The following is a 72,089-nucleotide window of genomic DNA, read 5'->3' as shown; positions in this document are numbered from 1 at the left end:
CTATGAGTATCATGGTAGAATGAAGATAAATGATGAGTAGAGGTAGCCTAAAAATAGCGAACTCTTCAACAGCTCTGGTGTGTGTGTGTGTGTTTCTTTTGAAAAGAAACTTGTAAAATATTTTGGTGCAAAGAGTGTAGAGGTGAAGATACTTATGTAAACACTCAGCCATGCCAGTAACTTTCCACTTGATAGAATGCTCTTGCTTTATACCAACTCCCAGCAAAATGTTCTTTCATACTTTGCAGAATTGCTGTGAAAATGTTACCTTATGCCCTTTTTAGAAATAATCTACATATTTGAAGGGAAAAATATCTATGTCACTTGAAATGTTTTATTAAAGCATTCAACTGCCTGTAGGAAAAAATATATCATTTCTTAAGGATAATCTGATCCCTTACAGAATATTTGCACTCCACTTGCAAGATTAAAAAAACATGCTATGTTGTGACTTTTCTGTGGTGAAATTCAATTTTCAGCTCTATTAATGCTATTTTTACTTTAATATTTGGTTTGTTCTTGCTCATGTTTTATTGCTAGTCATTCTTAGTTTATTTTTGTTTACCACAGTGCTCAGGGATTAGATTTCAGGAAGAGAAACAAGGAAAAGTACTTCTGAAGTTCCATACCACATCAATTGCCTCAACACAGTAAGTACAGGTGAAGAAACACCAAGACTCCAAGAGCTCAGCCCTAATTTTCTGGTGAAGTCTAAATGCTCCAGGAAGGGAATTAGCCAATAACCGTCCCCCGCATCGTTCCCTGCCCTCCATGCACCTGCCCAATCGTGCAATCCTTAGCTTGAGTGTGAGGATGTCATTTTCTCAACAAGCACTGGCTCAATTTTAAAGTACTTGGACCTTGCACAAGAGGTCCAAGGAGGGCATTTCTTTCTGATCTCCGTCAGCAGAGGCTTGATCTCTAGAAGCCTCTGGATTGATTATCTCCTGGTAACAACACTTGCCAATCTCAGTTAAACATTTGGGGAGAGGGTGAGGGCAGAGGGGTGGACAGTCTTACTGCTCCTGGTGGGCAGATCGAGGGATAAATTGCCTCTTGGGGAAAAGGGAAAAACGAGAGTGTGTAATGATTTGTGTATCCAGGAACTTTACAAGGTCAGGCGAACGCAACAATTTAACTGTTGGCTTTACCTGGTGCTTGCCTTTATTTATTAGCGTTGATACACAATATCAGTATGAAATCTTTGTGCATCTTTCTGGGCTTGAAAGAAGAGATATATGACTTATAAATGGTATTTGAAGTAATATTTATGAAACTTTATAATACATTCATTTTCTTATTTCCCATCTTAGAATAAATGCAAAATGGCAACTAATGGGGCTTCCCTGGTGGCGCAGTGGTTGAGTCCGCCTGCCGATGCAGGGGACACGGGTTCGTGCCCCCATCCGGGAAGATCCCACATGCCGCGGAGCGGCTGGGCCCGTGAGCCATGGCCGCTGAGCCTGCGCGTCCCGAGCCTGTGCTCCACAGCGGGGGAGGCCGCAGCAGTGGGAGGCCCGCGTACCGCAAAAAAAAAAAAAAAAAAAAAGGCAGCTAATGGGTTGGGTATCATTAGGGAGAATTGAGCTCCCGATCAGCTCATAGCATCTCATATCAGAAGAAAATTCTGTTTCCTTTAATGCCATTTATAGACAGTTTCTAGTCTACCTACAATCTAAGTTGCAAAAATATTAATATAGGTTTTTACCTTTATAGAAAACTTATATGCCACTTATGTTCATCTTTCCTTCATTCAAATTATTAACTAGTTGCTAACTTTTAAAACTTCCCATCAGAGATTCTACCTGTCTTTTCCCACTGCTTCTAATGAGTTTCCTGGGTGTTATCAGATGTTTCTTTCTATTTTTACCATCTTCCTTTGGAAATAAGGCGATTTTAACTGAATGTAGAACAAGAGTGCACCGCTGATTTCGGTAATGGCACTGGAATATACTCTCTTTCATTCTTACAGCAATTTAACAGTGTATTTGCTTTCTCTCTCTCTTTTTAAAACTCTGCTGAGCATCATGCATACATCTTCATTAAGATGTCTTCCGTGAGCTTAAATCTTTTCCCTGTAAGTTCAGAACTAATTCAGAACTCACCCCAGTGGATGAGCAATTTAAATTGCTACTTACAACATGCATTCCTTTGCAGTTGTCTGCTCTGAGTTTCGTCTGCCTGTTTTGCCCAGTTACCGAGTTTGGATTCTGTGTTTCTCACATCCATCTGTATAGACTTAGAGAACCAAAATAGTTTTGTTTAGTCAGCAAATTTCAGCACCTCATTATTTAGTCCATTTTTAAGGGTGTGAATAAATATCCTGGAGGACAGTACTCTTGTTCCGATTGCTGACACCCCACCATTAACTCTTTTCCATGCTGAGAGCTGGTCATTTATTCTCCTTCTATCATTTAACTCACTTTTAACCCATGATTGACAGATCTTTACCTCCTGCCTTGTGGTTGGCAAGTTTCCTTAATAGTCTCTTGTGTAGGATTTCATCAAAAGCCCTTTGAGAGCCTAAATAAATTACATCCTCTAGCTTTCCTTTACCCACTATTATGTTGCCTCCATAAAATTTTGCATTAAACATACCAAAGGCACATAAGTAAAACAACAAATTCTAAGTGTTCTAAAAACCTCTTTTCCCCCTTTTGGATATGTCCCTTTCTCATAGCATCTAATGCTGCCTTTTTTTTTTTTTCTTTCCCTTAATAATAACTTTTTCTTTGTATCACCCCCACCGAACCTCTGCAAACCAAAGACATATTCCTACCTCATGTTAATGTTGTTTAGAGCTACTTTACAAAGTAAAAACATCCCACTGCATGGCCCCTTCAGAACTGTAAGAATCATGGCTTGCTCACTCACTCGTTCATGAACTTGTCAGAAATTTCAAGAAAACAGTTATTCTCTTTGGTAGTTAGCATTCCAATATTTTGGTTTTAGGGGCATGACCACTTGTCAGGACTTTCTTCTGTAAAGATACTTACTTGGGCTATATTGACCCCCTTCCAATAATTCCTCACCTTACACACAAATTTTTTTTTTTTTTTTTTGAATTAAAGAAAGGAGATTGGAAAGTGTGCAATAAGTAGTCCATCAAAAGCTCTCCTTTGTTAAAGCTCGAAGTCTGACCCTGACAATGTTTGCCAGCAGTGGCTGTTCCTCATTTTGATGAGAACTTGAAGGTGTGGTGCGGAGGGCGAGCCCGGGGAATGGTGGGGTGGGGAGGCTACATGCTGGCATTTGCGTTTATATATCTTTTGAGCCTCACAACAACCTTATGAGTCCTGTAAGGCAAGTATCATTATTATAAAATTGTAGAATAAATTAACACATAGGAGGTACATTATTTGCCCAAGGTTGTGGGCCACTAGACTAGAATTAAGTTTTCAGACTAGAACATAAGTTTTCAGATCCTTCATCCAAAATCCCTTCTATGCTGCCATAGTGATCTCTTCTATTCCTTTGAGTTGAATATGCAAGAGATTTAAGCCATTTTACAAATTACTTGTAGCTGCTTATATACTATTTATTTCAAAGTCTTCTCCGGAGTCATGCAGTTCCAAATGCGGAGGGGACATATCCTTGCCCTCTTATATCTTGTATCTGCCAAATCTTACCATTTCGAAGTGAAGGGCATTTTCATTTTGGATTAATATTAAAATGACATAAAAAAGCATTTTGCTCTCTGATGTAAGGTTTTCTCCAGTGTTCAACAAACATTTTATCATTTCTTTCCTATAAAAAAAAGTCCCCCTTATTTAAATTGTCACAGCTTGGGAGCCCTGCCTGGAATACATAATAATTGCTTGTAACACTTAAAATGAAAACAAATTTACCAAGGATGGTGGAACGACAACAAAGAGCAAGAAAAATATAAGTACATGGAAATAGTCTCTCCTACACAGATATTTTCGGTACTAAGTATTTATTTATTTATTTACTTATTTTGTGGTACGCGGGCCTCTCACTGTCGTGGCCTCTCCCGTTGCGGAGCACAGGCTCCGGACGCGCAGGCTCAGCGGCCATGGCTCATGGGCCCAGCCGCTCCGCGGCATGTGGGATCTTCCCGGATCGGGGCACGAACCCGTGTCCCCTGCATCGGCAGGTGGACTGTCAACCACTGCGCCACCAGGGAAGCCCAGCACTAAGTATTTTTATTGAAATTATTGTTTCCTGTTCTCCTACCTCCTCTTCATCTGGATTTTTTTTGGTGGAAAGGGCTTTAAAAATCTAAAGATCTGAAGAGAGACAGACATGAGTCTTTAGAATTGTTATTTGATTTCTTGGGTTTAGCAGAAAATGATGAAGTAATACTGAATCTGAGCAGAACACTGATTGACAGGTAGCAGGAGAACAAGCCTTCTCAGCCTTGGTACCATTGACATTTGGGACTGGATACAGTTTTGTAAGGTGGAGGGCTGTCCTGTGTATTGTGGGGTGTTTCACAGCATCCCTGGCCTCTATGCACTAGACGCCAGCAGTACCCCCCGCCCCTCTCCCGTTGTGACAACAAATAATGTCTTCAGACATTGCCCAAAGTCTCCTGACTTAGAGAGGACTTTCAGGACTCTAGTAGGGGCTTTGACAAATCTCCCACTCCCTCCTGTGAGCAATCTCTTCCCATCCAGGTACAGACTGGTTTTGCTCCCTGAAAATAAATTTACCTCCAGTGAGGCCTGCTTGCTTACCCAGACTCTGCTTACATTTTTTGCCCAGTGATTCTGAAAGATCCACTTACTCTCTTGTGCTAAAACTAGCTAGAGTTGACAAAAACATTTTGAGAGCTTCTCTATTGGTTGGGTGGAACTCATGATATTTCCTGAAAATTCCATGCTCCTCTCTGGTCTTACCCTGTTACTCCTCCCTTTTTCCACCCAGTGTGAAAACTGATAAAATGAGAATCCGACTAGGAATTCACTGACCTTGGGCGAGACAGTCCCTCCCTGTTCTCGGCTTTTGATTTCTCAACCACGCTTTGACATAGTTAGGCTAGATAACACGTCTTCATGGCCTTTCAGCTCTAGAATATTATTGTCTGAACATTTAAAATTTTTTTGGCCTCTTGAGTCTGCCGATTCAGACTTTAGAAGCAACCCCTATTCCCTCAATGACACCAATTTAGAAACCTATTTTTGCAAAAATGTTTGTTTGGAGTTGTTTATCCACTTTATTTCATCTATACCCTTTTTCCTCCAGAGCCGAACTTTTATTGACCCATAATGAGAATTTAGACACTCATTTGCTATAATGATTACATCAAGAAGTTTTGAGTTCAGTCACATCTTGTAAGACTACATTGTGGACTGAGATTATAGCAGCAAAGTGTGGGAATGAAAACCACATTTCACATAGATTAGGGAGAACAGGTTATTCAAAGCAAACAGCTGGAAAACCTGTTGAAAAAAAGTACTTTAAAAAAAATAAATTAAGTAACTGCTACTGGATTTATCTGGATATAGGCATTTCAGAACTTACGAAAATCTGATTCATTCCTTCAAATGCATGCAACCTTTTGCTGCTGCTCTTACAACACTGCTGGTGTTTACTCTTGGGAAGTAAGAGTGTCTGACTTTCCCCAGACATCCCTGGCACTGCAGGCAATGGTGAGGTTAAGGTGGGAAAGGCCTCCCTGCCTCCCACTTGCTGGTTGTGTGACCTTCGGCAAGTCACGTTCCCCTCTCTGGGCTTCAGTTTCTTGGCTTCTGAAACTAGGGAGTTGAATTTGATTTCTAAGTTCTCTTATAGATCTAAAATCTAATGAGTGAAATCAGAAATGTTGGTTTGGAGCAGGGTTTTGGAACACAAACTTCTTCAGCAGGGCTGGAAAGCAGGATCCCAGGGAGACTGGCTCCCCCAGAATGGCAAACCGTGACTCTTCCCACCCCGAAGGGAGAGGTGGGCTCCCTCCCTTTGTTGAGGTTTCTGGAGGGCTGCACCCAACAACCAGCTCCCTGCCCCCCAGCACAGTGCCTGTTGATAAAAGGCAGCAGTTCTAGGAAAATGGGTGGGAGCCTGCTGAGAAAAATGAATCAACAGCCCCAGGGGGAGAAAGAGGAAGACCTGTGGGGGCATTGGACATTCTTCTAATCAGGGAGCAAAAAGGAGGTGTTATCAGTGCTCTGTTAGCTTGCCCTACCCGAGGGGGAGGAGGAGAAGATGGCGTGAACCAGGGGTGACTGAAGTGTCCTCCCTGCAAAGATTCACAGTGAAACACGCTGCGGCGCCATTCAGAAAGCAAAATTGCAGCTCCTGAAGATCTGCCTAAGCCCAGAGCAGTCTCAAGTTCCTCGTGATCACAAAGCCCTGACTGAAAGGCTGCAGCCGCCTGGTTTTCCTAGGAATGTTTGTTAAGGAAATGGCTGAGAGAAATTTGTTCCATCCGTCTCTCTTGAATGGTACACTGGTAATGGGAATGTGCCTTGCATCATGAGCACATTATATATTCACTCATTAACGTATATTTACTGAGTCATTATTACGTGCCAGGCACTGTGCTGCATGATTGGGGTGTATCAGTAAACCAACTGCTTAATATCCCTGCCCTCAGGGAGCATACTGCCTAGCAGGAGAGACAGATGACACACAATAAAGATAAGTAAGTTAAACTGCATGTTAGGTGATAGAACCAAGGAATAAAAGTAAATGAAAAGAAAAGATGCCGTTTATTTAATCTTCCTCCTTTGCTTTTCCTCTACCTCTAGCGTTCATAATATCCCCCAATATCTTCCCTCACTACAATTTCTTGTTCTTTAGTTATTTTTTCACTACCAGCATGACTGGAGTATTATTTGAAGCTAATTTCATACAATAGCATAACAATGTTATCAGTTGATGTTAGAATGCCCTGTACCTGTTCAGTGACACAGTTTCTAAATTTTCACTTCAATACTTCTGTGAGGTAGACAGAGTGGGTATTTTCACCCCCATTTTACAGATGAGGAAACTGAGGTTAAAAGACTCAGTTTCAGAGCTTGGTGTCATGACCTTTTCTCGGTATTCTTCTGTAGACTTTTGTAGGAAATATTTTTTGTCATTTTTCTCTGTAGGAAAAAGTGTTCGAAATTTCAAACAACTGACTTCAAACAATTATTTGGAACAAACCTGGTTGTTCATTGGGAACTTCTTATATGGTGATTACTTTAGGTGGATGAATACATGTATGCGTTTGATGGTCACCACTGTGCTTCCTGATATCAGGGTAATCCCAGAGGCCACAAGATTTCCTTAGAGAGCTGGTGAGCTGCCCCGCCCGTGACGGTGGGGGGATTTTTTTCCCACAGCCTAAAATTGGTGATGTGCAAAATCTTTTTTTTTTGTTCTTCCCTAGGCTCTAGTGATATCAGTGAATATTACCAAACTCTGCTCCAATTCTTGTTGTCTGTCTTCTGAGGTTTAACATCTACTGCATCTTCTGGAAATGGGTCATATCCTTGGATGTAATCCAGATAAGACTTCTTAAGAGTACAAATGGGACACACGCACACACACACACATAGGATTTCCTGAAGTCCCTGGGGAATTTGCCTGCATACATGTACCTTCAAAAGTTATAATTTGACAGGCTATAAAGGTGAAAGTCTTATTTCTGAATTCTTTTGCTTTGTTCCTCCTCCCCCTCATCAGTTCCCCTACCTCTGCACAGGGCATTTTTCTTCCTGCCATCGGAATTTATGGTAAAGTTTTCATTTCCAGACTGAAAGCTCTTGGGTCCCTTTTCATCAGTTGCTACATGCTCAGCGCCCACGGTCTAATTTCAGTATTAGTACAACCAGAACATATTAAAAATATTAAGGGAGGTAAATTTACTTCTGCTGCTGTTGCAAAAGAATATGATTATGTAATGCGTTCTAACACCAACTGTAAATGACGTTTGTTTTATACCATATCCTCAATAATCTGGAACACTGCTCTTACCAGTAATGTGAAAAACTGGGGGATTTCTAGCTTCATGTCTTTACCACCCTCTGCTCTTTTTTAGAATATACTTCTATTTCATTAAATACAACAGGTTAAAAGTAGGCAGTGTGGTTCCTTAGAGGGAATATGGGATTTCATTTAAGGGAGTCTTGGATTTGGAACCTGACATGCTGTTTTATTAGTGTGTGACTTTGAACTATTTAGTTTACTTTTCTGAAAATAAATTCTTTTTTTTCTGTAAAATGGAGGAAAATTTCCTCTTACAAGTTTTTTAGGGATTAAAAAGGGATAACAAAGAAAATGCCTGGCATTTAGATAGAACATACTCAGAAAAATGTCAGTTTCCGTCTTTTTTTTTCTACCCTCTCCCTCTTAGTTCAGTAAAAAAGCTTTCTTGGGAATGAAGTTTTTATGTGACAGGTTTATTTGTCCATTAGGACTTCATACATTATGAATGCGTTTGCAGTGCATCTTGGGAGTGTCGGCTCCCCACGTGTGGTGTGGTGGGAAACGTATTCTCTTTACCACTGCGTTGAATACAAGACACACTTATTTAAACTGGTGGCTGAAAGTGACAGAACCTGCCTTGAGGCTGATCTCTTTCAGTGTTGTGGTGTGACTGTTTCCCCTTTAAAATCCGCTGGTTTGGGAATTAGGTGATCAGCTAGGCTCACCTAACTTGCAAGTGTGCTGGAGAAACAACAGATACTCTTCTGGCTTCATCTTTCATGAATCTCTTCTTCAGTCTGGGCTGCTGTGCCAGAAATTTCTTTGCCATCACCACCACAGAGCGAGTTTCTGGCCAATGACACAGATGTTGGTCAAGTGCTTCTCTCTTAATTCGATGGCTGGGAAGAGCACACTGACTTCCTCACTGAGGAGACGAAGCCATAGTTTGGAAAACTAGGGACAATTTGAGAAAGTATAATGGTCCCACCAAGACAAGATCCCACATCATTGTTCTGAATCAGGTGGAGAGGACAGTACTTGATATCGCTAGACAAGAGCTTCTCCAGCTGACAGATACAAATGACTCTTCTTATTCTTGTAATCTGAGCAGTCAGCACCTGCTCCAGAACAAGGGCTCCGGCATCAGAGAACACTCCAAAACCGCATCTCGTACTCCACACGTTACCTCCTTAATGAAATGAAGAACGGCTCTGCGAAAGAAAACAGAGGTGAGGAAAGCTCACGAATGATTAGGAAAAGTAAGGTGGGAGTCAGATTCAACACGCTGTACTGTCAAAAACATAATAAGAAGCAGCTCCATTAATTTGGTGTGCATAACTAGATGAATATACTCTTAGGACTTAAATCACAAGTGAAGTGGAAATTGCCCAAAGAAGTTAATAATTTCTTGATAGAGCCTTTTATAAATAATCATGATTTGTCTCTGCTGGTTATTTTATGTTTAAACTGTCATCAAAATAGTTTCCATTTTAGCAACAAGGCATGGGATTGTGTTTTTATGATATATAAGAAAAAGCTAAGTACTTAATGACATCCCCTTAGAATTATTCCTTAAATTCCATTTGCATTAAAAATACATGGAGGAAACCCAGTAAAGCAAACAAAAACCAAACAGAAACAAAATCAGAAATAATTGTGAGGACTTGTGCCTTGCAGTGATAATAATGACCCTTTTACATAGAAGGTTAGCTTTCCATGTGTCATGAACAGGTGAGAGAAAATCTCTAAGACGAAAGATGATCTGGTCTGATAGGCCTACAAAGCCGTAGAAGGTTTTTGTTTTCATCACCTTCATCACATCCCCTTTTTTCATCCCATCAAAGGTCTTCCTCTACTTCACGCTCAGTGAGCTGGGTACAGCAAAGCGTGTGAACTTCCCTGGACAGGAGGTGAGAGAACGCCATAGCGTTATCCAGGTGCCTTTGGGCCCAGAGGTACCACCCTCGGCCTCTAAATCTAATGGAATGTGTCCAGCAGGGGTGGATGGATCCCCTACAATGGAGAATCACTGCTGTGGAGAGTATATATACGCTCAGGAATAAGTACTTGCTGGATACATGACTGGCCAGTTGTCGATTTGCACGTGTGGTTATTTCTTCAAGTGGCAAAAAAGGAAAAAAGTACATATGCAAAGATACTCATTTCAGCTCTCTGCCTGGCTCCAATTCATTTTCGACAGCCATTCAAAAGCCTTTCCTCTGAAAAGCAGATCTGTTCGAAAGGCCCCGGGAGTCCAGGCCAATCTTGCTGGATGTTCAAGCCATCCCCACTCCCCAACCCCGCCTCGGCTCAGCAGCTGCCACAGCCAGGCTGAGCCCAGCTCCCCGCCACACCCTGCTCTTCTCTCTCTGAGCTGCCTCTGTTTACGCTGGGCCTGGAGAGCCCTCCTCCTCTCAAGATCCTGCTGTCTTTCCAAGACCCAGAAGGGATGACCCCTCTGCTGGGAGGAAACTCATGGCAGCCCTGGAGATGAGAGCTATCTGCTCCTGCTGCTTTTTCCTTGTAGTTAGCTTTTGGCACTTTCCATACTAAGGCTTGTATTTCAGTTACCTGCCAGCCTCTCCCACCACGTACAAACTCCTCAAGGGCCAGGACTTGTCTTATTCATCTTTGTGAGGGAGTGCCGCAGGCACCGGGGGAGATTTTCAGCATGGGCACGGCAAGGTAAATGCTGGCTGATACGCCTTTTCCTCTTTATTTAGATTTTGGTGATTCACAGTGTGAAAATTGGAGTTAGTCTTTTAATGTTCAAACTCCTTGCTACTCTTGAGTTTTTGCTGAGGTATCATATTGTATCCTGGTCTCAGCTTCCAAAAAGTGTTTATGCTTCTTTCCTATAAGAATTTAGGCCCTAGAAGCTTGGGCAGTATTGTGTCTTTCATTTCAAATCCTGTCCATCAGATTGTATGTTCCACATTGGCTTTTCCTTTACAGCCAAAACTAATCCTCAGTGTGTTCAGATTCAGTGTTGAGCTAGTAAGAAGGGCCCCCTTTGTGCAGTAGGCCCTGGACTGGAGTCCAGATTTGTCACCGCTCAGGACTGGCCTTTTGGTTGGTGCCTGGAGAGGGTGGCTGCCCCTGCCAGCCGAGGACCTGCCAGAGAACTTGCCAGGGGAAGTGTTTGCTCTTCTTAGGATTTTTACGAATGGATTTTTATATGGTTCAGAGTGGATCAGTAATTTTCCACAGCCAGAGTGTCTCTGCCAGATGGGTAGTTTCCCTTAGGTTGGTAGAATGCCTTCTGATAAGATTCAAGTGCAGATAAATTGTTTATTCATTATGGACCTTTGGGTCCCAGCCACAGAAGAGGAGAGGGGGCCTAGGGTGCAGCAGAGACCTCGAGAGAGCTGAAGAATCCGGAGAGATAGATGAAAGCAGGGTTCTAACCAATAAGATACTCAAGCAACACCCTGGGACCTTTGGTTACTATACATACTAATGTTCTAATTCATATTATGAAGGAATGTGTGTTCACTGAAAACCTGTCTATCTACTGAGGTCAGGGCGACCTTGTTGGTGTACTTCCTAGCAGAGTAATATGTCTTAAAGATAACAAATATACATACATACATAATTATAGCTCAGGTTTTTTGAGCTCTTTCCAGGTAAGATGCTTTCTGCTTTACGTTAGAGATGCCATTCAGTCTTCACGACAACCCTTAGGTGATAAATATAATTACCTCCACTTTATAAATAGCCAAAACGAGGCTTAAGGAGGTTCCATATCTTACTTGCATACCAAAATTTTAACTGATGCTTTCTCCAAGTTGTTCTTTTTCCTTTGTTTTGCCCAAGACTGGAAGAAATGAAGCAGATCAACCGTTTTTATTTCCCCCGTTGACCAAGGACAAGGGTGTTTAAGAGGTTTGCTAGAGAAAAACGTATCAGTTGGGAGGGTGATGTGGGAGGGTGAGCAACGGATATTTTCTCTAAGTAGGAGCTGACATTTTAGGATGCGAAAGATACAAATTACGTTGACAGTAATTCCCCCCTATGTCCATATCTGTATCAACTCTTTGCTCTTGATCATTAGCTGACTGGTCCAGAAATACTTGACCCAAGCTCTCTCTTGTGCGTGCTGAATAAACTCATAGCACACAAGAGGGTTGGTTTTAAACTGCCTGCTCCTGAGACTTTGATAGGTATCTATTTCTCTCCCTATGTGGATGCCTTGTACTTCTGGTGTTTACAGATCCTTAGCTGGGCTGGGAGTACACTGGCAGGCATCCATATGTCATCTGGGCAAGGCATGTACAGCTCTGCTATTTTGATCTTTCTTTTGCCTTGAATTCAAAGTCTGCAGGAAGAGGCAGAAATCTATTCCATCTTTGTGGGTTGTGGGGTGGACCCAGAGGCCATAGTCTCCTAAACTTATTCTTGTTACTATTATACTTGCTCAGCAACCACCAGCTCCCCTTTCCTATCTGCTGTTATCCAGTCCTGAAATTGAAAGGGGTGGGTAGTGAGGCTGAAAGCAATAGATGGCTCTGACCAAAGGTTGCAGGGTGGGGCTGTTCTCTCCACTGCTCCTTGTTGGGTATGAAAGGAGGAAGAGGAAGGCCAGTACACTGCAGGAGAGAGTATGTCCATAAGGAGTGTGGCAGGGGGAGGGGGAAACTCTAAGTACAGAAAAGCTCACCTCTGCCTTTGGAAAACTGAATAAACACCTGAGAATAAAGAAGAGATGATTAGTCAGAAACACCTTGTAAAAATATATGCTCATGATGGGCTTCCCTGGTGGCGCAGTGGTTGAGAGTCCGCCTGCCGATGCAGGGGACGCGGGTTCGTGCCCCGGTCCAGGAACATCCCACATGCTGCGGAGCAGCTAGGCCCGTGAGCCATGGCCGCTGAGCCTGCGCGTCCGGAGCCTGTGCTCTGCAACGGGAGAGGCCACAACAGTGAGAGGCCCACATACCGCAAAAAAAAAAAAAAAAAAAAAAAAAATCTGCTCATGAAAAGTAGGTCTCTGAAATGTAAATGCCCTGAAAATCTGCAAGTCTGGAAGATAAACTTCCCGAGTTTCTCACCCTTAAAAATGCACACTGGAGCTAGGAGCAGGTTCAGGAAAAAGTTTGCAAAAGCTGGAAAAAGAGTAGAAATGACCTCCTGGTAAATTAGATATGATGATTTCACCAGAGAATATAAGAAAAATTGAAGGAAACACGAATAGTGCAGAACACCTGTGATATTGTAATTAAGAGCAATAAATAATATAGATTTTGAAATGATAAATTATGACGTCAAGTTGGTGGATATAGGAAGACTTACAAGACTAGGAATTGAGTCCAGCCAAGCAGATGTTAAATGTTTAGAATTTAGGAAAGCACTCAGGGTGAGCTCTCAAAACATTTTACTTGCAAAATTAGTTCAGATTGATTTGGATATGAACATGCTGGAAATCAGACAACAAACATGGGCTCTGGAGAGATACAAGGCACCCAATAGCAGAAAGGGAGATAGGAGGAGGAAGAAATCGTTTTTTATGTATTTGATTTCTCTAGGAAATAAGTTTTATATATAGGAAATAATTTTATATATATATATATATCTTCATAACTATAAGGAGCTGATTAGTTTGTTTTTTTTTAAACTGTGAGGGCATAAAATAAAACAGAAATAAGGATATGCCAAGAAAAATAAATAAGCATATTAGATTCTATTAAAAAAAAAACAATCTGGGAATTTCTTGGCGGTCTAGTGGTTAGTACTGTGTGCTTCCATTGCAGGGGACACGGGTTCAATCCCTGGTCAGGGAACTAAGATCCTGCAAGCCATACAGAGTGGCCAAAAAAAAAAACCAAATCTGAATCTTTTCCACATGGCAGAGAATTATGGGATGCAGTGAAGTAATCCTAACCACTCATTCGTTCCACGAGCACATGTTCCCCATCTCCTTTAGGCTGGGCACTGTTCTGGTACTGGGTGAAGGCAAACACAGCCCCTGCCCTGGGTACAGATCAACTAAACTTGGTGTTGAGGGAACCTCAGGAGGGTGGCCTAGAGGGTCCAGGGAGGGACTCCTAGAGTTGGTGGGAATTGAATTGAGTCTTAAGTTATAATAACTGCTCATGCTGTATAATATTCTGTATTTTAGAAGGTACCCACACCTACAGGACCTTATTTGGTTTTCGTTACAGCTCTGTGGCATGGTGCAGAGAGGGTTAACAATTTTGGGGTCTGTTTCATGTGATCTCTCTACCATGTTTGGCACGATTGGCCATGTCCTCCTCTTTGACATTCTCTCGTCTCCTGGCCTCTGTAAGATTTTGTGCTCGTAGTTTTCTCTCCATCTCCCTCGATGCTCCTCAGGATCTGTTGTCAGTCTTTTCTTTCAGCCCATCCCTTAAATGTCAGTGTGCCTAAAGGTGTTGTCTCCTGCTTTCCTCTGCTTCCTTTATGTGATGGTGGTAATGATTTACTAGACTCATGGCTGACACCCTCAAGAATTGGGGTGGGGTGCAGGGGGGTAGGAGGAAAGGCATTGGAGAATTTCACGGGGATGGTATGTGTAGTTGGAAAAATCTCCCGGTGTAACTCTGACAGCCCTTCTTTCTTTCTGTTTTGAGTCCCACTTACATGTATATGCTGACTGTTATATTCCTAGCCAAACTCTCTGTTGAACTCTGGATCTTCTGTCCAGTTTTCCACAGGACTTTACACTTGGCTGTTTCGCCACAACTTTCCTTAAACGTCCCAAACCAAACCTGCTAGTGCCTGCTCCCCCGCTGCGGCTGCAGCCTCTATTTCTCCCTCTCCACTCCCATTCCACACTCCACACAGCCTACTGTCAATCTCCAAGCCCTTCAAATTATAACTTTTTAAAATGTCTAGAACATTCCCACTTCTCTCTGGTCCCATTGCTGCTGCCGTAAGTCAGGATACCATCATCACTCTCCTAAATTACTGCAGTGGGCTCCTAACTTGTTTGCATGCTTCCAGTCTTAGCTCTTGATACACATTCTCCTATAGCCATTATAATAATTTTCCAGAATGAAAGTCTGGCCATATGTCTCATGGCCAGTGGGTAAACCGAGAGGATGGCCTGTGAAGTTGACGCCAGGACCCTGCCTACTTGCCAGCCTCATCTCTTGCCCTTCCCACCCTGTCTTCCCCTTGAACCCTGTGCTTCAGTCATACTACACATCTTCTCCAGATGTGCGGTACCTTCCCTCTTCTGCCTGCCCAGCCCTGGTCCCTGCTTGCCCAACTCTTCCTCCACCTGCACCTTCGAATTTCAAGTGTCCATCTGGCAAGTTTATACTGACCCACTTCCAGGCACGGGTTTGTTGTCCCCTTCCCCATTCGCCTCCATATCCCTTGGGTGTAAGTTCTCTTACACTCCCCTACTAGAGTGTAAAATCTCTTTGAGGAACAAGACAATTGATCGACATCATTTTACTCTCAGAGTCTGGAACGTACCAGACATCCAGTTAATGTTTGTTAGATAAATGACGAGTGCATAATGAACTGCTATTTCTCGGAAGAAGAAATAGAGGTTAACTCACGTGTCTAAGAGTGACACAGTGAGTCTTCTAATCTAGGATTATTTCCGATAAATCATCTATCTGTGGCTAGAGAGACCCTATAGATATAGACAAATTGGGGTTGAATCTTTATGAGATATTGTTTTCCAGGCTTTTCTATTTTTCTGTTTCACCACAGATTGGTAGTGCTCAGTGACAGCAAGGGAATGGAGAGCCAACGTGGCTCACAATCCAGGGATGACACAGGGAGAAGTGGACTGGAAATCAGGGCCTCACCGCCAGCTCTCTATGTGCTTTTCTTTCAGCACTTAGCTCCTCTCAGGCTCGGCCTCCTGCTCCATAGATATGCGGGTAGAATAGGTGGTGTTCAATATTCTGTCTAGCTCTGTAACTCTATTATACTGCATGTGTCACAGTGCCCGTTAAGCTACTTCCTCCTTAAAAAGCTCAGTGAGCAGCCAGTGAAATGTACCGGGAAGTATGGTGTGTCCTGAAGCTTGGCACAAAAATCTCTGGGCACACATCTCCTGGATGGCATGCAACCGAGGCGCATGCCTGGCTGGCCTCAGATCCAGAGGTTTCCTCCAACTCCTGGCCTTTCATCGGCAGTGAGGACTCCTAGTGCCATTAATCCCTATCTAAACACGCACCACGTAACGGTGTGGAGGACCCTCTTGGAGGACCTAGTTCGAAGCGTGGAAAGTCCACTGGTGTCTCTCACAGCCAGCCTATCTCAAGGGTCTGGACTAGATAGTTTGTCACTATCTACAGGAAATTCCCCGATCACATCTTCTAACGAGGAAAGCATGCCTAGGCAGGGGTATATTCATTTCCATGGAGGAGTCCCTTACCCTCTTTGCCACCAGCTGCGGCTGTTTGGATTGTGTGGCATCTGTTACAAGCACAACCAAACTGTAGGCTGGTTACAAACCCGTGGCATGACCTCATACAAAAAACATTAGCTGCGGGGCTTCCCTGGTGGCGCAGTGGTTGAGAAGTCCGCCTGCCGATGCAGGGGACACGGGTTCGTGCCCCGGTCCGAGAAGATCCCACATGCCGCGGAGCGGCTGGGCCCGTGAGCTGTGGCCGCTGAGCCTGCACATCTGGAGCCTGTGCTCCACAACGGGAGAGGCCACAATGGTGAGAGGCCCGCGTACCACAAAACAAAAACAAAAAAATATTAGCTGCAATCAGGCTCTTGAACTGGGAAATACTGCAAGAATGGGGCAACCAACCCCATTCATTCCAGTGGTAGAAACAGTAGCTGAAAATACACAAGAGGAGCCCTGAGGTAAGGTTAGAACTATGAGAGGTCAGGGCAACCTGAAGTGATGAGGAGGCAGAAACTGGAGTTTGCAACAATTAAGAGGCTATACTTACACACAAGAGTCCCTGAGGGATGAGACAGACCATCTGGAGTAAAGAGTGAGCAGGTGAGAAAAAAGAGAACAGAGTGGACAAGGAGAGAAGGACCACTGGCGTCAAGCCCACATGTTCCTGCTGCTGTGGTCTGGAAGGCTGTCTCAGACCTGCACAATCTTCTGGTCCAATTTCACGCTCAGAAAGGTCTGGGCCAACCGCAGTTCCTGTTCTTGTTTCTGAGAGGTTCTTTCTCCAGTGTGTATCTTTCCAACAGCCACCCCTTCCTCCTTTCTTTTCAGTAACTAGAAGAGTGTAACACAGGCACCCTTAAGGTAGGACTCCTGAACTCTGACTCACTGCTCTGGCATTGGTAGGGCTTTCCTGTGTTCAAGTGTCCAGGTCACCCTTTCTCCACGTTCATGTAATGTTTTCATTTACAGCTCCTTAATTAGACAACAATTAAATTCCCATACATTGATCCTTAAGGAAATACGTAAATTGGAGTTCCATAATTTGGGGCTTATGAACCACAAGGGAAACTCTGGATGGTCTTCATGGAGGTCTACACAATCCCTGAAACTGTAATTAGTGAAAGTGAGTGTGTGTGTGTGTGTGTGTGTGTGTGTGCGTGCATTTTTCTGAGGAGAGTTTCCATAACTTTAACCAGATTCTCAGTGATCCATAACCCCTTAAAAGTGAAGGATCACTAGTTTATCGCTAGCATAGCTGGGTTGCCAAGAGCTCAGACTCTAGAATCAGAATTGTAGCTGAAATCCCCTATGTACCACTTACCATTGGGTGGGCTTAAATATTTGCTTTACCTCTACATCTTATGTTTTTCATGCATGAAATGGGCCTAATACCAATAGTACTTACAGATAGGAGTGTTATGAGGATTAAAAGAGCTAACAGACGTAATGCGCTTGTAATAGAGCGCTGCGGTACGCAGCCCTTAGCACTCAGCCACTGCTGCCAGCCGGTACCCGCCCCCGACGCACCCTGTTACCCGGCAAGGTTACCGGGAGACCATTAAAGCCGGAGGGTTAGAGCCACGTTAGAGGTCCTGCTCAGCCATTGGTCGGCGCCACAGGGGGCCCCTCCCCCAAGCGAGCAACTGTCAATGGGCGCTCGCTAGAGGGGCATTTTTGAGCCAACCATCAGTGCAGTGGTGGTCATTGGGTGCAGAGTGAGGTAAGTGGCAGATCCCGGCCTTCTCCCCGGGGCCCTCCAGCTCACCTGGCCTCAGGCTGGCGCGTGAGCTTGGGGGGCCCAGGGAACAGGCTGGGGGTGTGTCCTGCAGGGCTCTGGAGTCCTTGCCAAGACCGCCCACTGGCCGGGCGCAGGCCCTGAGGCCGTGGTGAACCTCTCCCCCATCCCTGCCTCCGCGACCTAATAACGGCAGCGGCAGTCTGCATGGGACACAGTCTGGGGGACCTGGCCCCCACCATTTGCGCAGCCTGAGGAGCCTGAGGACCAGCTGGGTCCTGGGCTCCTGGCTCCCTCAGCGGTGACAGCGGGGCAGGGTCTGGGGACCTGGCCCTGAGGGAGTCACCAACTGAGATCTGCCTCTTCAGCCTGGGCACTGGACGGAGGAGCCAGACTGGGTGCTGGACGCACGCTCTGGGGCAGGGTAACCGCCCCCCGCCCCCCGGCGCAGGGACCCCCTTCTCTGAGCCAGGCCTGGACCTCGAAGGGTGAAGGTTGTGCCTTGGGACCTTCCCCTTTCTTGTCAGAACAGAGAGTAACATTTGTTTGGTGGAGATTTACAGGAACATCTTTACCTGACCTTGACCTGACCTCAAGAACAAAGGATCTGACACTGAGAAGTTTGCAACAGCTACCCACGGCCTTCCCTCACCTTTCCTATAAGAAGGCTTTGCTGAAAGCTTTCAGGGAGTTTGGGGTTCTTTTTAAGGCATGAGCCAGCCGTCTCCTTGCATGGCCCTGCAATAAACATTTCTCTGTTCCAAGCTCAGGCGTTTTGGTATTGTTTGGCCTCACAGTGCGTCGGGCTCACGGACTTGCGTTTCGGTAACATGCTTAGCACAGCTCCTGGCATACAGCAAATGTTTTTTTTTTTAATTTTATTTTTTATACAGAAGGTTCTTATTAGTTATCTATTTTATACACATCAGCGTATACATGTCAATCCCAATCTCCCAGTTCATCACACTACCTCACACCCCCCCCCCCGGTGCAATCATTTCTTCATTGTCATGTTTTCAAATTCTGAATATTTATGTTTTATTATTGAGGGCAATATATATATATATTTTTTGTCAGAATTTTGAGACTAGACAACAGGACGAATAAACAAATACAATTTTTCAAAAATAGAATTTTTATTCTCTAGTGAAGCATAGCAGAAAATGCTGTTAAATAGGTACTCATATTTTATAAAATTTATAAAGGTATAAAGTCCTGATAAACTAAATGGATCTATTTTATACTGATGAGCACAGTTTTATATATCATCATAATCACTAATAAAAATTAGATGGGGCTTCCCTGGTGGCGCAGTCGTTGAGAGTCTGCCTGCCGATGCAGGGGACACGGGTTCGTGCCACATGCCACGGAGCGGCTGGGCCCGTGAGCCATGGCCGGTCTGGGAAGATCCCACATGCCACGGAGCGGCTGGGCCCGTGAGCCATGGCCGCTGAGCCTGCGCGTCCGGAGCCTGTGCTCCGCAACGCGAGAGGCCACAACAGTGAGAGGCCCGCGTACCGCAAAAAACAAAACAAAACAAAACAAAAAACTAAAGAATTAGATGAATTTAAAAGTCAGCTGCTTGTAGGTTAGTGAAATATTGAAATGACTGGAGTTTCACTTAACCTGAAGAATTGTTACCACTTAGTATACACACATTTAATACCTACTGGTTTGTCACAGAGGAATAACGGAGAAACCAAGTGTATTGACTAGAGTTTATATGAATGTTTCAGTACAGCTGCTTTCACTTGATTGTATTTAATGCCTACTAAAAATACATTATTAGGCACATTTTTGGCATTACCAGTTAATTTATATAGAACAATGTGTGATCCACAGCAGGTCAAGCTTCTGACTAGCTGTTTTAGAATAAAAGCGGAGAGTCAAATAAACCTAATTGAGGTTGAGAGGATAGATGTTATTGTGACACTCTGTATCCAAATGGGAGAGAGATGAGACCATTTTCTCAACCTGAATACCCCACAGTGGAGTCAGACTTCCCAGCTACCTGCCTGGACTCCAAGGAGTGGTGAAAAGGACAGTGGTGGCAATTGTGAGCATGCAGTCAGCTGTGGCGATCCAGCTGGTTCTAACAGGAACTCCTTATGAGCCCTCTGTGGTGGAGAAAATAAATCCTCAAAATTCCTGACGGGAGGCCCTTGACTTTTAATTTGGCAGATGGTTAATCAGGTGTATGTGAATAATCATTATACAGGAAACAACCCCAGCAAAACAAAACCCAACCCAACTCACGAATGTAAAAAATGTCATGTTTCCAAAATAATGATGTTCAGCCTGCCTGTTGGAAAGGGAAGAGGCACAGCAGTGGTCTTTACCAGTGCAGCACAGTGTTCTTATTCTACCAGGTGGGAGAAACAAAAGTAGAGAGCTCTCTGGCCCTCATCTGGTCACTCAGCCACTGTGCAGAGGTCTATGACTTGCAGTTGCTCTACCCCACATAGGTATTTGGCTGGACTGCATGTCTCTGTAGAAAGACAAAGGTCCTGCTATTCGCAGTAGTTATGACAATGATGATGAGAGTGATGATGAGGATGATGATGAAGATGATGATGCTTGCAGCTGGGCACATAATTTTCAGTCTAAAGGTCTCAGGTGCACTATGGTGGTGGGGCTTCTGCAGGGGTTGTCTCTGAGAGAAGGCTTCTTCCTGGTGTCAGTTGTCTGCACCTGCCCTTGGCCAAGCCCAGGCTCAGGGCCAGTGGTCAGCATTTTGCTTAGGTGCGAGACTGTTGTCTAGAAGCTCTCTATTCAAACATATTGAGAACTGATTTGACCTTTGTCCCAATCCTCCCTTAAGACACCCCACGTAGGATGCTGTATCAGCACAGTGTCTAGCCCATGAGAGGAGCTAGTTAGGTACTCTGTAAATGTTTGGCTGCAGCTTCTTGTAATGTATACACAAATGGTTTCTTCATGCGGAGAGCAACTTGCTCCTTCTCGCCTTGATTCTCTGTGGGTTGCTTTGGTTTTTATTTTTTTGGCAGGGGGTGGGTGAGTAACAGGGAGGATTAAGGCATTGGAAAATTCCTTAGTACATTACTGGTAGTTGCTCTTTATGCAATAGAAGACATTAGTGTAATCTCAAATAGTTCCCAGTTTGAATCCTTGAGCTCTATCCTTTTTCTATAAGGATCTCCCTTTGTGTTGACTTCTCCATCCCTACATTTGGGTATAAGTGTGAGTCCTTTTAGAGAACCTTTTGGAAATTCCAGGGTCTTGAGATTAGGTGCCAAGCCTAGGATTAAATTGAATTTAGAATTACTATAGCAGTTGTTTCTGCAGACTCATTCTAGGGAGGGAAATGGAAAGATATATTGTGTGGTTTTATTCAGTTTGGGAAATTGGAACAATGTTTCCCATAGTCTCTTTCCCTGTATGGCTTCAGGTTACTACTGAGCACAAGATAAATTTAAACAAGATTTGGAAGGTGAAAGTGAAGCAGCAGCTGTTGTTTACCAGTGGAAGGTGGGTGTAGAACTCTGGGCACAATGGTGGGTTGTGCCTTTTGATGCTGATCTGTTAACTCACCTTATGGACCCCACCACCCAAGGCCACAGCTCCTACGGCAACCACCAGACTCTCCTTCCTCCTCTCTGAGTCCTGAGCCAGATTTACACGCAACGCCATAGTGACTTGCTGGTCTTACTGTGCAGACCGCCTCATCACTGAGCAGGGGCCAGTGAAGGACAGGTACGAGCTCCAGTTTGTCCTCATGGGTCTCAAGTTCTAGTTTGTCCTTGCTCTCCCCTCCTTCCTGTCCAGCTGACCTTCCCGATCGCTGGCCCAGGTCCACAGCAACTTCATGACCAATGCCAGTCACAGATGCAACTTCCATAGACTTCCTTTTCCACCAACTCCCATACTTGTGTCAAGTTTAGCCCTGATAATAATCCCTTTTCGACGCCACTCATGGTAGTTCTGCTTCTCTAATTGAAGCTTGATTGGTACACTGTTCTTATCCTAAATGAATACAAGCATTTTTAAAATAACAGCGGCCCTGAAGTTCAGATGTTCTTTGTACTGTCTTGGGGGACACCAACTCTAGTGGGGGAAAGCATGAAGAGTCTTTTCTGTAATTCATCTGGTATGTTGGCTGAACTTGTAATTTTGAACTTGTTTTCTGTAACTCAAGTATTATACTATCCATGGGAGGGGAGTTGCTAAGGTTTATAGGGAAAAAATAGACAGTCCTTTGCCATGATAGATCCTGATTGGATAGGTCAAGCGTATACACCTAAGGCACAGATATTAAAGGGCTTAATATCATGTCACCTGAGGACATGAGAGAAGTGAAGAAAAGATGAAGGTGGGATGGAGCAAACAAAGGTAAATGAAAATTACCTGCACACTAAACAGTTACTGAATGAATGCATAAGAGGTGTTTTGACATTTTTAATTAAAAAAATAAAACAAAACAAACAAGAATATAGAATTACTTTTTAATCTCCTACTTTCACAGTACCTCAAAACAACTATTTTCATCTTTAGGTATTACTTTTCATATTTATATACATTTGTTATATAGTTGGAGTCACAGTGCAATAGCTTTTTATATTTTCTTTGTTTTTCCCCACTCATTTTTCATATATATTTTTTTCATTGACCCGGATCTCAAGGGAGATTGTGAGTACTTTTAAGGAGATTTTTAAGCCTCTGTTCAAAAATGTGTTAAGTTTTATCCTTCATCTCCTCCTTAGAATGTTTGGTTTTGAGAGGTCTATGAGTGGTTTTGGAAATCAGTCTGACAGACGATTGCTAAAGCAGTGTGTAGCCAAGGTGAGTCCTAAAAAGTAAGAGCTAAGGAAACTTCTAGAGAGACATTTAGGGTATAAACTTTGCTATCATATTCAAATTTCTTGCTACGGTCCTGGCTTCCTGGACTTGAACATTTGAACAGCTCGAGTCAAGACAGAAATGGTGTAGGGGTGATGGGCGTGGTCTGGCAGAGGGCATGGTCCGAAGAGACTGCAGGGCTGCTGGAGAGCAGGGAAGGTAATAGCTCATGCCTGCTGACCTGAGAGAGAACTTTCTGGACTCAGGGATCTGTGAATTTGAGTGAGAACTAGCTTACTATTGGGAAAGGCCATCCCTATGCCTCTGCCAATGTCCCTATCTACCAGGGGGCAAGTGTTTTTTAAGCGGGGCACAACCTATATATGTATGTATATTTAAGTACAAACACACAATTAAAGTGAAACCTTACCTTGAACTCCAGTGCATTCGGTTGATAAAAATCAAGCTCCTTTGGTTGAGTTTCGAATTAAGTGACTGAGAATTTCTCTCCCTTAGCCTTCACCTCACCCTTATCTCCACCTTTACTTCTTTTTTATTGCAGTCCCTTAGACCCATGTGGTTATAAGAAGAACAGCTTGAAAAATGCTGGTTTGGAACCACTTTAGTCCATACTTAGTCTTATAAGGAAATCTGAAGTTTTCATGTTTGAATCAGATATTTTGCGTCTTTTTAATTTTCATTAATCTCTTTGTGATAATAATGATCTATAAGAGCAAAATCTATATAATTGCAAAATCATAGTGCCTACAAGGTGTCAGGCTCTGTTCTAAGCATTTTACATATATCAACTCATTTAGTCTTTCCAACAACCCTATGAGGAAGATACAACCATAATTCATTGATTTTAAAACGTATTTTCTCTCACATTTTAGCATCTGTGAAACTGGAATGTGTCTTACTTTTGATGGCATGTAAGTTTAATTGGCAACATTTCAAAATTTCTTAATGGAACATAAAATATTTTTATGTTTTGCAATAGAGGATAGCTTAGATTCCATGAAATACAACATTACTATCCTCATTTTACAAATGAAGAACTTTGGGCATAGAGAGGTCAGGTAACTTGCCCAATATCACAAACCTTGGCATTCAAACTTCAGAGTTTGTACTCTTAGCTACTTTGTGCCCTTCCTGGCATTCAGCATGGCTTTCCTTTGTCCCTGCTTTTACTGCCACCAAGGGTGCACCTTAGCATGGGGGGACCCCTGCCATTTCTGATAGTGGATTTCATCCACTGAGTTGAGGCCCTCTTCCAGGACCCCCCATGACAAGGCAGACACCACTTCCAGGGTTTACCCATTGAGCCTTTTTTCATGCAGCCATTAACATTCTGCTGGGATTTACTTATCTTATTGCTTTTCCAAATGAGAGGCAATTCCAAAACAGTTTTTGGGAGATGAGACACAGAACAAGTTTTGATAAAAGACTGGAAGGATAAATGATATACTAGAACTGGTTCTGACTGGCTTGTGAGAGCTCTCGCCTACTGGTTGGTGGAAGTATTTACATCACAGAAATCAGCAAACGCAAAAAGAATAAAATACCTAGGAATAAACCTATCTAAGGAGGTAAAAGACCTGTACTCAGAAAACTATTAAGACACTGATGAAGGAAATCAAAGATGATACAAACAGATGGAGAGATATACCATGTTCTTGGATTGGAAGAATCAATATTGTGAAAATGACTGTACTACCCAAAGCAATCTACAGATTCAATGCAGTCCCTATCAAATTACCAATGGCATTTTTTACAGAACTAGAACAAAAAATCTTAAAACGTGTACGGAGATACAAAAGACCCCAAATAGCCAAAGCAATCTTGAGGGAAAAAAATGGAGCTGGAGCAATCAGACTCCCTGACTTCAGACTATACTACAAAGCTACAGTAATCAAGATAATATGGTACTGGCACAAAAACAGAAATATAGATCAACGGAACAGGATAGAAAGCCCAGAGATAAACCTGTGCACCTATGGTCAACTAATCTATGACAAAGGAGGCAAGCATATACAATGGAGAAAAGACAGTCTCTTCCATAAGTGATGCTGGGAAAACTGGACAGCTACATGTAAAAGAATGAAATTAGAACACTCCCTAACACCATACACAAAAATAAACTCAAAATGGATTAAAGACCTAAATGTAACACCAGACACTATAAAACTCTTAGAAGAAAACATAGGAAGAACACCCTTTGACATAAATCACAGCAAGGTCTTTTTTGACCCACCTCCTGGAGTAACGGAAATAAAAACAAAAATAAAAAACTGGGACCTAATGAAACTTAAAAGCTTTTGCACAGCAAAGGAAACTATAAACGAGACGAAAAGACAGCCTGCCGAATGGGAGAAAATATTTGCAAACGAATCCATGGACAAAGGATTAATCTCCAAAATATATAAACAGCTTATGCAGCTCAATATTAAAAAACAAACAGCCCAAGCAAAAAATGGGCAGAATGGGCTTCCCTGGTGGCACAGTGGTTGAGAATCTGCCTGCTAATGCAGGGGACGTGGGTTTGAGCCCTGGTCTGGGAGGATCCCACATGCTGCGGAGGGACTAGGCCCGTGAGCCATAACTACTGAGCCTGCACGTCTGGAGCCTGTGCTCCACAACAAGAGAGGCCGTGATAGTGAGAGGCCCGCGCACTGCGATGAAGAGTGGCCCCCGCTTGCCACAACTAGAGAAAGCCCTCGCACAGAAATGAGACCCAACACAGCAAAAATTAATTAATTAATTAATAAAATCCTACCCCCAACATCTTCAAAAAAAAAAAAAAAAACCACAGCTTTAAAAAAAAAAAAAAAAAGTGGTCAGAAGACCTAAATAGACTTCTCTCCAAAGAAGACATACAGATGACCAAGAGGCACATGTAAAGCTGCTCAACATCACTAATTATTAGAGAAATGCAAATCAAAACTACAGTGTGAGGTATCACCTCACACCGGTTAGAATGGGCATCATCAGAAAATCTACAAACAACCAATGCTGGAGAGGGTGTGGAGAAAAGGGAACCCTCCTGCACTGTTGGTGGGAATGTAAATTGATGCAGCCACTATGGTGAACAGTATGGAGGTTCCTTAAGAAACTAAAAATAGAACTACCATACAACCCAGCAATCCCACTCCTGGGTATATACCAGAGAAAACCATAATTCAAAAAGACACATGCACCCCAGTGTTCATTGCAGTACTATTTCCAATAGCCAGGTCATGGAAGCAACCTAAATGCCCATCGACAGACAAATGGATAAAGAAGATGTGGTACATATATACGATGGAATATTATTCAGCTATAAAAAGGAACGAAACTGGGTCATCTGTAGAGACGTGGATGGACCTAGAGACTGTAATACAGAGTGAAGTAAGTCAGAGAAAAATAAATATCGTATATTAATGCATATATGTGGAACCTAGAAAAATGGTACAGATGAACCAGTTTGCAGGGCAGAAATAGAGACACAGATGTAGAGAACAAACGTATGGACACCAAGGGAGGAAAGTGGCGGTGGGTGGTGGTGGTGGTGGGATTTAAAAAAAAAAAAAGAATCAGCAAACACTGTGTGTGAATCAGGGCATTTTGTTTGTCCTTTTCAGAGAGCCAGTTTATGATCCTATCAGTGGAGAGTTGCTAAATTATTGGATTCTAGGAAAAAGCCCTCATTGGTCAAAACACAATAGTAGGAGGGGAACAGGCAGGGTGAGTATGAGTATGAGCAGATATTGTGAAGTTTTCACAGTAGTCTCAATGGCAAAGAATTCTAATCTAATTACATCCTGTGTGTGTATGTTTTAATTTAGTTTATGTCATGATCTTAATATCTATAGGGTAGTAGACCTGTGACACATATGCTATATCCACCCGAAGAGCCGAGAAACCTAACTCCCCAAGGAGCGAGCACTGTCTAGTTTTTATTTTGCCCTCCTTGTTGAGAGGAGAGGTTAGTCAGCTATTTGCCAAGGGAAGTGAGTGGGCAACAGGACTTCCAAGATCATCCCAGAAACAATAACTATTAGATCCTAGAGGGCAGTGCTCAACATGTAGGAAGTGATCAATAAATGGTTATTGTTGAACTAAGCAATTATGTAAGAGTTCTTGTGTAGTCACGTCTCTTCCATGCGGGTTCTTTGGTTATTTTCTCTTTTTTTTCTTGGTGATTCTCAGTAAAACCCACAAAACAAAAATGGCTTGTGGGCTTACCATTAGGAGGAGGAAGGAATTGGGCTGCTGTGTAGACTGCCTCAGCCTGAAGAGAGAAAACTCCAGGAAATTAAGTAGATTGCAGCAAGGTTAAAAAGAAACCCGATACTGGCCCACGCCTCGAGGGTTTGGCACAGAGGGAAAGAAGATCAGAGGAGCAGACTGGAGTCTGAGGGGAAGCTCTTGGGGCTAGAGTGAGGGATGGGAGCTTGAGTTTCCAAAACAGGGGCTCTTTGGTCACTTTGGGGCCAAAGGAGACATGTATGAGACATTGGTTGTGGGAGAGAGGCAAGAGAAGGGAGACCGACTCTTAAGGCAGAAGGGACTTGGAGGTGGGGATTATGGCAGCTTTACATGTTGCAAAGGACCTGCCCATTTCTTATTTCCAAATTGGGCTGCTTTAGAAAAAAAAAGAAACAAACCTTTGTGATTCTTCTCTGTTTAAAACTACCATGGATTCAGCTCAGGAAATGGACCTTCCTGGGTTGTAGGGTGATGATTTTAGCCGTTGGACTCTTGGCTAACTCAGAGAGAGAGTATGGGCTTCACAGGGGTATGGTAGGAAGGCTGAATAGCAATTTCTAAAATGACCTTCCCAATATCTTTCCCCACACACAGAAAAGGATTGAGCACAATCTATTAACAAATTTGTCTCTCATTTATAATTCTTTGAACTGTCAGAGCAATCCTAGCTGATTGAAAGTAATTATCAATCTCTCCAAATGATTAAACAGCATATTTAGATTTTCATTTATATCATCATTTTGACTGAATGATGTGTATGTGTGTGGGACTGTGTATTAACAAGGTATCTCTTCAAAGTTATAATAAATACTTGAAAAAAAAGAGTTGCCTATTGCTCAGCATAAAAGGAAAAACAAGAAGTCTAGGGCGGGTAAGCCAAAGAACAAAATTGGGACCTAAAATAAATGATAAAAGACAGACTCTGGCAGAGATAAAGTTTCAAGAGACGTAAGTGATAAACACATAGAAAAATACTTGTGACGTTCCTAGCATAGCATCTGAAGATTGAAAATTCTGGTCAGCATCAGCAAACAAGCAGTGTAATTAATGTGGAACAGAAAGAATACCACAGATGTTTAAAATTATTTTTTTTTCTACTGACTCAGTCTCCTGCATATTTACAAATTGAAGGTTGTAGATTGATAGCCCCTGAGATTCATGCCCAATGGGCCCTGCTCCAGGTTTGTGTTTGCACTCAGTGACATCCTGTTGGGTTCAAACTATTTCCCCCAATTAGAATATAAGAAAAGTTACCGCCCAAACCTGTTTTGTCTCACATTGGTCTTACACGTGTGTTCTGTTAAGGAGTCACTCAACAGGAATAACAAACAAAAACTCCCACCAGAAACTGCAGCATCTCACAGAGGGGGTGCAGGCTGCTCTTCTTCACTAAGATAACTCAGTTTGGTACAGCCTCATTCATAACACAATAATAGCAATTCGTTTCCACTGGGTTCATTTGAATTCTGATTTTGCTACATGTCCCCATCTGGATTAGCTCAACAAACTTTAAATGCTAGAGGAAGATTATGCAAATGTGGAAGTTCATAACACTCTGAAGAGATTTCCTTTTGCAACCCCATGGACTAGGCAAATGTTTCACGAGGAGGTAAACTAAGTCACCAAGATGTTTTGCTGGTGTGTTAAGGTCTTCTGGCAAGTCAGAGGCAAAACACCGGAATCTTGGCCAGAGTTTAAAATTCTGCCGGTTAGTGTTAGAGCATGATCATCTTCCAGATTGGTGGTGTTTTTTTTGTTGTTGTTTCCACTTTTTTTTTTTTTCCAGTGCTTGTTAAACATGAAATTTTTCTGAAAGGGCAGTCACAGACAGAGTAGCCCAAATGGTTTGAGAAAAGCCAGCTCTACAGAGGAAAGCCCCACATCTTATACCTGGGAGCCGTTCCTTCAAAGCGTGCTGGCTGATAGGACGCAAGAGAATTTCAGTCGTGGATTGTGGTGACCTCTGAGCATCTCAGGTGGTTTAAAGGGCAGCAGGAACACGGCAAATCCTTTGTAACCTGGAGGAGTCAGCCCGCTTCTCTGGTTTGAGACAGACACCAAGTCTCATATGGGGGTCTGTGCATGTGTCAGCCATTCCATAAACACTGAAATCATATAATTTGCCAAATTGTGTGTTCCTAGATAAGACCTTCTACTTTGCTTTGAAGTTGATCAAAAGCCAATCCTTAGTTCTTTTTCTATGAAAGAAATTAGCAAAATAGAATATGGTGAGAATAGATTAAAAGGTACTAAAAATAAAATGTTCTCATCTCTAAAAATTATATATTCACAATTTAAATGTTCTCTTGACTTAGATAGGAGTTTTGTCCACATTTACTTCAAGACGCAAAAGGTATTCTAACACACATACCAGGCATAAAAATAATTTCTCAGAGTCTCTGGCCTACAAAAGATACATTTGGTTGTGGCATGTAAACTGGTCCTTTCCCCCTTGCCACTGTGTCCCCTTTTAACAGTTTCCATCTCCTTTTATTCTTCCCCAAGTCACAGGGTTAGGAGAATATTAGCAATTATCTTTGACAGACTCACTTAGGTTATGTTTACATAACAATAAGAAAATGTTTCAGGAAGGAATTCACTATTGCAGTAGGGTGTAGGCATTAATTTCTTCATGTAAGAACCAGTTCTGCTTTACAGAAGGTTTCATCAAAATGTTTATTTCAAGCCAGTGGGTTCAGCCTAGTTAAGGGGTGTTTTCCACATAAAAGCTTCGTGGTTGGATAAGAACCGGCCTCACCCAGGGTGTCCTAAAACTGTCTTATCTTTTAACACATTTTCTAACTCCTTTTAGACAAAAGAAGGAAACCAAAACCAAATTGGGGCTAACAATATGGTTAGGAAGATAGGGCATCAGCATTGTGCTAGGGACACATATTCCTGTGAAAATGAAGGAAGTGCAAAGGAGAGAATCATGAAATTTCACAATGTTCAGAGCTGGAGGGACTTAAAACTAATCTAATCTTCCTTCTTCTACACATGTGGGAACTGGGAACCACAGAGCAGAGCGACTGATTATATTTTCTAAAAACACTTGGCCTGTGATCCAAGAGCTGATTGAAACATTTCAAGGCAGATTTTTCTAGATATTCCAGAAAAAAAAAAAAATCCAGTATTCTCTTTTATTCCAAAATCCAATCATTCATATGCCTGGAAGTCTTTTCCTATATTTCTCTCAAATTTCTCATGCTTATTTATGACAAAAAAGGTTTACTTTTTGGCAGACTGCCTTAGGTGGACGAATATTCCGAGACAGGACCTGGAGTCTGGCTCTGGTTAAAGGGGACCCTAACTCTGGCTAGAGACAAATCTCTGTCGCTGCCATTGTGGGACTTGATGTTCGGCTGTTTGCCCATGACTCAGAACTGAGGACTCTTTAGCCTACAGGAGTTGGAACAGTTGTAACAGGGACCAGGTTCTCTGCTGACCCTATGTGTCCCTGGCTCAGTTGGAGGGATAGAGAGGAGTGCTTTTTGGTTTTGATCACTTTCTTCTGGGGCAGTTTAAGCTTGCCTCTTGCTCTTCCAACAAATCCATAAGATTGTGTTTACTCTCTTCTCTTCTCTTTCCTGTTTTTTGGAATTTTAATTTCCTAGTCATTGAAAATTGTCTGTTTTCCAACTTTCACCCCCTCCACCCCCTACCCCACCTTTATTCTAATCCCCTAATCCCATTTTAGCAAAGTATTGAGGGTTTTTTTGTTTTTTTTTCTCCCTGTAGTTTTCTGGCTGCCTTGGGAAGTTTACCCAGCCCCCCTCTCCTTTTTTTTAACCAAAAGTGAATTTTGCTTATTTGGACATTTAAAAATTAATGTCTTCTAGTTTCTATGAGACTGGTTTCTCTCACTTTTTTAATCATTAGATTTCTTGAAAGAGGTCTATACTTAGTCAATACTTAGTGTCGTCACATCTCATTAATTCCTCAACCCATTACAGTCTGGCTTACACCAACACCGTGCAATTAAAAATGCTTTCTCACCAGTATCCTCCCAATTGGCCAGTTCAATGGCCCCACTCTTCCTCGTCACCCTGCTTGACATTTATGCAACATTTGACACGGTTGACCAGCCACTCGTTATTGAAACTCTTCCCCTTCTCAGGCTCTTTTATTTCATAGGCTCTTGCCCCTCTAAGCTTTCTTCATGGGCTTCCTTTTCTGGTTCCTCCTGCCTTTTGATGTTGTTTTTCTAGGGGATCTATTTACGGTTTGCTCACACCATACACCCTTACTCTGCTTTATTGTTCTCAGTAACCCCAAATGCATTGATGAAGTTCTCTGGCTTATAATTTCTCAGCTGAACTCCAGTTCATAGTTCCTAGAGCCTATAGGACATTTTCAACTGTTTTGTCTGAATGTGATGGATGATGACTATTATTCTCGTTATCATCATTATTAAATTCTCTGTGCCTTTGCTCATGCTGTTTCCTTGGTTCCTCCTTCACCTTCCCTGCTTGGAGCACTCCTGCTAGCTATTCAAGACCAGCCCCCCTGCTGCCACCTGCTCTTCAGAACATTCTCTGTCACTCTGAAGAGGAGTTTTTGTTATTTCCTTTTTTCTTTTGGAGCATTTTGATAGTGATAATGACTAACATTAATCGAATTCTTAGATGCTATTCTCTGATTTAAGTTCTCATGGATGATCTCATTCAGTCTGCACAGAAACCTCTGACAGGTACTTTTATCATCTGCTGATTTTGCTTGAGAAACCTGACTCCATGTAATAACTTGTAGGTTCTCACAATAAAGTTTCAAACCCAGGTAGCCTGAGTCCCTCCGCAAATACCTGGAGCTAACTTTTACTGACTGCCTACTTTGCCTCCCCAAATAACTGCCTCCCCAAATACCTGGAGCTAACTTTTACTGACTGCCTACTTTGTTCGTGGATTTCTGTATTATCCTCCTTTAGTCCCCAGAACACTGTTACAAAGTGTTACAAAGTACAGTTATTATATCTATTTTGTGACTGAGGAGACTGAGACACAAATAAACTAAGCAACTTGCTCAAAAGCTGCCTAGCCCCCAAAGTAGCCAAGTCAGGACGCACTTTTATTTACCTCTGTTATAGAACTTCCCAAATCGTTCTATAGTTAACCACCTAGGACATCTTTCACTCTTCTCTCTGCTCTGTGAGGGCCCCGATGATGTTCCTTCCCACTTTTTATCCCCTATGTCTAGTCACAAAATAGAGGTTCAAAAATATGGAGAGAGAGACTGATAAACAGATTGGTTCCTGTTGTCTTTGGGTCATTTTTCTAGGACAGTTGATATGCATCCATTTTGTTCTGTTTTCCATGGCCAATCATTTCTGTGTGTGTAGCATTGTGAAGCCAAATGTGAACATGCTGTCTCTGCAAACTTTCTTTCTGAGTAAAAATAGTTTCAGTTCCCAAAGGTAAAATAATTGCTGCCCTGACAGCCTGTATCTTCTTCCCTCTCCCTTTAGCAGTTTTAAGCTGTTGTGTCCAGATGGAAGGTTTAGTTGAAGAGACCCTTAATCTATTCAGAGATAAATACCACATTTCACAGAATATAAGCCTAAGACAAACTTAAGTCATGTTGAGGTTTGAAAGAGGCCATTTTCTGTTGAGTGAGGTAGTATCTGTCCATCTCAGGTACTTGCTAGCTCTGTTACCCGACCCCTTCCTTCCTTCCCTCTTTCCTCCCTCCCTCCCTCTCCTCCCTCCCTTCCTCCTTCCTATAGCTGGACCTTACTTCATGCTGAAGATGTCACATAAAATTCTCTCTCCACTCTCTCCAAAACAGGTTGGTTTTGTAATTTTTCAACCATAAAATACAGTACTTTGCATCAATACAGTGCAATATATATATTCATTTTTCTTGTTTTGTTTGTTTATAAAATTACAGAAGTACTGGTATACCTTGTTTTATTGCACCTCTCTTTATTGCCCTTCAAATATATTGCAGTTTTTACAAATTGAAGTTTTGTGGCAGCCCTGCGTCGAGCAAGTCTGTCGGTACTACTTTTCCAACAGCATTTGCTCATTTTGTGTCCCTGTGTCACAGTTGTATTCTGTCAATATTGTAATTCTCACAGTATTTCACACTTTTCAATTATTATTATATTTGTTGTGGTGATCTGTGATCAGTGATCTTTGATGTTACTATGATGCCTTCCTGAAGGCTCAGATGATGGTTAGCATTTTTTAGCAATAAAGTATTTTTAATTAAGTTAGGTACCTTGTTCTTTTTAGACACAATGCTACTGGACACTTAATAGACTACAGTGTAGCGTAAACATAACTTTTAAATGCACTGGAAAACCCCAAAATTCGTGCGACTCGCTTTACTGAGATATTTGCCTTACTGCAGTGGCCTGGAACCAAACCTGCAATATCTGTGAGGTATGCTGGTAATACATGTTTATTGTAGAAAATATTCAGAATGTAAAGTTATATGTAGTAAAATTTTAAGTTTCCTAAACTGAGATCACATCATACATACTATCTTCAGCACATTTTTCATGTAATAATATATCTTTCCATGTCTGTGTTAATAAATCTACTTCAGTCTTTTTAATGGTGACATCGTGTTCCATGTTAAGGAGTATGTATCTCATAAGCCAATTCCCCTTAGAAGAGCGTGTGGTTTGGGCTCCACAATGCTAAATATACACATATCTTTGTGCCCACGTGCAAGAATTCTGTAGCTAATTTCCTAGAAATAGAGTTGCTGGGTCAGGGAGCATGTATTCTTATTTTGATAGAGTCTTCTGTGGTATATGATCTCTAATGATGGCCTCCCATATTCACATCCGTAGATGGAACCTCACATTAAATCTGGGCTACCTATCCTTACAATTTTAATTTTAATTTAACTAATAAACATAGTTAAATCTATATACTTTAACTGATATTGAGAATTAATCTGAATCTATAACTTCTTCCTCCCCCTGAACATGACAAGACTGGTAGCATGCTTTTACTTTTCCCTTTCCTCCCCATCTTTATTTTGACTAGATCATTTGGAATTTTCTAGACTTGCTAATTTTTAAAATGCTATTCCTCTATTTCTTATGACATTTCCTAATAACTGAATTAAGCCTCACAGCCACATTATTAAAAATAATTTAGAGTTAACTATAAGTGCTAGTGGGCTTTGTTTCTCATGCCCTTGTAGCATGTTATACTTTTTGAAAATTCTTCTTTTATTTTAAATTCCTTTTTTGTACTTTGTATTTTTTTCCCAAAAGAGATGCCTGGGTGGTAAAGTTTATAAACCATTGGGTATATAACAATATCTTTATTTTTTCCCTCATACTGGATTGATATTTTATCTGGTTATGAAATTCTAGGTTCAAGATAATTTTTTCTTAGCTTTTTGAAAGCGTTTCTCTATTATCCTTGAGTATTCCATCATTGATATAAAATATGATGGCCAACTGATTTTTGTTCTTTAGGTAATTCTTGTTTTTCTCCTTGGAAAATTTTTAGATTTTCTCTTTGTCCTTGGAATTTAATAATCTTACTAGGATTTGTTTGTGTTTTTATTTGTTTGCTTTTTAAAATTTTCTGACGCAACACTTCGGTGGCCATTTTCAGAAGGAACATTCAGAAAGTCAGATCCTAAAGCTCTCCTAGCAAGAGGATTCTGAATTTTCTTTTATCATTATTTCTTGCTTTTCATCTTAAAGAAAAAACAAACCCCCAAAACTAACAGGCTGTGAGAAACACCGAAACAGTAGACAGAAAAGGAGAAACAACATTTGCAGTCCATAATTTAAAAAAATCTTCTCAACAGTTATTAATCATAGTTTATTATTCTTACCATTTTTTTCCTATTGAAATAGACCTGAATATCTAGAAATAATGCTATCATTCTTTTACAGCCAGACCCAAGAAACTTAGATTATAGAATTGATGTATTCCTGTGGGGAAAAATTTGCTCTCTGTACCCCAAAGCCTCACTCATTTTCTTAATAAAATTGAAGATGGGCTTGTCCTGAAGATTAATTTGGCCTCATTCATTATAAAATCATTTTCAACAATTTAACAAGTGAATTTAGATTACATATCTAGATTGTATGAATTTCTGAAAAACATATTAATAATATATAACATGCAATATATCAACAAGAAATCCCTAGCTAAATAAATAGCTTAAATGTGTTACAGGAAAAAACGTAGGTCTGACTGAATATCCATGGGCTAATCTTTACTGAATGTTGCTCTGTGCCAGGCTCCTCTCTCTACTATTTTTGTAAGCATCTGTCCTTTAATTCTCACATTAGTCCGATGAGGCAAGCGTTGCCATTACCCTAATTTTACGTAGGAGGAAACTAAAATTGGTAGAGCTTGCATGGGGCCACACAATTAACAAATGTGCAAACTAGCGAAGTCAGGACTTGAATCCAAGTTGCCTCATTCCTTGGGAGTGTTTGCTTAAGGTACATGGTGGTAAGGAAAGTGTTAGGGAGCTTGATCTCTGCACCCCATAATCAGAGAAGATATTCTGGAGGCTGTGGTTCCTGAAGGGATTAGCCAGGTGAGGAAGAGAAGGGCATTTCAGAAAAGGGCAATTTTTACAATGACACGGAAGAGCGAAGAATGTGGCTCACTGGGGAGAACTGTATATTGTTGGGTGTGGATGTAAGTGCCTCTCTGTGGCTGTCAACTTTTGTGAGGCATGGTGGATTTGATTCTTTGGGTTTTATCAACAAAATGTCTGCACGGTTGTCCAGCAGTTCACATCAATGGTGAAGGTGGTTAAAATAACAGAGCTGATGGAGACCTGGTTATTTCAATCATATAAACATACCGTTAAGATTTGGTTTCATCTATTTAGATTGGGGGCTTAAATTACCATGGATTTCAGATGAAATTTATCATAAAACACACTATGGTCCGATCGTATTTGCTCATCAGAATAATTGACAGTAAAGTTCAGGACAACAGTATCAGATCTGCATGATTCTGGCCCATAAGCATTTCAAACAGGCTGTCCACTTATGAGTAGGCCCCTATCAGGAAGAGTGAGAATGCACACCAGAGGAAAAATGTTAGTAAGTAGAGTCCTTTCAATTTTGAGCTTTCAGAGCATTTCTATGCACATAAACGAATCAAGAGCCAGTTGAATAGTTAAGAAAATGCTTTACACAGAGCTCTTTAAAATTTAACAGGTGTCAAAGAAATTCTACCAAAGAAGCTGAAGTGCACTTTGAGTGTGTTTTATGTTCAGCGTTATTGCCTGACACAAGGACAGAATGTGAGACCGAGTATCTTCATCAGGGGAATGCTTAAATTCTAGCTCAGTTTAGGTTTCATCATGTGTCGGAAATATCTTGGATGATTCTATCAATTCCCTATAAAATAATGCAGCAGTTCTTACACATCTCGTACCCATAGAGCATAATGAAAAACTTGCAATGATGAGTTGTGTTGTGATTTTATTAAGTCATCTACTACGACTGCTCTGTGTCATGTTTATCTGTGGGAGCCAATGCAGTGTGTGTGTTAGGTTAAATTCCTTCTGTAATTTGAACCCCTCTCCATTGGAGTGATCTCTGACCACTTTTAAGGCCTTGGTATTCCTTCAAAAACAAAGGCCTTATCTCTTCAGATTGCACCCTGAATTCCATTTGCCTCTGAATTCCAATCAAAGAAAACTGAATAATCCAATTCCCTTTGAAACTTTTGATGCAATCTGATGTTGACAAGGATCTCCAGAGTAGTCTATGTGAAAAGTATGCTCTCCTGCTGGATCTTTGCCCACATTGGTTTTTTAGTATCTGATTCAAAGCTGTTTAAAACAAGGTTTCTCTAAAGTCTCTTACATTATCACAGCTTGGATAAATTGACTTTAGTGGAAAACATCTTGACATATCAGCTTCATGAATTTAGAAAACGTAAGGGTTTTGTCAGAGAAAAGTGTGGTATGATTAAACCTTGATATGGTTTAAAAAAGTGATTTGAAACAAAGCTTTGTTCAGGAGATGGGCGAAATTTTCTAAGGACTGACTTACACTCTGAGACTGGCTGACCTGTAGAATTTGTGATTCTCATGCAACATCAAAGAGGGGATGGAGGATACAAGGATAAATTTACAAGTCACAACATGTTTTCTGGGGCATGAACATTCTCCTCTCTCCTCTGGCCCCTACATTTTATCCTTCAGTGGCCTTCTATTACAGCAGTTCTCTGAACCTCTCATACGGCACTTAATCTCTTTATTCTTTTGTCTTGTTTTCAAGTTGTTCATGTGTTTTCTTGCCTCCACAACCAGATTGAAAGTTCCTGGAGATCAAGGGCCATGTTTTATACTGCTTTTGTGACTATCACAGTATCTAATAGTATGCTGAGTTCACAGGAGACCCATCAATCCTAGTAAAGTGGAACCAAATTGAATAAGTAGCCTTGGTAATCTTGACCCAGGGCCAGGCAGAATCCACAAAATCTACTGGTCCTCATTGGCAGCCACATCACATTTCATTTCTATGCCCAAGTAATCTCCTACCTTAGCTATCCGTGTGCCATCTTCTCCTCAAAAGGCATCTTCTTTTTTGGAAAATTTCTAGGTTTTTCTCATCTGTAGTCCCTTTTCATCTTGAATGCCAGGTCTAGGTATATGGCATTAAATGTATTTTTTTGGTCAGTAATTAACAAATTAATAAATTATACCTGTGTGGTTGCCTAGTCTCATAGAATTTAATAGTAAATATATGCTTACAGTCCTTGTAAGCGGTTTCTTAGTATATCAATTTAATTTTTATTGAGTGTGGCAAAATTATCATTTTTGTTGGAGTTCGTCTTTGCTTCCAGAACCCAAGCTATTTATTTATTTTTTGTTTCCTCTTTTCTCTTAAAAATATGTATTTCCTTTGATTCTAAAATCAATAAGTAGTTATGGTAAAGATTTTGGCAAATACAGGACAACAAGAAAATTAAATCCATCCATAATTCCATCGCCTAGACATAATGTTTTTAAGATAATTTCCTGCCATACTCTTCCTATGTATATGTGTATGCATGACCCTCAGTCTGTTAGCTTGGATGTATAAGACATATTTTTTTATCTTCTTAAATCCAAATGAAGTCTGACCTTATCCTTGAGCCATCCTTCCAGAGGATATTATAATCACCTTGCCAACTGTGAGGAGATTTCACTTATATTTTTATTATAATTGACTTGAAATTATAATCAATCCATGAAAAGTAGATATTTTTATAATATTCAGTCTCCCATCTAAGAATATGATGTATAACCTTTGTTCAAGTTTTCTTTTGTCTTCTGGTAAAATGTTGTAGGTTACCCCCCCAACCCTCTGTGGGTGCAGAAGTTCTACTCTTTTCTAAGTTATTTCTAGGTGTTTAACTTTTTTAATTGCAATTGTGAAAAGACTCTTTTTATACTTACATGTACTGTTATTAATGATATTATTTAAGAAAATTGCTGATTTTTTTGTATTTACTTTTTCTTCAACCATATTAGTAAATATTCTTATTAGTTATATTAATTTTTAGTTTACTTCTTGGAAATTTTTAGCAGATCATAGCACCACTGACAAATGATAACAGTTGTACCTCTTATTTCCATTTCATGTCTTATTACATTGACTAAAATTTTCAAGAATAAGATTAATAGGGGAATTCCCTGGTGGTCCAGTGGTTAGGACACAGCACTTTCGCTACTGGGCCGGGTTTGAACCCTGGTCGGGGAACTAAGATTCTGCAAGCCACTCGGTGTGGCCAAAAAAAAGAAAAAGAAGAAAAAAAAAAGAATAAGATTAATAATACTGATATCTCTATTTTAAAGAGATTGTGTCCAGTGTTTTATAGATTTATATCATGTTATCTGCTGTTTTGAGATAGGTGCTCCTTTTTATGCTGAGTAATTAATAGTTACTTTTAAAAATTATTCTTTGAACAAGACTTTCTAAAGAATTTTGTAGCTATCTGTTTAAAAAACTATTGTGTAGGGCTTCCCTGGTGGCGCGGTGGTTGAGAGTCCGCCTGCTGATGCAGGGGACACGGGTTCGTGCCCTGGTCTGGGAAGATCCCACATGCCGCGGAGCGGCTGGGCCCGTGAGCCATGACCGCTGAGCCTGCGCGTCCAGAGTCTGTGCTCTGCAACGGAAGAGGCCACAACAGTGAGAGGCCTGCGTACCGCCAAAAACAAAAAACAAACAAACAAAAAACTATTGTGTAGAGAGTAAAAGTGTCAACATGGGCATGGTTTACTAATTTATTGGTCATTAATGGATAGTGGTAAGGTAATTATAGTAATAAATAGCATTTGTAACATTTGTTTACATTATTTCACTTAGTTAGACTTCATTATCCATTTATATTTTTGTTTTTATCACTTGTATTTGCGTTTTTTTTCCTTCTTCCACTGCATCGTATCTTCTTAAGGAATCATATTATTCCTTTGTAACATCTTACAGTGTCTTCTAAAGTGTTCACATTCCATGGGTACTTGTTGTTGATGACCTACTAACCGAGTATTGATCATAGTAACAACAATAATAGTGACCCTGTATTTATTTATTGACTATTTACTGTGTACCCAGGCAGTTCCAAGAACCTTATAGGCTACCTTTTTAATACACACAATAATCCTTTAAGGTTGATGTTATTATTATACCCTTTTTTCCGTTTGAGGAAACTGAGGGACTGAGAGAGGTTAAGCAGGTTGCCTTGGGTGCACACCTAGGAAATGATAGAGCCTGGAATTGAATCCAGGCATCCTAATCCCAGAGCTATGTTCCCTTCCACAGATGGTCATGTTCTTGTGTAAGTCATTCTGGTAAACTTCCTTAAATGAAATATCAGTCCTCCTTTATAACTATGAAAACTGGTGCAACCAGTAGAATGGGTTAAGACTTGAAATGTGTTTTTCTGGAATAGCAATTAATTTTTGTTTTTTTTTTTTACTTCTCAGGATAGAACTTTTGATTCTTCTATGTGAAATGGCCCTAAGAATGTTTTATTCAGTAATCTTTATAGCTTTTCCTAGCCAGCATAACTTTGGTTATCTCTTAAATTTTTGTTTTGCAAAATTCTTTATTTTTGTTGAAAACAAAGATTATTTTATCACTTGGGGCAGAATAAATAGTCACCATTAGTAAAGTTACAATGATGATGCACATGTCCTTGGAATAGTTCATCCTCAGAGAGTTTTAACTGCTTAAACTTTCTATATTCTGTTGGGTGGAGGGTGGTGGACTCACCAGAGGCTGGATGGAAAGAGAATGGGGCTCTGGTCCAGCTTGGCACTAGTCATATGTGAGGCCACTGGAAAACCAGAGAAGTGTTTTTATCCATAAAAAGGGTATGTAGGGCTTCCCTGGTGGCGCAGTGGTTGAGAGTCCGCCTGCCGATGCCGGGACACGTCCGTGTCCCGGTCCGGGAGGATCCCACATGCCGCGGAGCGGCTGGGCCCGTGAGCCATGGCCGCTGAGCCTGCGCGTCCGGAGCCTGTGCTCCGCAACGGGAGAGGCCACAGCAGTGAGAGAGGCCCGTGTACCGCAAAAAAAAAAAAAAAAAAAGGTATGTAAAACTAAGTAAAATATGATTAAGTTTCTTCTAGGGCTAGAAGTTTATTATCAATGTAAAATTTATTATCAATATTAATTCAGAAATTGTAAGAATATATTTCTGATAAATACCAAAGCATCAAGCCCATTAACCTTTTTTTTTGCCATTTGAAAACTCTCAGCATCTTGTTCAATTAATATAAAATACATTATTTGAAAATCTTAAAAATTACCAATTTAATGTATAAATTACATATCTTCAATTTTAAGTGATAGAATTATATCATTTTTATGATCCCTTAGAAAATAATTTAATTGACTCCTGTAGATACACTTTAACTGCAATCATATTTATGTTCTCTCTCTTCACCCCATATGTTAACAACAATTAAAGTAAGAACAAAACAATAGTCACCTCCAGATTCCGCTATGAAAACAGTGCTTTAGACAGAGCATATTTCAGGCTATCAAACACTCTCTTCATTTCCATAGTTTCAGGTCTACCAATAAAAAGCTATCTTTCCATAATTTTATTTTCTACTAGCTTAGATTATAAATAGCTCTTAGACTTGATATTTTTCAACAATTGTCATGCTTCTTTATTGAAAAAGAACTTTTTCTCACATTCATTTTGTATCTCCCAGTTGTGTCTACCTTTAGTGTTTTAATTACAGGTTATTTTGGGCTATGGGCATAAAAATGAATTAGTTTGGAAGCTAAATTTCATTACTCGTACTGCAAAGATAGGTCCAATAACAGATGCAACAAATTTTAACTATCATTTCCGTCAGAATCACAGATGGTATTGATGTGGAAGACATCTGTGGCACAGGCCAGAGGAGAGACGGTTGGCTTTCTCTTAAAGTTAGGGCAAAGGATGTGGCAAAAAGAGATCTAAGGATGCCATGAGGAATTTCAGCACTGCTCTTGTGTGCACTCAGGTCATGGTAAATCAATTATAACAGATTCAGAGGCCAGCTATGGGGAACCCAGGTGCACAATGGGTACTGGGTGTTCCAGGGTTTTCCTACTTTGTTCCTGGCAGAATCTAGAATAGATAATAGATGTTATAAATTGTTTGCGCTTAAAAAGTAGATAGAAAAGACTCTAAGTGGGAGAAATGCTTTGTCAAGTGGGAATATGGTCACAGCAAGTTTGAAACCCCTTATACTATTGCTGAGGAAACTTAAATGTCAGATATATGAAGCAGCAAGGTGAATAGATAAAACCTATATTAGAAAGATGAAAAGGGAAAAAGTGGGGCAGCACTGTACTGTTAATTGAGTATATTGACCACAGGATATAAATATGGGCTTAGATGATCCATTTGTTACTTTAACAAATATTGTCACGTACGTATTATGTGCTAGAAACGGTGACAGTTGCTGAGAGACAGTGATATGTAATTTAAACATGGTCCCTGCCTTCCCAAGAGTTTATAGTCTTGTGGGAGAGCCTTTGTGCATATTAAAACAGTAGTACAAGTTTAAAAGATAAATATATAGTTGAAACAACAGTTTTTCTTTTTACTATTCTCAAGATTTGTATTTGTACGATTTTTTCCACTGTCATAAGCTATAAATGCTGGTGTAGCAATAAACATTTATTTTTTATTTTTATTTTTTTGTGGTACGCGGGCCTCTCACTGTTGTGGCCTCTCCCGTTGCGGAGCACAGGCTCCGGACGCGCGGGCTCAGCGGCCATGGCTCACGGGCCCAGCCGCTCTGCGGCATGTGGGATCTTCCCGGACCGGGGCACGAACCCGTGTACCCTGCATCGGCAGGCGGACTCCCAAACACTGCGCCACCAGGGAAGCCCAGCAACAAACATTTTACACGTATTAATTCATTTAATCCGCACATCACTCTGTCTCAGGTGTCCCCATGTTACAAATTAAAGCACTTAGGCATAGAAAGGTGGCAGTAATTTACCCAGGGTAGAACAGCTTCTAAGCTGGAGAGCTGGGAACTGAACCCTCGCAGTGTCGATCGGTAGTCTATGGTCTTCATCATGACTACGTATATTGCAATGATGCAATTGTTTGTGCTAAACTTAATGTAAATCTTCGTCCAGAGCATTAGTACTTATACATCACCCTTTTATTGTGTCATAATGCCCCTGTGGGCCATGTCATTGATGTTTTCCGGAGTGCCCTGCGTACAATGAAGCTTTGGAATGTGTTATTGATAACTGACCTCACCAATCAGGCAGAGAAGGTCATCTTGTTGCATAAATGGTTGGCAGTCTTCCTAAAGTGCAGTTTTAATCCTGCTTTAATCCTGATAGCTATTATCAGGTGACTTAAATTAACAGGTTTTTAAATAAGAATAAACCCTGGGAACGTAAGGAGGACATAAGATTATCTTAGCTCACGCACAGACCAGAAAGTTCCAGGCGTTTGGGATACAGTGATGCTGCAGGGAGGCTGGTAGGACATCTGATGACCCAACAGCATCTCTTAGAGGAGGCTGTCCTTGGGATAACACTTCTCTGCCTGCTTTTTCTCCACAGTTCAGTCCCCTCTACACGTTATCCTTTTTGTCTTCCACATTTATTCTTGATAGCACGCACCTTCTTTTTTGCTTTTCAAATGTTTATTTGTCTTATGTGGGTGGAATGCTGCAAGACTGCAAAGAAACTTATGCATTTAGCCCTGTTTCCCTGCTGTTCACATTATTTTAGTAAAAGGAGATTAAGTAACATTAAAGGGAATGGAAGAAATAAGTATAAATATATCCAGGGTAGTGATCCTCTGATTTCACTAAAGGATGAACTGAAATTGTTGGCCCAATTCACATTAATATGAGAGCCTAGAGAAATTACTTTCCCTTTAACTTCCCTACACTTGTGAAAAAGGGGGGTGGACAACATTTATGTTACAAGACAGCAATCTTTTATTGAAACATTTTTTGTCAAAAACTATGCATGGAGAGATTAATCTCTTGTTCATAAATTAGGATAAGTCTAACATCACTATTCCAAACCAGTATTATTTACAAAAAAGAACCTTTGCTTTATTGCCAGGTTCACAGGACTAAATTTTAAACCAACTTCAGTCTAGCTTTTAAAATCTTCCTGCCATCAAATGCCCAGCAAACCTTATTAGCGCAAGGGGCAGCCTTTTGATGGCAACATTCATCATTCACCAGGAGTGCAGAACCACAACTGAGCAACAACAACAAAAGATTAAATCATTGCAAACAATTCCTATTCGTTCTGCAGAAGAATGTCTAATTCTCCCCTTCTATACAGACAGGTGGGAGAGGAACCCCACAGAGAATCATAATGTTAATTAAATTAAACTCTTCAAAAAGTGAACAAGATGGTTTAGTGTATATATGGATGAACTGCAGTTGATGACGCTAGCAGATAATAAACTTAAACCCAGATTAACACACACCCCAACAGCTGGCCAGCTCAAATAGTTACTTCTCATTTAATCTGGATCACCTGTGCCATTTTTTATTCTCTAGTAAAATACATTGCCAAAATCTTTCAAAGCATATAAGGGGCAGGCTTCTTCGAAATTCAAACTAAAATACTAAATAATAAAAATTGCTGGCTTATTATACCGTTTCTGACAGACTCCAATATGCTGGGTGACAGAAAGTAATTCTATCTCAGTTGCTAGTAAAAAGGTAAATCTTTTATGTACATAGAAAGACAATATTACAAGACTATAGTATTACCTACCAAAACAAGAATATCTAGAATGTAATTTTCAGTAAACACTTGGGACGAAGGGCAATCAGAATATAAGAGAAAGCAAAATGCACATAAATTAATTCTTAATTTGAGAAATCAATAAAATGTATACATAAATTGATAAATACTGTCTCCACAAGTCACTGATTCCAAGGACTAGTTAGTAGTTAGTTTCTAACTAAATTACTACAGGACATTCTGGTGTATTCTGTCTTCTTGTGATCAGTAGCATGCACCTTCTTATTACGCTCTGCTTCCACTGCTTCATGACATCTACTGCACGTTTATTTCCATAGTGCTCTATGTTTGCTGACATAGTTGCAAGCCTCAGATTTACATTCCCCATGAGACAGTATCTGATGGGATCTGGTTTAAGGCACCTGGTTAGGGCAGATGTTTGGCGCTGGTCCCGCATGAGCTGATGGCCAGTCTGGAGCCAGTTGCCCTTGACTCAGGAGCTGACCCCTGTCTCCTAATTTATGGTCAGGTTGTGATGATACTTAGCATTTGATATATCGGAAGCCTTCTGCAGGAAGTTCTGGGCATGTCAGGCACTCTGAGAATCTGAGAAGGGTGTAGTGAAACTGTCAGACAAAGTTGCATAGCTTTCCCAGTATAAACATATTATTGATTTATTTCTACATTGAATGCCTGTGTGACCCAAGTCAGTAATTTGTGATGCTGTGGGTTGGGGAACAGAGAAGGAATCTGCTTGTTAGAATAGAAAGAGAATGAGGGGCTAAGGATCATGAAACTGTTAGGATATTATGAATATTAACATTTAAAGACATTTCTAAAAGCAGAGTTGTCAGTTATGTGGTTAATTGTGAAGTTGTTGATAGCAAAGTGATAGGGCAGAAAGGAACCTCAAGAGATTATCTACATCATTTTCCTACTACAAAAGATTAAAAGAAAAGAGGTGGCTGTCAACCATTTAAACATTTGTATCTAAGGAAAACTCCCTAAAATCTGTAGAGTAACATACTCTTGAGAAGGCACTAAAATAGAAAGCCTCTCCTCTTTTCCCCATTGTCTCTGTCCATTTCTACGCTTTATTTTCCTTCTTAGCTTCTGTTACTACCTGCATACTAGATATTTATGTTTTTATTTGTTTGTCATTGTCTACCCTGTGAGAATATAAACTTCACGTAGCAGCTTGGTCTCGTTCTTCCTCCGTTATATCTCCTATGCTTAGAAAGTGCCTGGCTTATGGTAGGTGCTTATAAATATTTGTTGAATAAATGAAACAATTAATATATGTATTGAAAAGTGTCTGGATGAATAGACACCAAATTGTTAACAATACTCATCTCTGGGGAATACAGTTAGCAAACCTGGGAGAGAATTGGAGGAAAGAGGTAGAATGGTGGGCTTTTATAAACCACAATGTTGTTTACATTTTGCATTACTTAACAAAACTATATTTGACTTGATTTACATTTAACTTTTTAGGAATGCACCTATTGCATAAGCAAGTGAAGGCATATGTAGGTATTATGTTGTAACGCAAACGTATGTTTACTAATGTCCTATAGCCTTTTACAGTGAATATGTCCAATTTTCTGTAGTGAGGTGGTAAGTTCCTTTTCAGGGAGGGCTCATATTTTTTAAATCTATTTTGACTATTTCATATGTGGTAAGAAATTAATATGTAATTATTGACCAAACTTCTGGGGCAAAACAAAACAACATTAATACCAATTTTTAAAATAAGAGTATCTTCCAAATGTCTGGAAACAGCCTTTCACCAGTATTCAGCAAAATAATAGAACTTCTGGTAAGAATACTTGCAACCACTTAAGAAGCAATTGATCATAAACAATAAATAGAATCATTTTGTAAGGATAAAAATGATGCCAATACACATAATAGCTTTTTTAAAAAGACTATAAAATTGCAGAATTAAAGATGAAGAGTATATTAGGAAAACAGAATTTGAACCACATTTATTTCAGTAAACATATTTATTATGGGGAAATAATTACAAAAGGCGTTAGCAGTGCCTGAAAGTCAGACGGAGAAGGAAGGCAGCCAGAGGTTAGCAATAGCAGGAATCCTCTATCACCTTTAGAGCTGGATGAACTAAGGCAGAAAGTAGTGTCACCTGAGGCCAGCACCACTGGGTAGGAACAGGGACTGCTCAGAGGCAAAGGGAGGGGCTATCTATTAGGGGCTAAAACCACAAAGGAGAGACCCTCCGATTGGTCTATGTAGGAGATATAGTCACTACCCGAAGGAGAAAGAGGAGAAGAAATACTCTGGCTTCTTCCTTCTACCTACCCTCAATCTCCCACTAGTGCCTGCCATTGGCCAAACCTATCGGGAAGTCATTCTGAAAGGGATCCTGGGAAATGTAGTTTACAGAGTTTGTCCCTTGAAATACAGTGCAGATCAGGTAAAATCAGGATCGGTTTTGAGAACAGGCAAATAACCTGAACAAATGGCATAATAAAGGAAAAAATATATTCTATTCATGCAATAGTCGAGTTTTATACAAAATATTTTTAGATATACTTAGTCATGTGAATTACTTTATACAACATTTATTTATATATTTGGGTAAGAATATCAGTGTGGTTTGAAGAACAGCATTAATTATTTCTCAGCCTTTTTACTCAAGGATCCTTTTCACAGTAATAGATAATATTGTCAATCACCTTATTGATTCTTTACTCCTGTATTATTTTAATAGTGTGTTATGGCATCAAAAATAAACACACGTTTCTTTCTCACTTCATGGAAGGAATCTTTGTCATGTGCTAAATTTTTCAATGTTTAAAAAAACATTTTTTTTCTGATTTGTTTCTAAATGACAAACTAAGAGAGAGACTTGGAGGCTATATTTTTATAAGCATTTCTCATGAAAAATCTTTTCCCCACCAATAAATTCAAAGCCAAATTAGACATAACTGACATTATATTTTCTCTTTTTAACTTTGGCTTTTGAAATATTGGAGACATTTCACTGTGAAGTGTAGGAATTTAAATTAAATGAATTCACCTCATGGATCTTTTGAGGATCATCTTGAGGTGAATTTACAGAATTATTATCATTTATCGCTTTTCACCGACTATATAATTGAGAAGATTCTCCCAGTGATTTATACCGCCATTAATACTTTCTATTAATTATGATTTGGAAGATGTAGTAAATATAATGTTAATGAATGTGTTGAATGATGTTGGATTAATTGGAATGACAAAAACGCCTTAAGCAAAGAGTGATAGTTTGAGATTATTGGCAAATCCAAAGATAAAGCTGTTATTTACTTTGTGTCCTGCCCTGTCCTTAGAAATCTGACTTGTCCAGAGCAAGAAGTTAGGTCAAATATGACGGGTTCAGAGCAAGAAGTTAAATTCAGTCTTCAATTGTCGTTCCTAATACTTGGGAAAAAAACTTTTTTATTTTATTGTGGAAATTTGAAACATACACAACAATAACTCCGAGTACAGTTCACCCAGCTCTGACCAGTGTCAACTCATGACCAGTCTTGGTCTGTATATTCCCTTTCCTCTCCCCTTGAATGCCACTGGATTATCTTAAAGACAACCGCAGATATCATATCACTTCATCCCTTGTTTTAACAAGCCTTGTCGTGGGGGTGGGGGTGGGGCGGCTGGTTGCTTTCCATCTACTAGCGTAGTAGGAGCATCAACACAAAGTCCATCTGCTTCCCAAGAATGGCTGTCATTTGTGTGCCCTGGTGTTGGAAATTACCAGGGAATTATATATCCTTTGGTGTATTGTTCTAAATTTAGGCACTAGGTAAACAATCTTGTAAAATGCACACATACGTCTTAGGATGGGAAACGTTAATTTTTAGAAATCATTAGTATGCCTTTTAACATCAGATTCATGTACAATCATCCCATCCAAGGTAGAACCATAATGAAGTAGGATTTTGGACAGAAATATTCTAGAGATAATTAGAGATGTCACACAAAAAATTCCAGAACCTAGAACTTGCTCTTCACCAGTCATGGCCCTGGAAATTTTGTGATGGGGCAGTGGAAGAAGGAGGGGAAGACTGTGGAGAAACAAGCAGAGGAAGGATTCTCTTCCCACTTTACACAACTTCCTTGGAAAATAATATCTCTGTTCATGGCGTCAGTTATTCCCTGCGTTGATGACTTCCAGATCTGTATTTCTGCATCTCTCCTTAGCTCCGGTTCAAACACCTAGTAGATATTTCTACATACTACCTGTGTGCAAACCTCCTCCTTATCCAATTAAGTATCCAAGTCAGACACCTGAAAATCATGCTCCTCAGACCAGTCAACCATCAGTTCTTATCCTGTCTGCCTCTGAAAAGCGTTTCAATGTTTCTCTCTCTCTTCCACTGTCCCTGCCTTAGTTTAGATTTTTTTTTTTTGCCAGAACTAGTGAACTTATCTTAGACCCAATTCATTCTCCATTCTTCTATTAGAGACGCATTGAATATGCAAATTGAATATCTCTCCAGTCTCAAGTTCTTAAAGTTACCCTTGTGTGTGGCAAATATGATCCTTTGTGAGCTAGCCTTGTGCTATTTGTTTGACTCATCTCCTACCACTTCTTAGTGACTTAGCACCTAACTGATGGAAGTATGTGTAGTTCTCCAAACATGCCAAAATGCTGAGTCTGATTTAGAAAACCTGATTCAGATAGGGCCTAAGAATTTGTATTTCTAATAAGATTCCAGCTGATGCTGCTGACCCACAGACTAGACTTTAGTAGCAAGGCTCCAGGAACTATTCTTACCCTATTCCTTAGTTATTAACAGTCAGAGTTGTTTCTTTTCCTTGCCCTCCATTTGGTGTTAACTGTGCTATATCTTCGGCCATTTTATTTTTCAGAACAGAACCGGTCAGATTCTCTCCCTAAATCACATACTTGGCCAAATCCTTTTTACCCTTCAAGTCTCAGCTCACATGAAAATTTCATTTAGAAAACTGCTCTGAATCCCATGGGAAGATTTGGGCACCTCTTCTCCTACGTACATTGCAGTTCTTATTTTCTTCTATGTGGCCCTAACACATTACACTGTAGATTCTTGTTTGTCTATATCCCGATTCAAAGTGTTCCCAGCAATTACTCACAGTACCAGGGACATGGGAGAAACAGAAAATATTTTTTGAAAAATAGAGACATGAACACCCCCGCCGCATCACCACTCCCCCCGCCACTGCAACTTTATGATCGTCTTTTGATATCCCCATGGCATTTCCAGAACTGTATGAGGAACAGATAGTTCTAAGGAGTTTTAAAGGTTTATGGACCACAGACCTCAGAGATTAATTACAATCCCATGTTAATAATAATACGGTCACCAGAGGCTAAGGGCCCAGGAATGTCTCTGGACAAGCTTACTAAGCAGCCTTTCGGGCTTCGATTAAGTGGTCATGGTCTGTCTATAGCCCCTGGGCTTTTAGGCCCAGAAAAGATGATTTGTCAGGATCTTGACTGAATGTCCCTTTCTCACGGGCAGATTCACATTAACCCAGGTTTTAAGATTGATGTATAATTTAGGAAGTCAACCCATTCATTCACTGTGAGACGTTATGGCCTTAAGAACTGGAATAGGACTTCCCTGGTGGCACAGTGGTTAAAAATCCGCCTGCCAATGCAGGGGACACGGGTTTGAGACCTGGTCTGGGAAAATCCCACATGCCACGGAGCAGCTGAGCCTGTGCCCCACAACTACTGAGCCCGCGTGCCACAACTGCTGAAGTCTGTGCCCCTAGAGCCCGTGCTCTGCAACAAGAGAAGCCACCGCAATGAGAAGCCCTCACACCGCCACGAAGAGTAGCCCCCGCTCGCTGCAACTAGACAAAGCCCACGCGCAGCAACAAACACAGCCAAAAATAATAAATAAATAATAATAATAAGAAAAAGAACCTGAAGAGTAGAATCCACATGATTGTCCCTTTCCTTGCTATGATCAAGCTTTAAGGAAAGTCAAGTATTAATTCAATTTTTTTTGGTAGGGCAGAATCTGAAAAGTAGGATTTAGAGAAATTGGGTGACTCTCAGCATCAGTAAGCTAGCTTGAAACATCCAAACCATATTAGGAATAACTTTGTGAATGGGATCAGAAATAGTCTGTGGTCACACATTTTGCCTCCATCTCCACCATAAGGATGGATTTTCAGTGGGGCTGGAAATGCTCACATGCAAAATCTGATGATGGAGGGTGCCTGTCCCAGAGTGGGCGCTGCCACTGTTTGCCTCTGCGGCTCTTCCTTTACTGTGCTTCCATGCCAGTGAACTCCCTTTCGGATCGACTCATCTTTCCATAGAGCAATTCTCTCTCTCTTTTTCTTTTTCTTTCTTTTAGGTGACTTTGCATAACTCTGCCCTGGTTCTTCACTTGTTTTTTTCCCATCACTTCTAAGTTCTAGAAGGTACTTTCCAGTAGAACCACAAGTGACTCCAGACCCCACCCCCACCCTTCCCCTCTGTCACGAGGAAAGGACTGGCCTTAGAAAGAGGGCTGATGACTCTCGGGTGTGATATAGTGGTTCAACATCCCCAGCATGACTTAGCATAAAAAGGAAAAAAATAAATGTTCATCTCCTTTACCAAATACTCTATATGCAGTAAGTTCTTTTGAGTTGAATGAAAAAGACTCTGGGGGATGGGTAACGCCACTTTCCCCCTTCTCCCTCTTTGTGAGCTGATTTCACTGGGAGTGGAGGGTGGAGTGCCCATCACAGGATTAATGATCTCTGTTCCAAATCCCACATTTTATAAATTTATTTATTTTTTTAAATTTATTTTTGGCTGCGTTGGGTCTTCGTTGCTGCGTGCGGGCTTTCTCTAGTTGCGGCGAGCGGGGGCTACTCTTCGTTGTGGTGCGCGAGCTTCTCTTTGTTGCAGAGCACGGGCTCTAGGCACGCGGGCTTCAGTACTTGTGGCTCGCAGGCTCTAGAGCGCAGGCTCAGCAGTTGTGGCGCACGGGCCTAGCTGCTCCATGGCATGTGGGATCTTCCCGGACCAGGGCTCGAACCCGTGTCCTCTGCATTGGCAGGCGGATTCTTAACCACTGTGCCACCAGGGAAGTCCCCAAATCCCACATTTTAGACTGCAGTTTTCCTGCATTGCCATGAACTTATTTGGAGAGAGGGAATCTGCAGATAAAGCAAAGAAAATCCTAGTAAATTATGAGAAGGGTAGTAAATGACAGGGTGAGGATGAGTATAGCTGCATCGTGATTGCTAAGGCTAATAGTTCTTGAAATGTTATCAAGGGAAGTTATAATTTTTCTCCTTATTGGATATAAATGTTCAAATTATCGACCACTTTCTTTAGTTTTCTGGTGGTAGGAGACTGACACAAGGCAGTGTTGCTCTATCCTTAACGCCTCTGAATCCTCTAGGGGTCTTGTTAAAATGCAGATTCTGACTCAGTAGGTTTGAATCCAAGTGAGTCCTGAGTTTCCGCATTTCTGACAAGATCCCAGCTGATGCTGTTGGTCCACATGTCACAGGGTGGGTAGAAAGGTGTTACAAGATTCCTGGAGGCCTATCCCACCCCCTCACTTAATTGTCAGCTCAGTCAAAACTCTTCCTTTTCCCTGCCATTTGCTCTATTTTACCTGCTTTCTGGCTGCAGCCATTTCGTTTTGCAGAATCAACTACATCACGCGGTAGGAAACCCTTCTTAGTCCTGTGGGTTTGCATGGACTTGGAAACATTCAGTCATTGGGAAGTGTTAAACAATAAGGAAAAATGAGTGGAGGGAGAGGGTCCTGTGTGTGTGCATGGCGGGGAGTGGGGGGTGTGCGCGTGTGTGTGTGTGTGCATGTGTGTGCATGGTGGGGAGTGGGGTGTGTGTGTATGTGTATGTGCATGGTGGGGAGTGGGGGGTGTGCGTGTGTGTGTATGTGTGTCATGGCGGGGAGTGGGGTGTGTGTGTATGTGTGTGTGCATGGCGGGGAGTGGGGTGTGTGTGTGTATGTGTGTGTGTGTATGTGTGTGCATGGCAGGGAGTGGTGTGTGTGTGCGTGTATGTGTGTGTGCATGGCGGGGAGTGGTGTGTGTGTGCGCGTGCGTGTGTGTGTGTGTGTGCATGGCGGGGAGTGGGGTGGGGTAGGGAGGAAAAGGATATAATAGGTGTCATTGGAATGTGGAAATGTGTGTATGTAAGAGACCTGTTAACTCATGTCTAAAATAGCATAACACCCCAGCATGGTTGGGCAAGTATAGTAGCAAGATGGAAAAAAAAAAATCTAGGGAAGGTCCAAGAATATTTTGGAATAATATAACACTCATGGTTTCTTTCCTTTTTTCTGCTGCAAGTTGGATGTAGTTCTCTGCTGTTCGGAGTTCACTCTGTTCCCTATCCTGTCTTGCAAAGATGAGGTGAAAGGTATTACAAAGGGAGAAATTTCTACTGTTTGTGGCCAAACAGTACTCAGGATGTCATTATTCCAGTTCCACCTAAATCTTCTTTCCAAAGTGTCATTATATAATTTCTCTGCAGAGATCCCACTTAACACCCCGACCTTCCTGACTTTGCTCTTTCACTCTTTTTAAACCTTGTCTTTGTAAAAATTACATATCAATGTGGAGGATTACTTTCTTCCCTTAAAAATAAAGCGACACCAAATTTCTGTTGTCAGTTTTTCATTTTAATTACCCCCTCCCCACTTCAGTTCTCTTCAGTGAGGAATTCCATATGTATTTTATACTATTGTTAGTTTTCTCTTATTTATCAAAGTGTCTCCTACAAAAATACTATTATCAGGCTTTAGAGAATGAAGACGTTTTAAAATAATGCAAATAATCAAAATCTCCAATGATCAAATGGCAGTAAAACACTTCAAAGAATTTTCCCTTGGAGAAGCTTTTTGAAGACCCAGTCTTTCACCAGAAGACTCAAAGTATTTGGTAGGCCTGTCTGTCAAATAGTTTTCTGTGATTTTTTTTCTTTTCCTCATGATGGGAAGAAAACCAAAATGCAATATGCGGTAACTTAAAAAAAAACAAAAATGAAGAAGACTGCTAGATGTATTGTGATTGTGATAAAATTCCAGCTTTCAAATTCAGATTTAGTTACAGTGCTCTGTTTTTCCATCAAGTTTACATTTCATGTCTGTCTATGCAGTACTGTAGTTAAGGCATCTCTGTGGAAAATTTGTACTTGTTCAGAAGAAATCGGCTTTCTTGGAGATGTCACTGGGAAATGCTACTTTTTATTGCTTGGACTATTTAGGATTTTATATGTGTAAAGTGCTATACAATCCCATCAGTGGTTATTCCCATAAATAATTTCATGACTTGGTTTATTCTTGCTATATCCATTTTATAGATGGTAATACAGAGGAGTGGATTACAGGGGAGTTGAAATTAGATCCTACAATCACAAAAGTTTCCTAGACTGTTGTTTAAACTGTAGACTGCAAATGTGTCTCTATGTGTTAAGTATCTGATAAAAAAAATGAAATATGTGGGGACTTGGCATCTCTGGGGCTGTGTCTGGGTTTGTTAAAGGAAAAATGAGGAGATGTGAGTCAATTACATAATATTACAGAGAAAAAAATCCCTTATAGTAAAGGAAACCATGGGTCCTATTGGCCCAGTGGTTTTCCCTGGCAGCATGAAGTCCACTGGACCATTGCTCAACTCGAGTCTGTTTTCATAACCATCACTATCCTGTCCATCATGGTGCCAGAAATAGCTGCCTTGCACATTCTTCTTGTAATTATAATTCCAATCTTGAAAATGTGTCCCTCAGATTCTCAAAGGTCATCTTAAGATTATACTGCTGCGGCCTCAGAGAACCAGGTTTGGACAAGAGCATCTATCTCTAGAAAACGTCCAATGAACTGAGTGGAGGTATCTTGACCATCTTGTTCCATTTGCTTCTGGCTATGAGCATTGGCTTTAGAAAGTTTATTTTAAAGTGAATGAGCTGGTGGGATCAGAGTGTATTCAAAAGCAGAAGGTGGGAGGGATCCCTCATACCCTTCCATCAGATGGTGCAGTCCCAGAGGTTCCCAACAAGATTGGCGTGTAGCTTCAGCAGGCCTTGTGCCATGCCCTAATGTGATGTAGGGCCCTCAATTCTTCCTCTCTGTGGGGAACAAGCCCCCATGTTTCTAGCCCCGTGAAACCCATTTTGTATTTTTGACCACCAGAACTATAAGATAATGATATCAAGTTTGTCCTAATTTGTTACAACAGCCACAAGAAACTAATACAAGCACTTTTGCCTTCATGGCTCTTTCCTCCATTAAAAAAAAAGGTTAAAAATTACGTTCTATGATTACGTTAATACAAACATGAATATATTAATATTATAAATGGAAACATTCTTTGACTTAAAAGTTTCCTTTCTTTTCTGATTTTAAAAGAAATTAGAACATTTTCGTAGGTACCTAAAAGTATCCTAGGCTCTGGGCATGGCGGCAAGTATGCCTGTTGGACAAGTGGGCTCTGCCTGTGGGCATCTCTATCCAAATCTTCCCCATCGTTCACCACTTTGGAGTCAGTATAGCCACGTGTATGCCAACTGAGGGATTTCAGAGATACTGGCTTCTTGCTTTGTTGTCTAACCTTTTGGTGTTTGAATGGGGGGATGGTTTCCATTGGCGAGAATACATATTTCAAGCAGAAGGCTGTTATTCAAAGTGCCTCTCAAGTCCCGTGGCATCAGTATACACAATGGACCCATAATACCCTCACTGTATACACTAAAATAAACACACAATAAATACTAGTTGAGTGAAGAATTGTGACAAGACTTGTCTTTTAATCCAGTTTCCTGGGATATTTTGCCTGATCAATTTACCTTTCTTTACCTTTGTTGAAAATAAAAGAATAGATTATGGTTAAAATTTGAAAACAAATGTCATAATATGGATATCCTTTATGTCTAAATAGAATCTACAGTTTGCAACACACTTTCATGTACATCATCTCTTTTGATGACCTGTAAAGAAATTTTATGATCTTAGGAGGAAAATATTTTATCCCAAACTTATATAAAATATTAATAGTGACAGTGGTTTTAATTTTAGACACGTTATCTGTCATTTATAATACTAAGAAAGAATAGTTATATATGTGACTTTGGTCGCTTTATAATTTGGCCCATGTGCTCATAGGGAGGCAAAAATGCAAAACAAAATTTGTATTCCTTCGTCTTATATATTACTTTCCACACTTTGCCTCTGTGAAAAATGATGCATCTCAAGCTGATAATGATAAGCATTAACGCTGTGAATTGGAAATTACAACATACCCCATTAACTATTTTCACTTCTCTGACATTTAGAAGCCAGAAAGGCATCACTTCCAGCTTAAAAGCAAAGTTAGGTTGAGGGAAGTTCAGAGACATGTTGAAGGAATCTGCGGCTATCGGGCCTTGATGCTTATGGAGCTCACAGGGGTAAAAATAGCCACATTCCTGAATTATGATCCTAATTCAGGATTTGCAGAGTCTATGCCAATTTGGCACTGTTCTGGAAAAGGCTACATGGATAAAGATTTGTTTCTAGAGATATTCAGGAAAGTAGCCAATTCAAACTGCTCAATGCTGTGACATCATTCCTGGCTGGTAGCAAGTTCTTTCTGTCATCGTGGGGCTTGCTTGAGAATGAAGAAGCATGTCTTCATACCTACTGCTTCTGAACTTATACACGTGCTCCCCACACATACGTGCGTGTGCATGTTCACACATACGCACCAGCACCCACATCTTTAGACCTGCCTTTCACGACAAGTGTGTGAACTTATTCACAAACCTTCAAGTGTCCTAGTCAGACCTGTTCAGTCCAGTTCTGGAGAAACAGATAGGTAAGATAGACTGATACATTCCATCAAATTAATTCCTCATTTCACAGTTGAAGTTTTAACAGGATGTCTGGCCTCCAATTGCAAGGAGAAGGTCTTGCACTCCATTCAAGGGCAACCAAATGAAGTGGCTGACTCCTGCATTAAGGAAATTGAGTGGCTGTTCAGAGATCCTCCCTTCCATTGTCCTCCCATCTTGATTCCTTCCCAGACTGCCTACGGTTAGGTGCCTTTTAGAAAGTTGGCCTCATTCAAGTTACACCCTGCCACACCTCCAGGCCCCAGGATGCTTGTGTCTGAGTTCCCAGCAGTCTTAAAGCCTTGCCAACAGCAGACGGAGGCATCCCACTGAGCCCTGGGTGAAGAGAAAGCCTGGAGTTGCACAAGAGTGACCCACTTGGCACAGGGGATGAGCCATCCTGACGGGCCCCAGGGACTCCTTCCTCATCCACGTCTGTCCCCTGGGATCGTCCCTTAGAGAACTCTCACAGACACACTCACCCAGCCACAGTTGGGGGACATCAACAGAAACCCATGGTGGAAACAAGGAAGGCCTTGCCCCGTGGCATTCTGAGTCAGCCCTGTAGTGCGATTTACCAGCTGCCTCAAAAAAGAAAATACTGCTAGGACCTGGGCCGGGACCACAAGGTGTAAAGGTGTCGAGTTGAAAAAACAGGGGGTGGATCTAAATCTCCCCCCTCCCCTAATTCCCTGCCTGAGAAAATTATTCCAGCGTCAACATCTCTCTTTAAATTTAGGATATCTTTGTGTAAGAAAAACTACTTTATTACTCAACATTAGTGACACTCACTTTGAACCTTCATTCTGAAAACCACAGAATTTAAAAAATGCTGTGAATAGCTGACATGGGTGTTCTCCACCGCCCCCCCCCCCACTTTCAAAGGAATTGTTTTTGTAATTACTGAGGGGGGGAGGGTGGAGAAAGCTGAATTGTCCCCCCAACCTGCACCCCGCCCCCACAAACACAGTGAACAGGAGAGGGTAATGAAATATCTCAACTAAAAACATTCATCATAGTCAGATGAATTAGTGGTGGAAAAGTTTCCGTGCATTCCTAATGCTTTTGTTTAATCTTTTATGTTTTAAGTAGCTAGGTCTCTATTCTAGTTCTGAGTACAAATAAATGCCTGACATAGGGTCCAAGCCAGATTCCACAATGTAGCAAAAACAGTGCCTGCATATTTGGCAGGAATTGAAACCAGTTCAGGTCAGTGTCTGTTTCTGTCCAAAGAAGAGTTTCTGCATTTACACTGGGCTAGGAAAACAACACAGGAAAACATGGGGAACAACAAGTAATATTGTCAGCTCCAGTGCCCGCCTGGCCTAAGGAGCCTGTTTAGAGCAAGTCCGGAGTCACCGCTTAAGCTCCAGGTTGGGTTGGCATAAGGTTTTGGGGAGCAGTGAGCAAGAGAAAGAGAGGCTATGGATGGCATTGTTGCAGCAAAATTGCCTTCTCCCGTCTCAGGCTCTCACCTTGCAAATCACCCTCTCTTAGCAAAAGCACATCTTACTTGTTAACTCCTCCCTTGCCCACTAACCTTTTCAGTCGTCCCCCTTCTTCATTTTAGAATGGCCTTGGGAACAAAGCAGCGTTTTAAAGCCTTTCCCACTAAAAGTTCGCCCCTCCCCCCTTTAAAGAGGCAGTGTGGGCGTGATTTTCTTTTCTTTCATTTTAATTTGTTTTTCTGCAATCTCCTCTTGTGAAGCCGTCATTGTTTGGGGGTGATGGATATTTCCTCAGAGATACCATCATATCGCTTGTTATTGTAACACTTATTGGTGATAAAGTTCAGACTAAAAATTAAGCAGCTGCAATGTAGCAGCACAAATTAGTTTAATGTAAGCAGTCAGGAGCAGCTGGCTGGCTCAGACTCGAATTTAGCTGTGGGGGGAAGGGTTCTGTGACGCTGACAGTGTTTTTTTCCTCTACATAAACATTTTTGGCTGTTGCAGCTTTTGTGCTGATCATGTGACAGTGTCCCTAGGCAGATAATTTATTTTTGTGGCTTTCATGAGCAATCATTAACCTTCAGACATCGAGTTTGCTTTTTGCTTTGTGGCATTTGTTATTATTATTATTATTTTTTGTATACTAACTAGTTTAACTCAGAAAGTGTCAGGAGAAAATTACAACCAATTTATAATAGACTGCACTGTCTAATACTTACGTTTCTGTTAAAGCAGACCTTGCTTACAAGACCATTCTTACAGCTTAGCTGGTGTTCCTGGATCAGAATAATTATTTTCGGCACGGCTGTTATGGGGATGCTCCCTCCGTGTCGCCTTCTGATTGCAAGGCCACTGCAAGCTGGCCTTGCAGAAACTCAATTTGGAGATCAACTTTTGGCCGTCTTCACTTACTCCTTAGGAGGCTGGAACCCCAAGAGCCTCCATGGGGCTGGGAATGAGGCTTCGGGAGGTGGGCTTGCTCTGGTTCCTTCTTCCTTTAACAACTGACACCCCAGCCTTCTGTAAACAGTGTGGCCATTTGTAGTGAGTAACTGGAGCTAGAATAGATTGAGATTGAAAAACAAAGGAAATCAGAAACTGTGTCCTACATAAATCTGAGGGGCGGCGGGGGACAGAAGAATATCATTTCTGACATCTACTAATCATGCCCACTGGTTTTCTGAATTTAGCTGTTACGTCCTCCTCGGATCTGTTTTGTATCGCTCAGCCATTTCTGCCAACCAGTAATTCAGGAGTAAAACGCACAGGGTCACTCTTTGGTGTCTATCATACATGATATCTTCAGACACTTTCAGCATGCCGATTATCTCGTGGGTATTGTGTGGGCCCTCTTAGATATTCATTTATTCATTCTCTCATGGTGCAGGGTTGGTGGGGGAAACACTCAGGACTACTTGCACAGAGGGATATGATAAAGTGTATTTATAAACCCCAGTGGATTGTGTTCAGTGCAAAATAAGAGGAAGGAATAACCTTTTTTTTCTTACTCGTTTAAAATATTTCAGTGATGAGAGCTGTTCTTCATCGATCCTAATATTTTGTAAGAATAGATGTATAGGTTTTAGGACACAGCATGAAAATTCCGTTCTTCTAAATTTATGATTCAAGAGCTCAAAACATAGGGAAAATTGATACTGTCATTTTTTTTAAAGCATCTTGGGACAGCGTGAGTGAGCTAGGCATTGCACAGGCTGAAAGTGAGGAAGAGCTTGAGCAAATGATAGAAATGAGGATGCTGAAGTGTTTCGGTCATCTTTGATGTTGCATGAGAATGACTGAATGGGTCCCCCAGGGATAATTAATGTAGTTGGATACAGAGTTGCGCCCTTGCTGAGGTGGGGTGGGGGGTGAGGGAGTGGGCAGCATCTGGCATCTTCTTGGTCCTCACCCCAAAGAGAGAGATTTCTTCCCCACACGTAGGACCCTAGTGTTCTGGACTTTATTTCTTTCTCACTTTTCTTGTTCACTGATTCCCGCTCCCATGATTGGCGGGGCTGCATTGCGACTTTGGTGCTTTATCTAGAAAGTACTTCACTCACTAAGATGAGGACTTTTGCCTTCGAAGGCCCCTTCCTCCATATTGATAGTCGTAGTTTACGACTGTGTTGATATAAAGGTGCATATAATCCAGGGTGGATTTCTTTTTATGTATTCATTATTATTATGTACTTTTTTTCTTCTGATTTGAAAAGTAATGAGAATGAAAATATTTTCATGGACCACTGAAGGCATCACGGACCCTGGGCACCGTGTTTCCTCTGCCTAATGGAGAAGCTGGCCCCAAGTGTGGGCACAGGCACACAGCTGACCTTTGTCCAAAGGGAAGATAACTTAGGTGAAGGAACCAAGTGCAAGTGAGAAATGCCACAGGGGTACTCCTTTCCTCAGATCAAAGCATTGACAGTTTTTTTTTTCAGACACTCCTTTGTCACAGGTTCCCCTGCCGTGTTTAGCTCTTGGGGGTGGGGCTCACTTGGGGGAGCTCTGAACCCCTTTCCAGCCCTTCTTGCTCTCTTTTTAGCCCTATGTGCCTTATCTGAACCAATATGCCCTTGGACCCTGTTCTAGAATGAACTCTCCTTTGTTGTACTGCTTATCCCTTCGTCTCAAGCCTTGCACACCCAGGATCACTTCATCCTACAGTGATCTCTATCTGCACAGTTTTCCCCCTTGTACGGATATGACCCAACAGGACTGTCTCTGAGACCCTCCTCTTTGAGTCAGCTCATCCTTGTTACTCCCATTTCAACTTTGTCATTTTACCATTTGAAACCCCCTTAACTTTCCACTACTTCAAGCCTGCCTCTCAATTTATCTCCGCGTGATCCTGGATAGTTTATTCTTTAGCATCAGTTTTCTTATCTCTACAAAATAGATTAATAATAGCCAACTATGTATTGAGTATGCACTATGGGCCAGGCATTGCGCTAAGGAATTTGCTAAGGGTTTGGTATGCATCATCCCTTTTAATCAGGACAAAAGACCTATGTGATATGTGCTTTCATTAATCCCATTTTATAGATGGGGAAGCTGAGGCATAAAGAGATTTAATAACTCAAGGCTTCCCAGATGGAATGTGATCACATCAGGATTACAGCCCAGGCAGTTGGATCCCAGAACATTAGTCTCAATAATTATGTTGTACTGCTCCTATGCTATTGTCACACGTACCTCACAGAGTTATTGTGATTCGCTTTCTTAGCAAACATCTGCTTCACATCTTCTGTATGTTAGGCAGGCACTGATAACCTGCTCTCAAGAATCTCCATGGGGCTTCCCTGGTGGCGCAGTGGTTGAGAGTCCGCCTGCCATGCAGGGGACACGGGTTCATGCCCTGGTCCAGGAAGATCCCACATGCCGCGGAGCGGCTGGGCCCGTGAGCCATGGCCGCTGAGCCTGCGCGTCCGGAGCCTGCGCTCCGCAACGGGAGAGGCCACAACAGTGAGAGGCCCACGTAATGCAAAAAAAATAAAAAGGAATCTCCATGGCTGCTCAGGAGACAGGTGTAGAGACAGGTCAGCAGACCTAGAAGGATAATTAAAATTAAGTACCAGCTCACATGTACTAAGAACCTCTCAAGGAGAGCAGAAGATAAGGTAGTCAGAGGTTGGGGGCGGATGGGAGGGTAGCTGGAACTTTTTAGAGAAGAAGTTTAGACCTTGAACAATACATTGTAGATAATAGAGAAAAGGGGGATGCAGTTTCCTGGTCAAAGCAAAGGTTAGGCCGGAGACCAGGTATTTTTCTGGTTTCAACCATAAGCTTTAAAATAGTCAACACCTGGCAGTTACAGTTTTGCCTAGAAACCTCTGCCCTTCTCTGAGTGGGTAGTTATCAAATTATAATTACTTTAAGCAGGTGGAGAGCTGAGACCAGGATGTGATTCACATAAGACACAGGAGAGTAAGTCAAAGTGAGATCGGTGGGAATAATGTCATTTATTCATTCACTTATTCATTTTTCATCATTACTTACTGAATACCATATTCTGAAACTTCCTGCGGATCAGACGTGAAAAAGCAGTTCCTGTCCTCGAAGAGCTCAGTCTAGTAGGGCAAAGGAATAGGAAAATATAAACAATGACTGCTGAATATCATCAAGGCCCTTAGCAAAGTGTGTACCAGATGCAGAGGTAGTCCTGAGCAAGGAGCTCCTGCCTCTTCCTGTGTTTGGATCAGAGAACACTTCATGTTGGGGGTGCCATTTGAGACTCAAAAGATGAGTAGGTGTCATTGACTTAAAAAGGTAAGGAAATGCATCCCAAGCAGAGAGATCAACATATGCAAAGGAGGAGAGGCCGGGAGCCTGACAAATGCAGAGACCACCAACAGTTTGTTATCACAGGAGCTTCAAGTGCTTCCTTGGAATTTGGAGATGAGGTGTGGCTACAGGCTTGGTGAGATCTCAGAGGTGGGGTTTTATGCAGGGGAGGGTCACAGTCAGTTCACATGGGCAGTGGGTGGGGGGTGGGGGAACTGCAAGGGGAGAGACAAGTTAGCAGCCCTTTGTGACCATTTTGGTACTAGATGATGAGGATGTGATCCCAAGTAGAGGGGCAGAGGAGGAGAGAATGCGCTCACTTAGGCTGAGGACTGATGGGGTGTGGATGCAGAGGGGGAAGCTTAACCCCGGGTTTCTGGGACATTAACTGAGCTTGTGGGTAAGGTAGAGATTTAAGATGAAGAGAGAATGACAGTCAATTCTCTATTCACCGTAGTTCTGTTCTGTAAAGTTGCTACAAACACTGAATTAGTGAATCTTGAACCCTTGCTTCTAGAGGAAGTACAGAGTTACATGCATGTGAGCTCCTGGTCACAACATTTTCGTCAGCTGGTTAATACATATCCTTGTTTTAGGTGTGTTTCTGTTTAAAGACACTGTATTGGTCAGAGTTGTCCAAAGAATCTATATGTATATAGAGAATATATACATATATAGTAATATATATATACTATATATATATAGAATGTATATACTAATAAATAAACATGGAAATTCTTTACAAGGAATTAGCTCTTGTGATTACAGAGCCTGAGAAGTTTCATGAGTTGCCATAAGCAAGCTGGAAATTCAGGAAAGTTGGTGGTGTAATTCCAGTCTGAGTCCAAAAGCCTGAGAAGCAGGGGAGCCGATGGTGTAAATCCCAGTTCACGAGCAGAAGACCTAGCTCAAGGCAGGCCGGAGGAAAAAGTGGCGCGTCCCTCCTCCTTCTGCCTTTTGTTCTATTGAGGCCCTCAAAGGAGTGAGTGATGCCTGCCCACACTGGGGAAGGCAATCAACTTGACTGATTCAGATGGATATCTCATCAGAAAGCACCCTCACAGACACCCCCCCAAATAATGTTTAATCTGGGCACCCCAAGGAGCAGTAAAGTTGACACATAGAATTAACGGTCGCAGACAACTTGTTCAATATATACCCTCCCGGACCAGGGCACGAACCCGCGTCCCCTGCATCGGCAGGCGGACTCTCAACCACTGCGCCACCAGGGAAGCCCCTCAATATATACTTTTGATTCACTAACGTTGGTCTCACAGCCAGTAACAGCCTGGGCAAAGCGTACCTGACACAGGTATTTCCTCTGTAAGCGCATCTCTGTCTTCTTGTGCTTAGGGACATTACGCAGCCCTTCAGCAGTACACTTGCTGTCTTCATTTTGAAAGTGAAATTCCAAACAAACCACACAAAAATGTGAAAAAGGTGGCACTGAACAGACTACAGAAGGAGCACTTGTTTACTGTAGCAGAGTCTTAACAAGAAGGCAGAGCACTGCCTTGCTCTCCCTCACTGGGAATGTGCGGGTCCAACATCTCAAATGCTTCCCCGTTCAGCGGGCCTGTGAATGACCGTGGAAACATTGTGTGTATCGATTTGGGGGTTACAAATACATTTTAATGAGCAGGCAAAATTTGCAATTTGGAATCCACGAATAATGAGGAGGGATTGCATTCATTTAAGATTAGAAAATTTTGCTTATGAGGTGCCTTTAAGACATGAAAGTCAGGCGAGATGTTGGACCAGAAAATAGGTACTTGAGATAACATTAGTATTTAAATGGCTAAACCGCTGACTGTGTAAGAGACTGTTACGGGCTGTAAGGGATTATTTTCGTCATGTAAGTACATGCGTGGTATAAGGATCGAGAGGGAAGGACGGTGGCTGTTGTGATGTCAGGGCCAGGGCTGGTTGAATATGGCAAAGCACTGGAGGAACTCTGGATCCTTGTGATGTGAGCTTCTATCTGTATTATTTCCCTCTATATCCCACAGTGGAGTTTGATATAAGTTGGGCTCTGGGTGACATCCCCGAGAGGGATCCAGGAGACTGGGTTCAAAATCTTCACTACTCAAGTCACTTTCAGGGTTAATGCTTCAAGGAGGTCTAAAGTCTCATGAGAGGGGGTCTGAACTTGGCAGAGAGCTCTGGTTAAGAATCCATGCCCCACCCTTTGGGCTGCTGTCTTTATAGGAAAAGGAGCTTATTAGCTGCTCTGTCCTGGATCCCTTGTATCCCCTTCACACTCACACCACACAACTTCTTTGAGACATGTGACTTCAGAGAGCCATACTTTGAGGCCAGACATCTTACCCTGATGTTCTTTCTTCAGTTACAAGCTTCTGATACTTCCATCCAACCCTGTCCTTCTCTTCAAGCCCCATAGCCTGCTCCCCCACGTGTCTGGTGGTCCTTTTGTCTGAGTCTTTTCTCCACCATAACCCCCTTCTCACAGACCCACCTACACGAACTAAAATAGTTAAGACTTTAAAAAAAAATGAGTTAGATTTGGGATTCAACCATTAACTATTCCTTCCTTCTTTCTTTCCTTCCCTCTGTGCTATGTGTTAGGCTCTGGGCTAGAAGCTGCGTATGTAGAGACAGATGAATGAGGCATGGTCTTTGCACTCTCACAGCTTACTGTGTAGGAAATGTAATACAGTGAGAGGCAGGCTGGAGCGAAGACACTGAGCTTCAGGTCTCATTGGTGTCACCATCCATTGATGTGGCATTGGACAAGTCACCTTAGCTCTCAGAAACCCTTCCCTCCTTTGTTAAACACTGGGTTTTGATTTCTAGATTCTTTTCCGGCCCTTTACATTTCATGATTCTATAAAACACAATACTTTCACGCTGTGGTACAGGGTGGTGGTAAATGTTACCAAACTTGATTGTTGTAGGGAAGCAAGACTTTATTAAGATCATCTAAACTGCTGACAGCTTTGAGCCACCTACACTGTGTATGTACATCCCCTGCAGAAAGTATCAGGGGGATCGTCAGTGCTCACCAGGCAGCAGTTGAACCCGCGGGTGTTTGGATTCCGTGGAGGGATTTACTGACTGGAAGGGAAGATGCCAGCCTCTGGAAAAGGACTTGGTAATATCTTGCACGTTTTAACACCAGCTGGAGAGTAGCTCCTCTGCTTCCCATTGTTATGCTCGGGTTTAACAGGATGACTCCATCTGAAAGCCACCGCTGTGCCCTTGTGAGCAGTAGCAGGAGCTCATGTATTGTTCTGGGTCCCCAGGAGCACCTGAAAGAGACCAGGAGACCACATCTGAAATACAAAAGTTGAGCTACTTTACCAGAGGTAAACATAGTGCCGAAATCTTGCATGCGCAGTAATTTCTGGAAATCAACTCCCTGCCTGCTCAGATACAGATCTCTTGAAAGCATGAAGTGAAGCATGAATCCAAATAAAAATTGTTTTTCAAATAAGTATTAGGTAACACCCCAGTGGGGGCGGCTGGTTCTTCTACCGTGCAATGCACGTGTGGTTCAGGGTTTCAGTATTAGCAGAAAGAAGCTTAGAGAGATGTTATAAATGTTTACTACATTTATTACATTGAGGGTAAACAGATACCTTCTCCAAAGGGTGTTTTTTTTTTTAAGGAAAAAAATTATACTCATCACAAAAAAAATCCCCTTTTGTTTATTTTATGGCTAAAGGATGACTCTATTTAAATTAATAACCCATCGCGATTCAGTGAGGGAGGCAGGTTGAATCCACAGGGTAAGGCATAGCACTGGTCTTGGCATTGCCCTTGATTGCCCTTAGACATTAGAATACATTTCTCTGGCACTTACTCTGAATGCAAAGTGCAGATAGCAGCAACCTCTGTCTCTTTTTCTTACCATGTATGTTGATTGATCATGGTAAAGCGTATGGAGTTCTTCAGGAGGAAGTTCTGCTTTCAGCCCAGGCCTGCTGAGGAGTATTTATTGAGTCCACAAGCGTATTTGGAGCCCTGACTAGAACTGAGTTGAGTTACTAAAAGATGCAAGACATTTAGACTCCTGGGATTACCTGATCATTATAAAATGTGGCCAGAATTGTAAAGAAACAGCTACGAAGACTTTTCTGACCTTAGAAAATCTGGTAACGTACATGAAAGAGGGCATTCAAGTTCCTTGGCATTCTCTTCCTCTGTTTTCTGTAGTAAACTATTCTCTTTTGTTCTTTCTGGTCCTCTTGCTTCCTTCCTCTGGTTTTCCGCTTCCTCCATCCAGCTTCTTTCTCTTCTCTACTCATTTCTCTCTTACTCACAAGTGTGCAGAATCCACACTTAAATACTTAGGGACTAGGGAGGCTGAGGAGTCTGGTGACAGTCTTTTGTTGGGAATGACAGAAAGATTATATTACAATGTTCTAGTTCCCCAAGGAAGAGAGGCTTCTGCCATTCAACAGTTTAGCTGATTAAGGAAGAGCGAGTACAGAGGGTCATGTCTGAAGAGATAACAAACAAAACCCCAAAATGAATGCCATCTAAGATGCCAAGACATTGTAAAGAGTCTACTGTCAAAGCCACAACACTCAGGAAATGCCCAGATAATGTGGTTTTCATTATTAGTATCAGTATTATTTTTAAAATGTATGGGGTACATGTGATAAAGTCCACATGTAAAACTGGGTCTCTTGTGATTTGGCAAATGAGACCTGCTAAATTTAAGAAGTTGTTTGTTTGAAACATAAACAGTGGGTAAGTGCAAAGAAAGCACAGTGTTACTGAGTAGAGAAAAACAGTGAATAGTAAATAACTGAGTGAAATAATACTTGGGTTTGCTTTTAAAGTAGTATGGATTTTTTTTTTTTTTTTTTTTTTGCTGCGTCGGGTCTTAATTGCAGCATGCGGGATCTTTCCTTGCAGTGCGCAGGCTTCTCTCTAGTTGTGGTGCGTGGGCTCCAGAATGCGTGGACTCTGTAGTTGTGGCGCACAGGCTCCAGAGCGCGTGGGCTGTGTAGCTGCGGCATGTGGACTCTCTAGTTGTGGTGCGCAGGCTCAGTAGTTGTGGCACGCGGGCCTAGTTGCCCCACGGCATGTGGGATCTTAGTTCCCTGACCAGGGATTGAACTGGCATCCCCTGCCTTGCAAGACAGATTCTTAACCACTGGACCACCAGGGAAGTCCCAGTATGGAATTATTTTTTCATGAATTAATTTAATTTTAAATATAATTTAATTTATTTCACTTCTTTAAAAAAAAGAAAAGAAAAAATACTTTTGAGGTTTCAAGTTCAAGTGTTTAGCCCCTTCAAATGTCCCCTCATATTTCTATCTTCTTTCAAGGCTTCTCTCTGGGGTCAAGGCCTCTATTCAGGCATCCCAAACTTTGCAGGCAGGCTAGTCTCTCCCATGAGGGACCCTGAGCTTTTTGCTCAGCCTGCTACTGTAGCAACAGCTACATCTCCATTTGAAGCACATCTCCAGTTATATGCTACTTCCTGTCAGGAGGATCTCTTTGAATTTAATGGCCCCTTCTGGGTTGTCTTATCTCCCTGTACTAGCCCCTTCCCATCACTTGCCCCTCTTAGTATCATTGTCTGTTGGCCTCTCCTGGATGAACGGTAAGCTCTTGGAGGACTAACACCATCTTGTTCACCCTATATTCTTTTTTGTTTTTGTTTTTTGCGGTACGCGGGCCTCTCACCGCTGTGGCCTCTCACGTTGCGGAGCACAGGCTCCGGACGCGCAGGCTCAGCGGCCATGGCTCACAGGCCCAGCCGCTCCGCGGCATGTGGGATCTTCCCGGACCGGGGCACGAACCCGTGTCCCCTGCATCGGCAGGCGGACTCTCAACCACTGCGCCACCAGGGAAAACCCCGCCCTGTATTCTTAACACTTACCTTGACGTTGATCCTTAGTGTAATATATATTTCACTATCAAACCAAAAATGTGCTTTCTTAAATTGGTTTTGAGGTAAACAGATTTTCAAAAACTTGCATGTCAAGTTTTCAATCAAATTTATCTCTGAATTGCATTCTAAATTGTAAATGGTTCTTTCCGTTTGCCAACGGTAACATTGAAGATTCCTCCATTTACTTACATTTGGTATGCCCTCTGCCTGGAATCTTCCAGCCACATCAGACTTGTTAGCTAACTCCTACTCATCCTTTCCATCTCACCTTGAACTCTGCTTCTTTTCCTGGCGTCTCCTTCTCTTCCCTTGCCCACCGAATCTGAAACAACTTCCCTGAATATAATCACTCATCATACCCTTTATTTTCCCTCCATCATTTATCAAAAGTATCAATGATAGATGTTTTTTAATGGTTTGTCTCTCCTAGTAGATTGTGAGTTATATGTGAGTAGAGAATTTATGTATTTATTTCAGTATTATATTCCTAGCACCTAGTACAGTGTCTGGTACGAACCAAGTATGCAATGCATCTTTGTAAAATGATGAAATTCTTTTTGCATTTTCTATTGTATAAAAGGTACCGTAGGAATACACAGATAAATAGGATATTGTCTTTAGCCTTAAAGGGATTCTAGTGTCTCCGATGCCTTCAGGTTGAAAAAGACACATAGTGTATGAGATGAGGAGAATGTAAAGGTCTAGAGATTGTGTATGGGGATATTTTCTCACCATAAAATATATAATAGTTGTACATATGAAACATTGATTAAGAAAATTCATGATGACAGAAAACTATATATTTATTCAGTAATGCTATTAAAAAAGTTTACATGTGAATCAGAGTATTACATTGTTTTGAAGGATAGTGGTATATATGGCAAGAGATCTAGCCTATCAATTTTTGCTAAATTTAAAGTTTGGTGGCTGCATACATATAGCAGATCCCTTGCAATAACAGCCCCAGGGTCCCCAAACTTTGATTGCTGGGTGCCTAGGGCTCAGGATGAGGAAATCAGTGCCTCAGGAATAATGCCAAGAGGCAAGAAAAATCCCAGAGGGTAGCTGACAGGGTATCCATTCAGGGATTTACCAATTTGTGGTCTTTATGGCATTTAAGAAGGCCCCTAAGTTTGGAATTGTTTTTACAGTTTCATCTTCCTCTTCAAAACTGTTTGTATTGGGACTTCCCTGGTGATCCAGTGGGTAAGACTCCATGCTCCCAATGTAGGGGGCTCAGGTTCAATCCCTGGTCAGGGAACTAGATCCCGCATGCGTGCTGCAACTAAGAAGTCTGCATGCCACAACCAAGAAGTCTGCATACTGCAACTAAGATCCAGCGTGCCGCAACTAAGATCCCACGTGCCGCAACTAAGACCCTGCACAGCCTAAATAAATAAATAAATATTAAAAAAAAAAAAAAAGAAAGAAAACCAAAAAACCCCTAAAACTATCTGTATTCATTTACTCCTTAAATAACCAGCAGTTGCTCTGGTGTGTGTTTAGTGATGACCATATTTAGTTAAGAAGACACTGTTCTCCTCTCTTTGCTTTAAGCTGTGATAGACAGTATGGAAATAAACACTTGAAGGTACAACAAGACACAGCATTATGTAATAGGTAGAAGCAAAACCCAAAAATAATCAAATGAATGTGTAAATATTTACAGAGTTTAGCTGCTTAGGGAATTGAAATAAAAAGAAATACTGTCACCCTTCTTATAAAATTTTAGTCAGCAAGCCTTCAGGTAAAGCAGAGACCTTTTGGCAATAAAACTGATGTAATAGCTAACATTTATCTTGGGCTAAAATATGCCAGGTACCATCGTAAGTGATTCATAGATATTAATTCATTTAATTTTTATGTCGACTGTAGTTAGTGGATGCTGTGATGTGTTAGACAGAATCCCCCCCTACAGGACTAAGACATTCATTCCCTCATTTCCTGAAGTGTTGTCTGCTGACAGCTTTTAGCTAAATCCCTCCCTAGAAATTCCCCTCGGCAGAAAGGAGCTGCCTTGTCCAAGGCTGCACACCTTTCCAGGGATAGCTGCATCCAGTGATGGTCAGTTCAGGGGTACACAGTTCTGGTTGACTTGCCTCAGTTCAGGGTATCTCTACAGGACCATTCCAGATTCAGTGCTCTTTGTGGGATCAGCTGAGGCTCTGTTGCAACTATTTCCCAGTTCAACTTCATCCTCTCCTGCAACTGGCTTCCCTCATGGCCTTTCTGATGCTTTTCCTCAGAGAACTCTCTACCCAAATTTCTATCTCAGAATCTATTTCCTAGGGAATCAGATAATCACACCAACTTCATTACTATTCTCATTTTATAGGTAAGGAAAGTGTGCATAGAGATGGGTCATAAGTCACAGTTACACAGTCAGGATTCAGACTCCACTTCTTTAGCTCCAGAATGAACGCTTTCAGCCACGATGCTCTGTCTTAAAGTAGGACGAGGAAAACAGATGGGCTCTGCCTGTTGTGACTCTGCCTTCCTCTCAGGCTTAATCTTTCTCGGTGTCCTCTCACCTTCTCCTGTTTCAGTCACACTGGCCTTCCTTCAGTCCCTTTTACTGGCCATGAATGAGTGAGTGAATTACTAAGGGTACAGGCAGTGGGTTGGAATATTAGAATCTAGTCTGGAGATGATTAGAATCTAGGGGAAGAATTTGACCACAGCAAAGAGAAGAAAGAATAAAATGTAACTGATATTATGGTTAGTAAGTAATAATTTATGAAATGTAAATCTGAAGTTCTCAGCTTGGGGGCAAAACATTCTGTGCTCAGCACAGTACTACGTTCTTATTGTGAGGCATATAGGAAATAATGTCTGCATCCTATGGAAATTTATAATCATTTGGGGAAGAGAAAAACACTATATAAGGAAGAACAAAAGAATATCAGAGGGTAATATGTAATCAAGAGCAAGATAATGTGACATTTTCTAAATATATTCAATATTTGTGAGAATATGTAAATGAAATTAAGTAACTACGCAAAATATTACAGTAAGATAAAGTTAATTACTAAAGGGTTAGTGTTGAGTTTGTGTGGCATCTTCATAAGTTGAAAGGAGACAGAAGATCATTCTTGACAGAGGAAACAGAGGGAAGTCATGCGAAGAGAGGCATTGTCTCATTTAATCTCACAATATTTCGCTGAGATGACTGCTATTATCAGGATTTATGAGAAAGTTGAGGTGCAGAGAGGTGAAGTAACTTGCTGGAACTAGCCACATTGGTGAGCCATGGAGCCAGGAGCTGAACCTAGACAAGCTGCTTACAGAGTGCATGACCTTAACACCACCCTTTGGGGCCCAAGGTTTGCGGTGATGTAGTAGATCAGGTGGTCCAGGTGATGAGGCTGTTAAAATTGCAGGCTGGGGGAGTTTAGATAGATCCATTAGGCAATCGGAGACCTTCATGATCAGGGAAAAGCATGGGCTTGAAAGTCAAACTGATGAGCGTTTTGATTCAGCTCTGGTCCTTACTGGAAGAGTTGCTTCTTCATTTTAAGGCTCAGTTTTCTCTTATTATAAAATGGAAATAACAAAAACAGCAAAAACAAAACTTTTAGGATTTTAGTGAGGATTATATATATATGTAAAGCAATTTGTATAGCACTTGGGATGATTGTTGCAGGTACTCAGCTAATGGATGGTTGCTGTGGTTTTAGTGTAGATTATTAAACGTGGGTGAAAACTTCTGTAAAAGGTAGGAACAAAGGGCAAAATACTGAAAATGGAATTTTGGGAAGATAGAGATGGCTGCATGGGGTATAATGGACTTAAAAAGGATGGGGTGGAGGGGCTAGATATGGGTAAATTGAGTACAACGAATTAGGATTTTCCAGTAATGTAAGATATATGATAAAGAGTGTCTGGAGTGGGGCAGTGGTGGTAGAAACATACGGGAAGGAGTAGACCTGAGGAGGAGGAATTGACAAGATACTGTACATAGAAGCCAAGAGAAGAGGCAGTGAAAAACAGCCAGATGTTCTGAAGATCAAAAGGCTAAGATAAAGGTAATACCATTGAGGAAAAACCTGGGGAAACTGAGGGAGACATTGTTCTTGGGTGCATGGTGACAAATTCTGTGTTGAAATGAAGAGAACTAAGAGTTGTGAAAAAGATTGAGAAGAATTTAAACAGTGGAATTGAAATAATTTTTTAAGCCAATGATTCCATTGATTTTGATCTTGAGAGGATGGGATTTTCGGTTGTAGCTTTTCTGCTAAGATTTTGAGGGAAAGAGAGCCAAGAAATATGGCTGCCTAGACCTAGTGCCATCTTTGTATTAAAAGGAGCTGAAGTCATAGGAATGGGTAAGATTGGGTTTACAAAGAAAAGAAAGAAGATATTGGGTTGGCCAAAAAGTTCGTTTGGGTTTTTCCATAAGATGTTAGATTCACGTATGGAGACCACATAGGGGTAGGTCCGGTCTGCTTACAAACCAAATCCCTTGCTATATGGGTTC

The sequence above is a fragment of the Delphinus delphis genome, chromosome 14, assembly GCF_949987515.2.
Source record: "Delphinus delphis chromosome 14, mDelDel1.2, whole genome shotgun sequence".
Taxonomy (NCBI): Eukaryota; Metazoa; Chordata; class Mammalia; order Artiodactyla; family Delphinidae; genus Delphinus; species Delphinus delphis.
The sequence above is the reverse complement of the archived record's forward strand: the minus strand, read 5'-3'. Positions refer to the sequence as shown.